Genomic DNA, 72,089 nt, shown 5'->3' on the forward strand with positions numbered 1-72,089 from the left:
ATTGTAAGCGGTGAAAGAATCCCTTTGTCCTTACGAAGCATATAAGTTAAAGAATTTCGAGAAGTTGAATTTCAAAAGGTAAATTCTCTATTCTTGTTTTAAATATTGACTATAAATAAGTGATTGGGGTTATTTACTATTGAACTGTTTAAGTTGAAAAGTTAAAGGCTTCATTCTTAATGCTTATTAAATAATTTGATTAACTTCGGGCGTGAGCGGAAAATATTGGGATAAATTGTTAAATGTTCCTATGGGTTACTAATGGACCTATATGTTATCCTTGTAGCTAGAGAATTTCCTATTGAATAATAGAAGTTGGTGGTTGGACATATAAAGGCTATACTCCCGCGAGTTAAACTAATTAGGGCTCGAATTACTATCATAGTTACTAAAGTACTAAGGTATGTGAAGCTAAACCTTCTCTCTTTGTGTTACATTTTCATGATACTTCCATATTATTCTAAGTTTCTATACTCAAAGCCCTTAGGCCATAATACATATATGTATATCACACCTTAGGAGTAAAAGTAAATAGTAATAACATAGATGCACTTGTATATGTTTGGCACTATTTGATAAACATTAACGACGGGGGGAGGGCACATAGGTTTTGCTTGGCATATCCCTCGACGTGATTCTGTGCACAGGATCGAGACCAGACCACTACAGTTAGCCCAACCATTGGGCATACCAGCCTTTGTGGAATCATTTGTACTTGCAATCAGTTGGAACGTCATGCATTATTTCCCCTTACTCGAGCCAACATATGGCATATATGGCCTGCGGGCAGACCCCCAAGTGAGCCCCTGGGCGGGGTGTACCTGGATACGGACTGCGATTACAGTTATAAGTATGGGATTATAGTAAGGAGTATGTGAGCAATATATGTTTTATACTTGCCTCTGATTGCCTTTGGTAGGCCATTTGTGATCATTTTATGACTTGTAGGATAAGCACATCATCTACGCAAAGTATAAGCCCTATATTATAATGAACGCTTTTCTAAACATGATACAAGAGGCTAATAAGGTCGGTGCATAAGTTACAAATTCATATCGGTCATGTGTTACTTGTTGGCTCATACATTTTACAGTTTACCATTCGACTCATATGAGCTTCTGTACTTGTCCAGCTATTATTCTGTCTGCTTTTATACTGGTACATGCTTTTTATGTACTGACGTCTCAGGCCAACCATGTTTTATTAATGCAAGCTCAGGTCCTCAGGATAGCAGACGTTCATGTTAAGCCCTATTGCTATTTCTAGCTGATATTTTGGTGATCTCCAACTCTCCCTGGAGCAAGTCTATACCTAGTATTTTTTACTATATGTATAGGTCTTTGGTTAGGCATAACAAGACTGATGCCAATCAGTCACTTGTAGTATAGCATATTAAACTGACTAGAGGCTTCATGGACATCGTGTAGTAGTATAATGTACAATTTTGTTAATACAGCTCCCTTGCATTTGCATATAGCTTATATTAGGTATCTTGCTTATTATTGCCCTATAATCCTGTGTATGTTATTTGGTGCTGGTAAGGTAAGAATATATTGGTTCTTATCCGTCCTTATTTATTTGGGACGTGACAAACTTGGTATCAGAGCCTAGGTTCACTTGTTCTGGGGGGTCTATGAAGCCGTGTAATAGGACCCTACTTATCGATATGTTGAACACCACATTTATAATTAAGGAACTGGATGGACATTTAGGAATTTGACCTTCAGATATAATCTAGATCGTGCAATAGAGTTAAGTTATAAGAAGTTACTTCTGAATTCAATTCTGCTTATTTGTGATACAGACCATGCTTGCTATAGAAAAGGATAAAGCAGCCCAGCAGGCTGCTACTAGCATTACTCAGGAGGTAAACACTTTCGGGCAATCTCCCGTTTGGTGGATCTGAAAAGGACTCAAGAAAGTTTGTTAGGTTCTATGCATTCAGGTTCTCAAATGCCTAGAACGGAAGGACTTACAAGGTTTTCTGCGCCTCTAGTGGTACCAACCATAGTTCCTATCCTTCCACCAAGTGCCTCAGACCCATATCTTAAGGGAGAGATACAGCTGCTTACATAGTTGGTCGCCGCTCAGGCCCAAAGAAGAATGTGGGTGTACCTGTTGCTACTCAGGGAAGGATAGCCAAATCTACGATCAAAGATTTCCTTCGTATGAATCCATCAAAATTCACAGGTTCTAAGCTTACAGAGGACCCTCAATAATTTATTGATGAGTCTTATAGAATTTGTAAGGTGATGCAGGTCTCGAATACAGATGTTGTTGAATTGGCTGCCCATCGACTGAAAGATGTTTCTATTGATTGGTATGATACGCGGGTTGCCTCGGAAGGTAAGAAAGCTCCCCCAACGGTTTGGGAAGAATTTGCATAAGCCTTTATGGACCATTTCATGCCATTAGAGCTCAGAGAGGCAAAGGTGGATGAATTTCTATCCTTAAAGCAGGGCAATCATTTCATGCCATTTATAATTTACACAGTTGTCCAAATATGCTCTAGAGTTGGTTAGCCCACAAGCAAAATAGATTCATTGCTTTATGAATGATCTTACGGGTCCCTTGAAGGACCTTCTTTCTATTGATGCTATGAATAAAGATTTGGATATAGCAAGAATCATAGAATGTGCTCGGCAGATAGAGAAAGATCAACGTAATTGTGAAGTAGATAGTGAAAGCGAGTAGAGTAAGAGAGCTAGGACGGCCAGCTACTAACAGGGAAGCAGTGGAGCTTCCACTAGTAGAGGGTCACCTAGGCAGACCCAGTCAGTTGTACGCTCCACATCTACTACTCCAACTCAGCTCTTGGGGCACAGGTATGAGTAGAGTCATACTTTTAGAGAACCAAACTTATGACCTCAGAGAGGCGCGAGGGTTACTACCTTGACCTACGTGCAGGCAATGTGGCCGACCATATGGAGGAAAGTGTTGGCGGTTCAAATACGTGTTACAGGTATGGTATAGAGGGTCACATAGTACGTGAGTGTCCACAGCTCAAAGTTAATTGTAGAGGTGATTGATCACAGCCTTCAGGGTCAGCAGCAACTTCATCTTCATCAGTGTCTTCTTCTACTCGCGGTCCTCAGGATCAGCAGGCAAAGGATAAGGTAGGGGCGGAGAGCTCGATTTGAATGCAGGCCCGAACCATATGTATGCACTAGTAGGTTGGCAAGATTCAGAAATATCTCCAGATGTGGTTACAGGTACCTTACTTATCTTTTCACATAATGTATATGCCTTAATAGACCCAGGATCTACCTTGTCATATGTTACTCCATTCATTGCTAAGAAGTTTGGAATAGAGCCATAGTTGTTAGATGAACCATTTGCGGTATCGACTCCATTAGGAGATTCTATTATAGCTAGGCGGGTCTATTATGATTTTGTGGTGACAGTTTGTGGTCATGCTACATTGGCCAATCTAATTGAGCTTGAAATGGTTGATTTTAATGTTATTATGGGTATGGATTGGCTATCCTCCAGTTATGCTATAGTTGATTGTCAAGGCAAGATGTCCCGTTTTCACTTCCCAAGAAAGCCAGTCTTAGAGTGGAGGGGTGATTTTATAGTGCCTAGAGAGAGGTTTATTTCCTTCCTTAAGGTACAAAAGCTTATTTCAAAGGTTTTTTTGCATCACCTATTCCAAGTGAAAGACATTGAGGCTGAAAAGCAGGTACTGGCTTCCTGATGAACTCCCTGGATTACCTCCTTTCAGAGAGATAGATTTTGGTATTGATGTGGATCCCGATACCCATTCGATATCAATTCCACCTTATAGAATGGCACCTGCAGAACTGAAAGAGATAAAAGAGTAGTTAAAGTACTTACTTGATAAAGGTTTCATTTGGCCCAGTATATCACCTTGGGGTGCACCAGTGTTTTTTATATGCAAGAAAGATAGCACGTTGCGAATGTGAATAGATTACAGGCAGTTGAACAAAGTGACAATAAAGAATAAGTATCCTCATCGTTTGACTTATTTGATCAATTACAAGGAGTTAAATATTTTTCAAAGATCGATTTGAGGTCCACTTATCACTAGTTATGAATTCGTGAAGCAAATATTCCTAAAATAGCCTTTCAAACAAGATATGGGCAATTTGAGTTTCTTGTCATGTCATTTGGACTTACTAATGCTCCGGCAGCCTTCATAGACATGATGAACAGGATTTTTAAACCTTTTCTTCATATGTACATGATTGTATTTATAGATGATATTTTGATATATTCACATAACGAAGCTGAGAATGTAGATCATTTAAGGTTAGTATTACAGATACTTAAAAAGCACCAGTTGTATACTAAGTTCTCTAAGTACGAGTTTTGGTTGACCGCGGTAGCCTTTCTTGGTCATGGGGTATCTGGAGAAGGCATCAGAGTAGATTTTCAAAAGATAGAAGCTGAAAAAAATTGGCCTCGACCAACCACCCCTACTGAGGTGCGTAGCTTCTTGGGGCTAGCTGGTTACTATAGGAAATTTGTGGAAGGCTTTTCCTCTATTTCTGCCCCATTGACCAAATTGACACAGAAAATAATTAAGTACCAGTGGTCAGAGGCTTATGAAAGAAGTTTCTAAGAGTTGAAAAATAGATTAACTACAGCGCCAGTATTAGCCTTACCAGAGGACACAAAAGGATATGTAGTGTACTGTGATACTTTAGGTGTTGGTTTGGGTTAAGTTCTAATGCAACATGGAAGAGTTATAGCATATGCTTCTCGACAATTAAAGAAGCATGAACAGAATTATCCCACTCATGACTTGGAACTTAAAGGCGTGGTATTCACTCTTAAAATATGGCACCATTATCTATATGGTGTGTATGTTTATATCTTTACTGATCATAAGAGTCTTCAATATCTATTCAAGTAATAGGAGCTGAACTTGAGGCAAATGAGGTGGCTAGAGTTATTGAAGGATTATGATATCAATATTCTCTATCATCCGAGCAAAGGTAACATTATAGATGATTCTCTTAGTCGACTATCCAAGGGTAGCCTAGTACATTTTTTTGCCAGTGCAGTGTGAAGTAGTAAGACATGTTCATAAACTAGCCAGCCTTACAGTTCGTCTTATGGATTTCGATGATGATGGCGTTGTTGTACTCCATTCAGCCAAGTCATCACTCGTGGTATTGGTTAAACAGAAGCAGTATGATGACCCATTATTGTTCCAGTATAGAGAGAAAATTCAACAACATCGAGTCATAGTATTTGAGCTAGCAAGTGATGATACTTTGAGGTATCGAGGCAGATTGTGTGTACCTGATGTAGATTGGTTGTGATAACAGATTATGGCTGAGGCACATTACTCTAGTTATTCAATCCATCTCAGTTATACAAAAATGTATCATGATGTTAAAGAGATCTACTGGTGGACGACATGAAAAAAGATATAGCAGAATATGTGGCACAGTGCTCTAATTATCAACAAGTGAAAGCGAAACATCAAAGGCCCGGTGGCCTAGCTCAAATGTTTAGTATTTTTATATGGAAATGGGATGCTATTAATATGGACTTCGTTTTAAGCTTGCCTTTTTCTTATGGAAAGCATGACTCTATTTAGGTAATAGTTGATCGGTTGACGAAATCAACCCATTGTCTTCCCATTAAGTCTACATGTACGACTGAGAATTATGCCAAGTTATATGTAAAAGAGATTGTTCGCCTACATGGGACCCCGATATCCATTATTTTTTATATAGGTTCTCCTTTTAAAGCTCAATTTTGGAAATCATTCCGTAAGAGCTTAGGTACGTAAGTGAACCTTAGTACTGCATTTCATCCGCAGACCGACAGCTAAGCCAAGCGTACCATTCTAACGCTCAAAGATATGTTGAGAGCGTGTGCGCTAGACTTTAAAGGTAATTAGGATGATCATTTGATTTTAATAGAATTCTCTTATAATAATAGATATCACTCCAGCATTTGCATTACTCGTTTCAAAGCTCTATATAGAAGACAATGTAGATCACCTATTGGTTGGTTTAGAATCGGCGAGATGCAGGTATTAGGCCTATATCTAGTCTATCAAGCCATTAAGAAGGTTAAGTTAATACGAGAGTGGTTGAAGACTGCCCAGTGTAGGCAAAAATCATATGCAGATGTACGACGTAGAGATTTAGAATTTCAAATTGATGATTTTGTGTTCTTGAAGGTGTCACCTATGAAAGGCGTTGTGCGATTCGGTAAGAAGGGTAGGTTAAGTCCTGGGTATATTGGGCCCTATAGAGTTATTCATAGAATTGGTCAAGTAGCCAATGAACTAGAATTACCTCCATAGTTGCAGTGTATCCTGTTTTTCATGTGTCTATGCTACGTAAATTCCTAGGGGAGCGATCTCACATTATCCTTATAGAAGGTATTGAACTTATAGGAGACTTATCATTTTAGGAAGTCCCCGTGGCCATGTTGGATCGGCAGGTCAGAAAATTAAGATCTAAAGACGTAGCTTTAGTAAAGGTGTTGTGGAGGAACCTGAACATAAAAGAAGCCACTTGGGAAGCAGAAACGTATATGAAAACTAATTACCCTTATTTTATTTAAAAAAAACTATCAATTTGTTCTTGAACTACTTATCCCTTTACATGATCTTTAGTTTCTACTATATTTTGTTCTGTTGATGTCTGATTCTTACCATATATGTTTAGGTACATGATTTGCGCCTATGAGTCTTGAGATTTACATGGAAACATCTTGCAGATACAGAGTATAAGGTAATTTGCATGGTTGGTTATAACTTTTAATGGTGTTTATGGCCAAGAGGGGCCTCGTGTACTATTATTTTTTAGTGTAAGGCCAAGCGGAGCCTCATGTATTATCTGTTGAGTATTATATATGTTGTGGTGCTCTGTGAAGTGTATTGGGATGTATTCTGGTTAGCTGACAGGTACCTGATAGGCCTATTTTCAAAGGAAACACTGGCAAAATTTTTGGAAATTTGGAAAGTTAGCCCAATTTTAAGGCCTTATGTAGGATAAGAAAAATGAGATCGAAATCGATTAAACTTATGGATTTCTGGGATAGTTGTGAATTGAAAAGTAAGCTTCATACATAATTCGAGGACGAATGATTCTAAGTGGAGGAGATTGTGGTATCTCTAGAAAAAAGAGAAGAACTAATTTAGCTCTTTTGACAAGGAATTGTATTTTGTATATTGTATTATTGTATTAAAGATGGTAAGAAAAAATTGAATTATTCTTCCTTAATTTCACTAAGTACTAATACTAGAAAGTTAGGGGCCCATTATATTATTTCCATATTAATAATAATAAAATAGTGGTATATGTATAAGGGGGGGGGGGACTTCTCATTTCACTGGAAAGTGAATTCCAGGAAACAGCAACCATTAGGCGGTGCTACGCCATTTCTGTTGCTCCTGTTCTTTTCCCTCTTTCTTTTTGCTCTCTTTCTTTTCTTATCAACAAGGAAAATTTAATTAAGTTGTCAATAAGAGATTTTAAGAGGTGAAAGAATCCCTTTGTTCTTACGAAGCTTATAAGTTAAAGAATTTCGAGAAGTTGAATTTCAAGAGGTAAATTCTCTATTCTTCTTTTGAATATTGACTATAAATAAGTGATTGGGGTTATTTACTATTGAATTATGTAAGTTGAAAAGTTAAAGGATTCATTCTGAATGCTTATTAAAGAATTCAATTAACTTCGGGCGTGAGCGGAAAATATTGGGATAAATTGTTAAATGTTCATATGGGTTACTAATGGACCTATATGTTATCCTTGTAGCTAGAGAATTGCCTATTGAATAGCGGAAGTTGGTGGTTGGAAAGATAAAGGCTATACTCTCGTGGGTTAAACTAATTAGGGCTCGAATTACTATCATAGTTACTAAAGTACTAAGGTATATGAAGCTAAACCTTCCCTCTTTGTGTTACATTTTTATGATACTTCCATATTATTCTAAGTTTCTATACTCAAAGTCCTTAGGCCATAATATATATATGTATATCACATGTTAGGAGTAAAAGTAAATCGTAATAACATAGCTGCACTTGTATGTGTTTGGCACTATTTGATAAACATTAATGACAGGAGGGTACATAGGTTTGGCTTGGCATATCGCTCGACGTAATTCTGTGAACAGGATCAAGACCTGACTACTACAGTCAGCCCAACCATTGGGCGTACCCGCCTTTGTGTCATTATTTGTACTTGGAGTCAGCTGGAACGTCATGCATTGGTTTCCCCTGACTCGAGCCAACATATGGCATATATGGCCTGCAGGCAGACCCCCATAGTAAGCCCCTGGGTGGGGTATACTTGGATACGAACTGCCATTACAATTATATGTATGGGATCATATTAAGAAGTATGTGGCCAACATATGCCTTACACTTGTCTCTAATTGCCTTTGGTAGGCCATTTGTGATCATTTTACGACTTGTAGGATAAGCACATCATCTATGTAAAGTATAAGCCCTATATTATAATGAACGCTTTTCTAAACACGACATAAGAGGCTAATAAGGTCGATGCATAATTTACAAATCCATATCTTTCATGTGTTACTTACTGGCTTATACATTTTTTATTTTACCATTTGACTCATATGAGCTTCTGTACTTGTCCAACTGTTATTCTGTCTGCTTTTATACCGGTACATGTTGTTTATGTGCTGACGTCTCAGGCCCACCATATTTTATTAATGCAGGCATAGGTCCTCAGGATAGCAAACGTCCACGTTAGGCCCTATTTCCATTTTCAGCTGATATTTTAGTGATCTCTAACTCTCCTTGGAGCCATTCTATGGTTGGGTATAACAGGACTGATGCCAACCAGTTACATGTAGTATAGAGTATTAAACTGACTAGAGGTTTTATAGACATCGTGTAGTAGTGTAATGTACAGTTTTGTTGATATAGCTCTTTTGCATATGTATATAGATTATATTGGGTATCTTGCTCATTATTGCCCCATAATCCTGCGTATGTCATCTGGTGCTAGAAAGGTAAGTCTATATAGGTTCTTGTCTGTCCTTATTAATTTGGGACGTGGCAGGCTCATCATGAGGGCATACTATTTTGGGTTCCTTAGGAAACTGCCTATTCATGGCACACACCCCACAGACCTTTCTAAGGTCCTACACGCAATTGGTGACATCAAACGTGTCCATTTTAGGTCAAGTCATGTCTTGTTCTTCCGTTGATCCATTCCCAGCCTTGTGGTGTTGTTTCCACTTGATCTCTATACGATGCGGAACCATCCATTCTACTTCTCCTGCTAAGTGATCGAATTCGGGATAGGCAATTAGATTGAAGTGGTGAGTTTCTATACTCCTAGAGGCTCCATTTCATATAATGGACATCTTTTCATATTTTAGTTATTTTATGGATATTGGTTTTGGCTATGGTTGGGGGTATGTCCCAATCGGATATTGTTTTTCTTTTGGTTAGAGGCTTGTTTGACTACTATGGGTTGAAATGGGTGGGGTTGGTATTGGTCTCAGCCTTAGTATTGGCATTGGTATTGGGGTTGATACTGTTAAACTGGATTTATAATTGTTCAATCCTTTTATATCATGTTATAGACAAAAACTTGGTTATCGTTTGGTTTGGTTTCGGTTTTGGATTATGGTATGGTTTGGTTGGGTTCGGATGGTTGGACTTGTTTGGGTCGGTCTCGGTAATAGACCTTTCCTAGAGTTTAGAATTGGACAATTACTTTATCTTATTATATGCTCAAAATTCAGCTGACTGCCCTGATTGGGTTGGGTAACGGGGCTGGTCTCTGGTCCTAGTTGGACTTGGGATGCCCATTATGACAAGACCCCGGGTCGGGTCGGGTTGGGTCAAGTTTTGTTCTCAGCGATGGAACAAGACATAGAGAAACATATTTTTTCGATGGCTTTTTGTGTAGTCGACAAGGAATGTGATACCTTTTATCGATATTTTTTTGAACAATGAGAAGCTGTGTAGATGATACCGATGAGTTGTGTATAATTTCGGATAGGCATCTAAGTTTTGATTTTTCCAACAAATGAATTATTTGTTGTAACAGAAGGGTCATTTATTTGATGAGATTAAAATAGGTCTTCCAACAGATTACACATTCGTTGGGCAATACATCACTAACACCATCAACACCACCAACATCATCAACACCAATAACACAAATACCACCAACGATATGAACAACGCCAATAACATCAGCAACATTAATAAAACAACACCAACAATACCAATAACACCCCATCAACAACACCAACCAAAAGACAACACCGTTAACATGTTTTACTTGGAAAAGAAATTATTTTACATCAACCACCATACTAAGAGAATAATGATGACAAAAACTAGGGCTTTCTCGAGTTCTTCTTACCTTTTTTAGCATCAAAACTGAAAATTGTTAACCCATTCTTAAAGATAATACAACTAAAATTCTTCTTTTTCGTTATTAACTAAAAAGTCCTAATTTTTTGAAAAAACAACAAATATCGAACTCTTACCATAGAAAATAACAGATGTAAGAAAGAAGAAAGTCAACAATGACAATTGATATGGTCGAAAATAGGATCAAAATTATTCTTTTATGAAGGGTTTGAGCAATCTGTTGGAACAAAGATTGCCTAGTTGAGAAAACAAGAAGATGAAACATTTTTTAAGATTTTTGAAAAGTTGGAAATGATTGAAATGAATGACCCCTTACGCATTTATTAGTGGGTTGATTTATATTTTTTAGAAAAGAATAACAAGTTTTGAAAATATCAATTTGGTCTCAATTATCTTCTCTTGATAAATTTTGTAAAAGGAATTTTGATTTTGATCCTTTACTTTGGTCAAAACTAACTAAAGTTAATTCAATTTGAGGAAAAGTTGTTTTGATTTCTCCCAATACATGGGTCATCTATTGCAACAGATAGGTCATCTGTTGGAAGAAATTAGAATAAGTCTTCCAATAGATGACCTATTTGTTGCAATAGACGGGTCATCTGTTGGTTAACTTGCATAAATTATTCTAACAGATGCCCTATATATTACAACAGATGGCTCATCTGTTGGAATAAATCAAAATAGCTCTGCCAATAGATGGATCATCTATTAGAAGAAATCAAAAAATAACACTTCTAATAGATGATCCACCTGTTGCATCCGATGGATTATCTGTGGGAAAAAATCAAAACAGTCTTGCTACTGGTTTGATTTCTTCCAATAGATGACCATTTGTTGCAATATATGCCTATATCTGTTTGATTATTTCCAATAGGTAAGACATCTGTTGCAACAAATATCTATATTTGTTTGATAATTTTCAACAAATATATCATCTATTGCAACGGATAATGCATCTATTGCATTATTTGAATTTAGTAATCAATTTCAATTAATAAGTTCAAATTTAAGGCAAAATATAATTCATGTGGAAATAATAGATCATCAATTAAAATAAAATTCATAAAAATTAAATCCAAGCCTTCACAAATTATATTAAATAATGCAAAAAATAAATAAAATATAACATTGTATAGGTACAGGTGATAAAAATTTACAATTTAAGTTTTAAAGAAAATATTTACAGAATCAAGCGATAGAGATCTCCTCAATATTGACTAGTTTTGCTTAATCCGGTAGTATGAAATTCAACTTTGATCATGGTGGATCTTTACTTTCGGTTATATATCCTTTTCGAGCCTTCACAATTTATAATTTCACAAAAGTGTAGCATACCTTTTACGGAGTAATTTGGCACCAACTCTATCATTTGGTATTTGTACGCCATCGTTCAAATATTCAGCGTAAGCGACAACGAAAATACCGCAATCTTTACATTTCTAAAAATTAGATGATACATATCCAATTAATGTAAGAGTTGTGAAATTTATGAAAATAAATCATGTTAAGTACTTATAGGCTACCACTGGATTATTGAGCAATTCCTTCAATATATTCTACATCAAATGGATTACCCTATAAGAAATGACATCCGATTTATGCTGGTATGCTTCAATCTTCGACCAATCAGTATGAATCTTTTGATCCAAAAAACCACTTAAATGAAGGTAAGTAGGCAACTATGACCATCTTTTGTATCTCGAATGACGGCTCAGAACTTCTCTTTACCGACATAGTCATAAATTCAGATGTCTCTCTTTTAAAACAACCACAACCAACACCTAATGGAACTTACCATCACAATTAACTAGGATTTACACTTCATCGATCAAATGCCAAGGTAGGCTAGCTGGAATGCCAAAACCTTTGATGATGTTGCTAAAATATTCCTCATTTTGAGCAACTTTTAGATGTTTTTATGACACCTTTCGTAGGTCTTATTGATGTATACTTTGAACAAACAGTTGGTTGTCATGTATCTATATTGTTGTTGTGTTTGAAACTCGGCCTTCTTTCGTAGGTAGTAAAATATGATATTGATATGTTGTACATATCATCAAACATTGCAATAAAGTAAAAATAACAATATTTAACAGATACAATTAAATAAAAATAGACATCAAATATAGTATGGAATTTAAACCTTATCATTCCATCAAGTGTTGGGCTGTGACATCAAATAGAACCAATTCTTCATTGCGAGATGTGCGGCAATAAAGTTGAAAATATCAAATTCAAGATCTGATTGTTTGATTTGTAGTAGTGTCCTTTTATTTTCTGCATAATTTATGTGTTAATATCATGTTTTTATAAGAAGAAGTTTATGAATCAAAATTTTAAAAAATGATTTATGTTGTTACATAATTCTTGTGATAAAGCTTTAGTAACCCATCGACAATCCATTCTAAATAAGTGTTGATCAACTATGTTGGAGCCTCGTCCGAGATGTTGAACTGTCAAACGGATAGTTCTGACGTTCTTCCGAACTTCCATCCAGACTGACCGATTCACTTTTTCTGCCTCTTTGGAAGCAGTTAATGAATTATTAACTGTTATAGTATGTTGTCCGGTAGTAGCATGTACTGTGACATCCACTTGAAAAGTTAGAATTATCAATGTTTATCACAAATATACAAATAAAATGAAACATAAAAAGATACATTAAGTTATGCAACAGATGGATAATATGTTGCAACAAATATCCTATCTGATGAAACAAATATCCCATTTGTTGCAATAAATTATCCATATGTTGCAATAGATTACTCGTCTGTTGCAGCAAATATGTAATCTGCTGGAACATATGATAAATACTAACCTTTTTTAGTTCATGTTGCTCTCTTGTGGCCCTTATACATTGCTCAACAGTGCAACAAAGAGAACTTTTAATTTTTTTTTTTATATTTGATAATACCTTTAAAATTAATTTCTTTATCCCCTTAGGTAAAACCTTTAATGGAGTAAATGGTTCTGAAATCCTCTTTGATGGAATGACACCCCTCTTAAATGTCAATTCCTATACAATATCCATTAATGCATTAATAGTATTAATCACTCCATCATGTTTTTTCTTTCACTGTTGACATTTTCATGCACAATATAAGCTAGGAGGGGCAAGATCTCCAAATGATTGACTACCCTTTTCCATGTGAGAAATTTGTAGTATGCCAATTTAAAGAAGAGGTATATCGACCACCAAAATCAGTAAAACTAGTATGATCATAATCATGATCAATTTTTGTTTCGAAAACTACAAGAGAAGCATCACCTAACTTATCTACACCACCAACCCCAACAGTAGAACCATCACTACCACCACCACCACCACTAACTACATCGCCACCACCATCACCAACAACAACTCTATCACCACCAATAGCACCATCAACAACAACATCACCAAAAATAAGCCCGCCCCTAAAGTGTCTTTTGATGGTTGTTTGTTGATCAAACCAATTCTTTTTTTATTCTATTAATTACCTTAGGGTCTGATAAAGTTTGCACAGATCGTAAAGTAATAAAAATGACATCTTCAACTCTCAATTAGTTGGAATAAGCCATAGATGCACAATCTTAAATAAATCAGTACATATATTAGAATAATGATTAAATCATTTAAATAAATTATTAACTAAAATAAAAACTTAACTAAAATTAGACTTATTGTTTCCTCGAGGGACGGGGAGGGGGAAGGGGGGCGAAAAGATTAAGAAATTTTTCTTTTTTATCATTTTTGATCGACAATCATCTCAAAATTCTTGGACATTAAATTTCTTCTTAATATTTCACTTGTTATTTGAAATACGGAATGATTTCAAATGTTGAAGCATATAAAATTATGCCAATAAATTAAAAGCATTATTCAATAAAATAAATGAAATGTAAAAAATAAATATTTACCATGAAAGCCCATGGAAGCCATATAAGTTGACTGTCTTTGACGTTAACAGAGTCAACAAATATTTGACAGTCATTTTGAAGCTTTCATACCCCAAGGATAGTTGTTAAATGCCTCAAGATCCTCGAAGAGCTTTATTAAACCAAGTGGTATGTGTTGTCAACATCTCTCGCCTAAATAATATTATGTACAAATCAAACCAAGCAAATGATTGCTTGTGCTTCTTTGAAAGTCTTTTACCTTTCAACTTTTCTATCAAATTTATGGTTTTGAAGCTTGGACCAATAAGGGACAATAAGTCATCACCATCACTTGACTTACCTTTTTTGTATTACACTAGGTATAGGTTGAGAAGGAGGATAACATTTTCGTTCAGTAACTATGACAAACTCCTTCCAACAAAAAAAAAACTAGCATGCCACAGTAATTTATCCACACCTGATCTATCTTATCTTTATTTTCATACATAAACCTACATTTGAGAAGACCATACACCATAATCATTTGGAAACGAGCATTATTGCCCTCCGACAAATCAAGATATTGGCCAAAGCAGTTGTCCTGAAATAAATATTCAATTTTTATTCTCGAAGTATTTTTCTAAAGATATCAAAAGATTTTTACGGCTGACTTTACCATACAATCACCAATTAAATGTATGACACTATCACACTGCATTCTAGCAAGAAAACTATGAATACTAAAAATTTTGACAAACTCTTCAGTGAAAGGACTACTAAGATCAATATTAGCATTTGGATCATGTTGACTTTTTGAACTAAATTCAATATCTCTTTTGATGCATTTCTCTTTTGCATGTTTATTTTATTTTTCGTCTACTTTTGATTGAGATATCGCTTGTACAACAAGTTTACACAGTGGTGAATGTAGCCTAGCTACTTCACTTATTCTTTTACTTGGACTTGATTCACTTTATTTTCTTTTGGGAGACATATTATGTAAAAATAAGAGGAAAATAAAAAGATTATAATTGATTTATGCATCATTGAAAAAAGGATAACAGTAAATCTAACAAGTACAATACAGTAAAATAATAGTTCAACAGATCATTTATCTGTTGCAATAGATAAGTCATCTGTTGGAATTATTATTTTTGTTTTTTCTCATTTGTTGTAATAGATGTTCATCTGTTGAAAAAAAAAAAAAAACCCAATAGCAAGATTTATCAATAGTAACAACAACAATATCAATAAAACAACACCAATAACAACAACATTTACCAAGACCAACAACACAAATAAATCAACACCACCAATACCAACACTAACACACACACACCAAAAATATCAATTTTACCACCAACATCAACAAATCAACACTTGTTAGATTTTGGTCATAATAGATGTCTTCCAAAAAAATTAAAATTCAAGTTTCACTATTTTACAATAATGTTCGAGAACAAGAACTACATTAGCAACAAAAAAAATCATATTTCACTCTGAAAGATACCATATTTACTTTAATCATATTAAGAGAAGAAATACCACAAATTAAAATTAGGGTTTTCTTGAATCCCCAATTCATTATGGCAACAAATATTAAAATTGTGAACCCATACTAGAAGAAAAATTAACTCAAGTTGCTCTTTTTCTTCATAAGTAAAAAACCCTAATTTTTTATCTGTGAAAGTCGAAGGGGAACGATGAATGACTCAAAGTTGTTGTAGCCGAAAGTCGCCGGCGAATAACGTTGATTGACGGTTGAAAGTCGAAAAAAACTCTAAACTATTGTTGTCAGAGGTTGAAAGTCGCCGGAGATTGAAAATTGTCAATCTGTTGACGATGGTTTTACAGAATTGTTGGAAAAAGTTTGAGAGAGAGAGAAAATCAAGAGACGTTGAGAGAGGAGAGAGAGGGAGGGTTTCTATTGTGGGTTGATTTATATTTTTGAAAAGATTTTAAAAATTTTAAAAATATTAAATGAGTGAGTCTCAATTAATTTAATCATTTTTTTTTCAAAGTTTCTTTGACCATTAGGTTTGGTCAATACACCTATCCTTCAATTTTCTCGAGACCGTTGGTTGCCGGCTGCCGGTTTCATATATAAACATCGCAATGCTGTGGGTACACACTCGTCCCCTTCCTCTGAATGCAGCAAGGGATTCCTCTGAATGCAGAAAGGGAGGGACTACTTCATCAAAGCCATTCGTCGAAGCTTCAGCAGCACTCCCAGTCCCATTTCTCAGGTAACAAAACACTTTCTCTCTACTCTAATGGGAGTGTTTCAGATTGTTGATATATACAACTGTTGATGACATTGTGTAACTGTACAGATGGATCAATCAACGCGTTATCGTTATGGTCCAGCTTTGAAATGGAACCCTATGGTTGAAGAATACTTCGTCAAAGCATATGGAGCTGATCGTTTTGCTCGTATTTCTACTGCACTCACGTATGCTATTTGACTCATCTACCTTCTTTTTCTGCTTTTTTTTTTTAATAACCGTGTCGTCTGGGCCAATTTGCTAGCTGTTTTCTATTTATCATTTACGTAAAAGCAGTCCGTCAAAATGATTAATTATTACTAATTTGAATGAAACTTTCTAATTCTAAGAATACGTCGACTCTAGGTAACTGTGTCCACCAAGGCTAGGACAATGGAAAATCAGCAGTGTTTTTGTCTCCACTCGGATTTGAACCCGAGACTTTATGGTTCTCACCACTTTATTGACCACTAGGCCACTATTACTACCAATTTACTATCTATTTTCCAATTTACACTTCTTCTATTGCTATGCATCTGTTAGATAACTTATTGTTTAACTTGAGTTCTACATTGAATTGATAGAGTTCTTAGATTTGATGAGATAGAGTTGAGCGGGCACCCGAAGGTGTGACCTAGTGGTCAATGAAGAGGTTGAGAATAATATTCCAATGGAGACAAAAGCACAACTCCCTCCGTTCCTTTTTAGTTGTCACATTTTGCTTATCGAGAATCAATTTGTTTAATTTTCAAAGTTAAATTATATTAGATAAATTCAATATGTCAAAAATTAAAACTTGAATATTCAAAAATTTATATGAAAAGTACAATAAGTTACAACTTTTCTCATATCAATATAATAAAAAAAATACATCTTAAAATATTGATCAAAGTTCATCTTGTTCGACCCTCAAAAAAGGAAACTATGACAAGTAAAAAGGAACAGAGGAAGTAGGTAATTTCTTCTTATGTGTCCTAGCCTTGGTGGACAGAGTTACATGGACCTGGTGCTGGTGCTGAGGTGTGCGCAAGTTGGCCGAACACCATAGTTATCAAAAAAAAAATGAAATAGAGTTGAGTTCAATCTTTGTGTTTGTGTAGGCCCTGGAATTCAAAATTACAAATCCGCAATCTAGGCAAAAATGAGGTTGAGAAAAATAAGAGATCAATATTGAAGGACTATTAGTAATTAAATTCATTATTCATGTGGGTTCCGAGTATTTCCTTGTTTGTTAAATAGAAGACGCAAAGTTGGAGAGTTCTATAGCTGTTGTTCAATTCAAACGTGTGAAAAATTCATTGCATTGGCATACAGGGATTTTTTGCTACTAAGTTGTCTGATGTTATGGACTTGTAATAATCTTTCATTATGTGATCTATACATGTCCAGACTATTTTACTTTTGTCAGAGTCATCTTGATAGTTGAGCAGAATATTTTCTATTACTATTAGCAAAATAAGCACTCCCCATTTTGTGATGGTTTTTTTAATGATTTGTTTCTTGTTTCCAATTATGTGTATAAACATGTTTCTTTTCTTTGTTTGTGACATTTGAATGCCTTAACTGTAGGCACGAAAAGTGTCACTAATATTTCCTTTACATATAGATGTTCCCTTCTAACATTCAATTTTAATGCTTTCCGTAGGTGCCCATCATGTTACTCTTGTATACGGGTGAATACGCTCAAATCAACAAGTGATACTGTTATCGAGAAGCTTTTGGAAATTTTCAAGGAAAGAGGAATGTGCAATGTCGCAGTTCAAGAATGCATTGGAAGTGCAGAATCTCTTAAGGCAATCAAATGCATCTCGAAGTGTCAATATCCTGGCTTGGATTATGTAGTTTTTATTAAAGGTTCAGGACCGCATGCTATTCATTATGGGGACAACGAAGGCAAACCTCTCAAGGAGGTAATTGTGAGCCGAAAGTGTGCAGAGGCAGTTCTTCGTGGTGCCCAAGTGAGTTATTCAGCACTTTTATAGAGCCGGTCAGTTATAGCCTATTGAAATTCATTTTTATGTTGAATAAGAGATGTTCATTGTCTTTTTCCCAAGCCAATTTGGATAGTAGGTATATCTCAGCTTGTATATAGAAGGATGAAACAATGCCAATCATGACGGCATCTCTAACTTTTACCAAGTGAAGTGTCGTGTGTTTAAGTTATCTATATTGCTGCTGCATGCAACTACATGATGCTGTTCGTGATGTATGAGACTGTCTAAGAGTTTTACATTTTCACCTATTATCTTCTCTCAACAACAACATACCCAGTGTGTTCCCACATAGTGGGGTCTTGGCAGGGTAACGTGTACGCAGACCATACCACTACCTTAGCAAAGTAGCGAGACTGTTTGTGATAGACCCCCGATTTAGGACAGATAACAGTATAACAAACACAAACATAAACGCATATAAAATAATACAATATGCAAAATAAACCAACACTGCTAGCTAATACAGGAAACAATACAACCACAAGATAATGCTATAAGCTATCCATACGAAATCATAGACATCACCCAACCACGAACAAAAAACTCCAGACGCAAACAAAGTACTCCCCCTACTGTTACAGACACACTCCTATCCCCTAATCCTCTACCCTAATCCGTGTCCTCCACATCTTCCTATCAAGAGTCATGCCCTCCAGAAGCAGTAACTGCTTCATATCATACCTAATCACCTATTATCTTCTCTATTGTGTTAAAATACTTGTCTGTTTTCCCCGACAACATAGATGCCTTTGCTTTCAGCAACATTATAGCCTAAACCATGCTCTAATAAGACAAAGAAATGAGAGTCTAAAGTCTATGGCTTGAATGAATTAGTAACAGCTGATTAATGGAATGAGGGATTAAGAGACGGATAGGGAAGGAACAATCCATCAATCGTTAGTTGACCTTCCCTTTGAACCAGTGACGGTGCTCTCCATGGAGCTATTAAGGTTTTGGAATTCTATCTCTAGTTCCACTTGGAAGCATTTTGAAAAAGTACACTGGAAAGAACTTATAAAGAAAAAGGAAAATATCATAATAGAAGAAGGAACCGTACTGATGGTTATCAAAAAAACAAGGAACTGTACTGTTGCATAAATTTGGTAGACTTCTAAGAATTAAGGTCATCCAATCAAATGAGTATCATATTCGACAATTTATTCTTTTCTTCTTTCTCTTCTTAATTTATCTCGTCTTATTCAGGGGTGTAAATTTTGACTGGTTCTTCAGTTAGTAACTTAACCTTTTCTGATGGAGCAAGTAGTAACTTACCCTTCTCCATCTATGCACGGTTTTACCTGGAGGTATGTAATAGGTTCTTCATACCTTTGTCAGGATTAGGGTGCATTTGGTTTTTTTAAGTTTAAGACGTTTGAATCTGAATGGATATATGAATGATTAAGATGTTGTTTCTAGATCTGAATATTCAATGATTAAGACTATTTGTGTTTTAACATCTGAATGTACGTAATTTATTTATTTGTAGTAAATATGCAATTCAAATTTAAAAAGTAATAAAATATTATATTATATGAAAAAAATATTACATAAAGTATTAACTTAAACAACAAAATTATTATTTGAGTGATAATTAAAATATTTAAAGATAAATATATTATGTTAAATATAATTATTAAATTATTAAAAAAAGATATATCGATTAAAAATTTCTGTGATAAGATGTAAGTATAAAATGTTAAATTCAACATAAAGTAATTTGTCAATTAAACTGATCCAACAAACTAAAATAATTAATCAGATGTAATTTTGACTTAGATGCATAAATATTAAAGTATTTGAATAACTAATTAATACAAGAACTGACACATGTTTATTTGTTAACCATGGAATCTGAGTGAAAATATCATTAGTAAGTTCAATGTTATGTTACGAACAATGAATAAAACAACACACACAAAATTGGTATGTTTCAAATGGGAAATCAAGTCTCAATTTGCCCTTTCAATGATTGGCAACAGTTGTAAGCTGCAACTTCCCTTAAGACTTTCTTATTTAGATTAATTTCCTCCATTAGTTCATACAGTGTCTTTAGGCTTACTCATCAAATATCAGAAACAGCTAATGTTGGCATTAAAAAAATGTACGTATTTTTTAATAGCAAATAAATAGTATTGCTTAGTTACATATATCCTTTCTCATTCCCATGTGAAGTATGACTTTCAAACTTATAAAATATCTTCTATTATATATTTTCTTTCGACAACATAGGCCCAACAAAGTTTTGTTTCAATATAACAAAATCTTTGTTGTTCTAAAAAATCACATTCTTTTTCTCTAACAGCCTAGCAATAGAGGACATAAGTCTCCGGGTCGAATTGTAATAGTGTGTCTAGGCAATCAATCTATCTTATCTAATCTTAGTAGTAATTTAGTACCTTATGTTAGTAACTTTCATGTAAATTCTGATGGAAGCAATATTTCAACTACTGGTTCTATTTTGTCTCCCCATCTTAGCAGTAGTAGTTCTGCTACCCCATGCAACTTTTCTTAACTATTATATATAATATCTCCTTTTTATCAAAAACAAAAAAAAATTGAATTACCTCTTCTCCAAATCTTAAGATTCTATTATCCAAAGAACTACAAACAAAAAATTGCAAGCAGAAATTTTGAGTTTAGCAAATAGTGAATACACAAATTGATAACTAAAATATTTATAAAATTTTTGGTGAATCATATATAAAAGAGAAGGAAAGCGAGTGAAGAGGAAGAGAGAGAGAAACGTGAAGAGAGGGAGAGAGATAACGTGAAAAGAGAGGGTGAAGAGCAGTGTACAGAGAGAGGAAATAACGAAGTGAGAGAGTTTTGAGGGATTGTGTTTTAAAAAGAGTCTGAATGCTTTTCAGACTTCTTTTCATATCTAACCCATTCAGATGTTTTCAGATACATTAAGAGGTTTTTTTTTTTAAAAAAACAAATGCACTTAATGAGCTAAAGTCTGAACCATTCAGATTCAGACCTCCATTAAGTGCAAACAAATAGGGCCTTAATGACATCTTGAACTTCAATATCACTTGATGTTATGCATTAGTATTATGTCTATAGGGGCACAAATATACCAACAGGAGACGCGTGTCCCTGCAAGTTGGCAATATTACCAAAACGACGTTGGAACAACGGAAGATCTTTCTTCTTTGATTTGCTAGAATCTTTTTTGTAAAGAGTGCATGTGCTTTAGTTAAATAACTAATTAGTGCCTAAAGCATTAATCTTACCATTTATTTGTCATGTTCCCAGGTTTATGTGCCTGGTGTTTTGGCATGCAGTGCTCATGTCGAAAGAGGTGATGAAGTCGCAGTTTCAGTTGCTGTGGAACAGGCTGGTCCAGATGGTGGATGGGGTATTGCAATGACACGCGGGAGTGTTCTACAAGGATCACAAGCAGGTATTCTAACTTCTTCTTTTGCTTCTTTTCATATCTAATAAGTGTTCATTCTACCTTATCAATAAAAAGTGTTCTTTCTGAATTCTTACACTGATTTAACCGGAAGGCATTAATTTGTTCTCCGTGGAAAAGCTTGCTGAGGAACTTGCTATTTCTTTGACTTAAACTTGACATGTGCGTGTAGCTGCGGAATACATTTTGGTTTTGCTTCTGGCATTCCCTCATTTGCACTTTTGCCTTAATATGACAAGTTAATGATTTTGTATGGTTAGCACTTGCCTCAACTAATAGTTAGAGCTGGGGGCAAGCCAGTTGTTTCGATGTAGGAAGGTTTCATTTGTTGGGGTGACGGTATGTGCTTAATGCACATAGTCCAGAAATTTATTTCTCAATGAATGAGAATTCCTTAATGTGATAGCCATTTTGACTCCTTATTTTGGTGAATTTCCTACAAAATGAAAAGCTAGTTTTGCAGTGCGATGTCTGGTAGTTTATTTTGAACCATTGGCTTCATTTCACACTGATGTACTCTTCTGAAAGGATTTTAATGTTATCAGAAATATCCTCCTTCTCACATGATTATGGTGGGATATACTGCATATTTTTGGTTAAAATACCGAGATGATTTTTAAGCTAGTCTAATTTTGTGGATACAAGCTTGCTATGGTACTTTTTCTTTATTACTTGTAAAAATGCTATGCTATGATCTTTCTGAAAAATACACTAGGTCTTCTTGATTTGTTGGAATGTTGTCTTCTCTCTTACACAATCAAATTTTGCAGTATTATCTGTCATCTTTGTTTAAAAAAATTTAAGTTGTATGACATCCTTCCAGCCAATAGAGTGACCAATATCTGTTTTGATTAGATCCTTATTATTTTGAAAGAGATGGCTTCTACATTGGCCAAGCAACAGCAATGATGTCAAGAGCTGAGATGTTTCGTGTATCTGAAGGAGTTGCAGTGGATATGAAGGAAAGAGTATTTAGACTACCCTCCTTTTATGGTATAAGTTTTCCGCCTTTTCCACTGCTATTGAAATCATTTACAGGATATTATGTGCGTACTTTTTCATGGCATACTCTGGTCTGTCACACTTGATGATGAGAATCTGCTTCAACTTAATAAATGTTGTTATTATCAAGTTGTAAAGAATATCTACAGTTGAGCAGTTTTAAAATTGCCACTTAATTCTAGCCTGACAAGGGTATGTATGCCTTCTGTATATGACTATACGGGATTTTCCCCAATTATTGAATGAAATTTTTTCTTTCTTGATAAAAGAAGAGTCTGCCTTTTTTCTTTGGGTGACTGAATCGATTTCGATTCCTGTTTCTCATCTCTGTCAGGAATTACTGTGACACATTTATACTATTTAGCTGATATTTTAGTCTAAGTCATGGGTCTGAACTGGAAATGAGGAACTTTAACATACTCAATTTCACAACTGCTGAAGTTATGTAAGATGTCTGTGAGAATCGAAGTATAATTCAATTAAAATAAAAAGGAAACGAATCAGAAGTATATCTAATAGCCGTTTGTTTGTTCATTTGGTGCATGGACCTTAGAGAATTGTAACAGTTGATGCACTGCCTTCATGATGACTAGATGACATCCATTTATTTAGAAGAGTAGAAACAAGAATTTATTTCCGGAAGGCAAATAATAAATTTTGGAAGGCAAATTAAGATCAAATTTTTGGTTAGACCCGGGATTGATGTTGCATGAATGATATTTTGCAGTCAGAGACCCTTCTAAGCTCTCTTTCTATATGTGTGTCGTGATAGTCAGTTGCCTATTCATTTTCCTAGGAATGCACAAGGGGAGAATTGGTGCCATTAGTGGTCGAAAAATAGTGTACATGATTTCTGGTCAGAGTCTCTAAACAATAAAAGTTCCCATTTCTAGACAGAGACATTAAAGGCTGTAGTCACTTTAAGAAGGTATTTGGAGGCATACTGTATTTGCAAATTTTCAACTCAGTTGGTTAGAGTCCGACAATATTTTAAATCACTATCTTCCTGCAAAGAGCGCTTGGGGTATATGCTATTGCCACTTTCGTTGTATAAAGAAAATGGAATGTTTTAGTAGTCTAGAGCTGTTAAGACCGCAGAAGAATGGGGAAGTCCATTAAGTTAAGCTTTTGTTGTTATGAGTGTACTCAACAGTTCTTCTCTGATCTATGACAAAGGAAACACTTTGTACAATTGTCATATCCATGAGTGATTTTGTCAGGTTGGCTATTGTCTTTTTGTGCCGCAGTTTTCCGAGTATGAAAGAAAGAATGGAAAGGAATCATTATACTCAAGAATATACTCCAAGTGATTTTGGATTGCCTATGCATGGCAACTTCTTTTAGCAGATGTGAGTTCATGTGGCGGTGTTTGATTATAATACCTTTCTTTCAGATTTGCTCGAGGGTGAGATTTTTCTTCAGAACCTGCCAAGCATAATAACTGCACATGCCTTAGGTATGTTTATAATTTCTCAGACATTCTGTTCATTTTTGTGTAACGGTGAGTCACTATCATTACATTATATGCACAGTAGATATTCTTATGGTAACTCATGGATTCTGAACCTGTTTCGTGGTTCCTTATTATATGCTGCAAGTTTGAAGTATTCATATTGTAGGAACCTTGAAGTCACATTGGTTTTAATTGCCAGTTTAAATTTGAAGGGGAATGGCAAACAATTAATTTGGTTGATCATTACGCTTTAAGATCAAATGATGTAATTGGTAAGTTGATTAAATGGATTATACTGTTTCCAGTTTGCTATGAAAGATGATATTAACTTCTCTGAGAATGATACATAATTCTCTGAAAGTATAGCAAAGCGAAGAAGTCTTCCTACAATTTATATCTCTTAAATCTGATCCATGGTGGTGCACTGGTGCTGCATCAGTTTATCTCCTTGATTAAATACTTGTTTTCTTTGATTCCGATGTCAGTAGTATGCTATGCCCTAACAAACTTCGCCATCCCTTGTATTAACCTGTTTTTTTTACTCTTGTAAATTCTACTATACGTTGCTATCATTGATCTACAGCGATGCTGTCCAACTTGAACATCAGCACTGAAAATGCCAGGCAGAGAGTAAATCCTGAATGTCGATAAAGTGTTACGTTTGCAGACACTTGCTAGCAAATGCACATTATGTCTTGAGTATGGTGATTAAGCTATTGTTTTTGCTGGATATCTCAGTGTATTGCCTAATGCATTTTTTTTGATAACCGTGGTGTCCGGCCCAACTTTCGTGCAACTCGACTAATTCCACGGGATACCTGCCACCTCCCACTAGCAACAGGTACCAGGTAACTTTGTTTACCAAGGTTGGTAACTCCGTTCACCAAGGCTAGAACAGATAGGAAGAAATCACCTAGTATTTTTGTCCCTGCTGAGATTTGAACTGAGACCTCATGGTTCTCAACCACCTCATTGACCACTTGGCCCTTGGGTGCTCCATGAAGTTTCTTCTTCTTTTGTCTTACCTCAACACTCTAATACAATCTGTCATGTAAGTTCTGCAAAAAATAGCTTTGTTAAGTGAGTATGTTTCTCATGTCCACTGACATGTTTCTTCTTCCACAACTTCTTGTCCTAGATCCTCAACCAGGAGAAAGAATATTGGACATGTGTGCAGCTCCAGGGGGGAAAACCACAGCAATAGCAAGCCTTATGAAGGACAAAGGGGAGGTTGTTGCTGTTGATAGATCTCATAATAAGGTGCACCTTCTGAACTTGGCAGGCGATTATAAGTGTATTGTTGTCTATAATATTGGCACATCTTTAACTTCACAGTTTTTTGGATTCCGTGGTGCCAGCCTAAATGAGTTTACATGGGAAGGTTGTCACCTGGGTTAAGGATGTTCTTAAATTGGTGAGACTTGCACCATAGCAGTTTGAACCGTTCATGGTTTTTGAGTATTTGCTCAAGAATGGTGTAGCATTTTATGTTGAGTAATAGAAACGATGACATGTAAGCTGACATATCCCTAATTTGAAGCAAATTTATTCAGTGGGATGCACGTTATATAGGTGACACTTGTACAGGTGCTGCTTTGGCAGCTTAAAGAAATCCAGGTATCTCTAGCCTTTGATTGGTAGTGGAAGAATTGGCCTTTACGGAGTGATTTTTAGGTGCAAATTTTTTTTAACTCCGTGGAGATGTCAGTTTACTTGCCCCATAATCAACTCACTCATTGTCAGTGTTGTGAATGGCGCTCGCCATGTTGCCAATGGCGAAAGGCGAGCCGAGCTTGTGGCGAGAAAGGCGACGAGACATTTTTTTTTTTAAAATTTAGGGTTTTGAAGGATAAAAGGTTTCGAAGATGAGGGGTAGTATAATGAAATGCATGTTGGACTTGAAGATTATGAAAATATTGAAGAAGAATAAACTTTTATAGTTTTAGTATTGCTTGTTTTATCGATTATTGAGTCATTCAAGTTCTAGACTTTTAGTTTCTACAATATATTTTAAGCTTTTGAATTGAAATATTTGCTAATATATTATTGCTATTGAGATTTTTGATTACTTATATATGTAATTAAATATTTAAATTTTTTGGTATTAATTGTCGCATACCTCAAAAAGGCGAGCGCCTCGCTGCTCACCTCACCGTGTGGCGAGGCAGAGCCTTGTCGTATTTTTCCGCCTTTCACCGTCCAAAACACTGCTCATTGTATTCCCCTTCAGATTAAAAAGGCCCCTGGTTACCTGCGGTGGCAGTTTGAGCAACATGAACATTTTTGGATGGTCGACAATGTAAAGTATACCGTAGTTCCCAAGTGTGTCCAATCCTGTTACAATAATTACACTTGGGGTCGAGATATTAAAAATAAATTTTCTTCGATTCTACAGTGTGAGATGTATGATTTTTTGTTGTCTAAGATACAAGAATACAGGATTCAACGGTTGATGATGAGATCACCGTGTGACTAGGTAGTGCAACATGGCAAAGTAACCAAGGGAATTCATCCACGGTAGGAACAACTAAGGTCATAAGGAAGTTCAATAAGTGTAAGAACTAGAAACATGTTCTGTTGTTATTCATGCTGTTTTTTAACACTAGTAGTGAGTAGTGACTGATATCAACTCCTCAAATTACTCCATGGCTACCTATACCAATCGCAAATAAAAAGACATCTAATTTTATCTTCCTTAAGTTAGTCGTTGGAACTAAAACACCAGACCTGAAAAACATGGTTGGATTGAAGAGAGTTCTACGCAAACAAAATAGTAAACAATCAAGATTCAGAAAGGGAACAGTATCAGTTCTGCCTAAAAACCTATCAAAGAGTTTCTTAAACTGCTAGTTTGCTGCAAAAGTGACCTGAAATAAAATCTGAAGAGTATAGATTGTTCAGGCGTTATCCACAATAAAAGGAAAAATCAGAGAAGCCGATGGAACTGGAGAACAAGTTGTTGGGAAGTGAAAATATGACCAGATCTGTAAATCTAGTTATATGGGTGGGCTCAGGTCAGAATCACCAGTCGTCTCCGAAGAACCTCAGATCAGATGTTGAAGTTCCGGAAAAAAAGGCTCGGTGACTGTCCCAGATGTCGCTGATTACCGCACAATGAGGGTTTCTCCCTAAAGATCTGATACCATGTGAGTAATAAAGGCACGAGAGAAAATATTATTGAGATGTGTGTTGACAATTGTCTTGCAGTGAGCCGTTTTTACATCCATACTTCAAGCATTACATAATACATGTTTTCCAATTTGGGCACTAAGTATAATATATTTACAAATTACTTAACCGAACTCTTATTGCTAGCCTTGATGAGGAAAGCCTACCTAATATGCTTATAATTGAGGTTAAAAGCGCATTTATTTGAGGTTAAACACCTTCTGTTCCAAATACGCATACCTCATCATCTCATAATTAGTAAATAAAGAAATGGAGAAGCACATAACAAGAAATTTCTGTGTCTAAGAACTGTAAAGGCACTTTTCCAGTTCAGAATTCAAATTTCTTTCCAAATTTTGGATTGGATAGGTTTTGCTGGTCAATTTCTTTGTAACAATCTAATTGTGTTGCAATTACAGGTGCTTGGTATTCAGAAATTGGCGGCTGAGATGGGTTTAAGCTGTATATCTACATATAAGCTTGATGCACTGAAGTCTGTTTGCCGTGGAGCTGAATTTGATAGTTTGCCAAACACATGCAGTGTTGAGAATGTTCAAACCACGCGAGCAACAGATGTATTATCCACTGGTATAGATGGATGTGATGCACAGTTGCTGTCCCAAACGAATTGTGAGTAGTTCGAAAACTACCAATTTGTTCGTGATATTTTTCCAGTTTGGTGATGTGTTGTCAATGTTGTATTATGTTTGTTGTATGATCTATTTAAGAAGAATGGTCTTTGATGTTTCTTTTAGCCTGTCAAGAGGTTTTGACATCTCACATTGTTTATTTTTTGGGATCTCATAAAACAAGAAGTGTACCAACTAGTGATTCCACTAGATTGATCTGCGGTGACCTGTGTTGCTCAGATATGGGTGCAGATATCAGATACGCGTGTGGATCCAGATGTCAGATTCGTTATCACATGAATTTTGGGGCATGGATCCATGTGTGGATACGGGTGTTAGGGTACCACTAATAAATACATAAGAATAATATTTATGACAATGAGTTATTTTAGATTGTTGAAAATAACTTTATTTTCGATTAACAAGGTGATTTAAATCCATTACTATTAATTAATGGACTTTGGTTGTGGGTTAATGCTGGATTCAGTCAACCTAACTGTTTTTTTTTTGAATGCTGAATTCTTCAACATCAGGGAGATGTTGGGAACCATCAAAAATAGAATCAGAGAAAGTAATACTTACAACTTTCTCGAAAAAAAAAAAAAACTTTCTCAAAAAGAAAGTAATACGTACAGAGATCCTAGTAAATCTACAAGCTGTTCTTTTTCCTCTAGATTAACCAAAAAGTATAGGTTAATTCAGTATTTGGTTTATATTTAGGTTAATGTCATATACATAGATGAAGAGGTTAATGCCATATATAGGTTTGCATACAACACTTCCCTTTGTTATTGTATGAGATAACCTACGAGTAAAATATTACTAAGTACGCGTTTTGACCATGCAATTTGGAGCTCAAATTTGAAGTTTTGATTTGAATTTTAGTGTTTGTTTATGACATTTGAATAAAACTTCAACTTCAATTTGAAATTTTGATTTCAAATCCCAAATCCTACTAAAAGGTAGGATTTCATTTCCAAGTTTGTGAATTTAATTTTTTTTTAAATTTTAAACTTGACCCATAAGCTTATATTTTGCAAAGAAAGACCCATGCTCGTCATGAAGAAATTGCCATACAACATGGGAGGATTATATTAAAGAATAATTAGTTACTATATTTGTTGATTTATTGGACCAATGGATCTTAGTAAAATTATGTGTATTCAAAAGTTTGTAATAACATGTAAGAAGCAAACATTTATTTATAAAAGGAACATGGAGATATACGATTTGTTAATGCGGCCCCTAGGATATTTTAATACATTGTTTATGAATTATAGTTTGCTCAAATGTTAAGATTGTAAGAATTGGGGGAGTTTTGATAGTTTTCACAAATTGTGGGGTTTTATGTTTTTGTGAAGAAGTACAATTTTTGAGATCCAAATTGCATGTCCAAACAAAGTTTCAGCAAATCATGATTTTGATATCATGGCTAAACGGACCTAGTGTTTGCATAGGATTTAATTCTGCTAGCTTTAGTTTATTAATTTAATTACTTGTTGAAATATACCCTTATTTATGTTCATTATATGCAGTTATTGGTTGTATCTTAACACTCATACTCCCAAGTCCTATCTGTATCCACAAATCGTAAGATTTAGAGGATACACATGGAGCAGGTACAGTTGATTGAGGACATGATCCTGGATAAGAAGGTATGGAGGAAAAACATTAGGATAGAGGATTAAGGTGGGTGGATGAGTCGTAGTCAGTAGGTAGGAGGGCTTGGGTGTCTTTTGTTTGGCAGTGTTGCATATTTTTGTGGATGACGTATCTATGTTTTTTATCTTGTTCCATGCTTTTGATGTTTTTATATACTGTCCTCTGTCTTGAGCCGGGGGTCTATCGGAAACAGCCTCTCTACTTTGTTAGAGGTAGTGCTATGATCTGCGTACACTCTACCCTCCCAAGACCCCATGATGTGGGAATCTACTGGGTTTGTTATTGTTGTTGTTAGAGGATAATGAATCTGACTACTAGATATGAACTCAAGTCGGGTGCCCACACCCATATCCAAGCAACATAGGTGGCAGGCTACATTGGCATAATACATAAATGTGCCCTTTAACTTGGCTTCAACTTTTGTCTACGCCCTCCAACTTTGGCCGTTTATAAGTAGGCACTTAAACTTGTATAAAATTAAACAAGTAAACTCATGCATCATATATGGCGTCCTATGTGGCCAATTTGTGTCCTACATGGCATTCTATGTATATTATGCCACATAGGATGCATGTGTCCACTTGTTCAACTTTATACAAGTTTAAGTGCCTCCTCGTATGCATCCAAAGTTGGAGGTCATAGATGTGAGCTGATGCCAAGTTAAAGGGCATATGCTTATGTATTATGCCTAAAGTATTACAAGAATGCTTTATCAGAAAAAATTATTACAAGAATGGTATCCTTGGGCATCTGATGGGTAAGTTTTGGGCATATACACGGATTATTTTAGGCTAGTGTACAGTGATGGGATTAATTGGGGATAGCCCAAATCAGCCCATCAATAAAATATTTCATGCCCAATCCATTATCTTTTGGACGGGATAAGATTTTGGCTGTCAGTTTTGTCACCTCTGCATCTACACGTGTGTATTTAAACAGCAGATATTTATTTGTTAAAGTTTGTAATATAAGTTGCTTGATCAGTCTGGTTTTGATAGTCTTTTGAAGAAGGCTAGCTCAAGTGCTCTTAATTCAAGGACATTTTCACAAGTCATATTCTGTAAATTCAGTATAAAAATGTTCACCGAAAGTTCCAGTTAACTAGAGTAACTAAACAAAACTCGCAGTCATTGATTTGCAGCTGAAGGATGGTCAGTACACTAGTAAAGCTGAACTACGGAAACGTATTAGGCAACTAAAAAATGGGCCAGGAAGGAATCACACTGCAGGTGGGAGGGTTGAAAAGTCTAAAGGGTTTTCTCCCAATAGCTTTGATCGTGTGCTGCTTGATGCTCCTTGCTCTGCATTAGGTTTAAGACCTCGTCTCTTTGCGGGAGAGGTAAGATAGCTGCTGAGTTGTCTTATTTCAAGTATTCTTGCTCCTTTTGTTCTTTTCTGAAACTAGTATTCTTGGTTCTTTTTTAATATGGTAAAAGTTTCTCTACCATTTTATTTGATTGGATATGGATGAACTAGCATGTTCTGCCTATGTAGGAATCGATATAAGGTGCATTGAGATAATCAGATGAAAGTAGACAGAAAAAAAGAAGATAAAAGTGGATGTGTTGTCTTTTCTCTCAGTCTCTTTTGGACTATTGTATGATATACAGAGAGCAAAAATGGCTTAAGCTGTTCTGTGCTTGTTTTAAGTAGTTGAGAATGAGTGTTATTGTAGAGGATGATTATGAAAGGAAGTGGGAGATGATTAGAAACCACAAGATGTGGTGGTGATCAGAAAGGAACAAGATTTTGTTAAACGATATTTTCTATAAGCCTAATGTATCTATTGCAAGTTAACATTTTATTGATTAAAAAAAGGTGGAATTTTATCAAACAAAAGTTTATCAAGAAAAATAAGGCATACATAGTAAAAAGATGACTTGGTTAGAACCCAAATTAAATGATGCATTCCATGAATTTTATTATGGGTGGATCAGTAGCTTTTAATTCCCCCTTCTCTTCCATATTCCATGTCTAACAACAACAACAAACCCAGTGTATTCCCACCTAGTGGGGTCTGGGGGGGTAAGATGTACGCAGTCCATACCTCTACCTCTGATGAAGTAGAAAGGCTGTTTCCGATAGACCCCGGCTCAAGGCACGAGATACCACACAAACACATAGTAAAGCATAGAAGCAGATTACATAACATAAATACGGCACCCATAAGTAATATAAAACAGAGGAAAGCAGAGGAAAGCACACAGATTCGTAGTAAAACATGGAACACGTAACACGGAATCATAGCAAGAATAAAACCCCCACCAAGTAATTCCCTACACTAGCGACCCAAACTGGCCCTAATCCTCTGCCGTAATTCGCGTCCTCCAGACCTTCCTATCTAGGGTCATGTCCTCGGTGGCTGTAACTGTTCCATGTCCCGCCTAATCACCTCACCCCAGTACTTCTTCGGCCTACCCCTACCCCGCCTAAAACCATCCAACGCTAGCCTCTCACACCTACGGACCGGGGCATCCATGCCCCTCCTTTTCACGTGTCCGAACCATCTCAATCGTGCTTCCCGGATCTTGCACTCCACTGAAGTCACACCAACCTTCTCCCGGATAGTCTCATTCCGAACTCTATCCCCTCTAGTCAGTCCACACATCCAGCGCAACATCCGCATTTCTGCCACCTTCATTTTTTGGATGTGGGAGTTCTTAACTGGCCAACACTCCGCTCCATACAACAAGGTCGGACGGACTACTACCCTGTAGAATTTGCCTTTAAGCTTGGGCGGCACCTTCTTATCACACAGCACCCCCGATGCGAGTTTCCACTTCATCCATCCCGCCCCAATACGGTGCGAGACATCCTCGTCAATCTCACCGTTACTCTGGATCACGGACCCAAGATACTTGAACTTATCCCTCTTACATACCTCCTGTGCTTCCAACTTCACTACTACCTCATTCTCCCGCCTCACGTCATTAAACTTGCATTCCACATACTCTGTCTTGCTTCTGCTCACCCTGAACCCTTTAGACTCAAGAGTTTGCCTCCACACCTCTAATTTGTCATTCACACCCGCTCGAGTCTCATCTATCAGAACTAAAAATAACCCGCCTGCACCAAACCCGCATATGCCTGAACCAGCCCCGTCCCGTTGCCATCCCTACTTATAACTCTTTACTTATGCTTTTCTCATCTTTTTTTCACACGTGCATGGATGATTTATGAATAAGCTGGTTTCTAGGGAATACGTCAAGTAGTACTTTGAATTTGTATTTTTTATCATGTTTCCAACTTGTGATACGTTATAATTTGGGGAAATCATAAGTTTCCCCTTAAAGTTGCATGGAAAAGTCATATATGCACTGATAATTTAAGGGCGACCCCTCAACCCCCTATTCTTGTTCAAAGTGTATTTATATCCCCTTGAAAATTCAAAACCAATCTTTACGTGATTTAAAAGGCTAGCATTGATAATCAAGCCCAATTCTTTAGTTTGATACTACGGCCATAGTGTTTGTTTATTGAAGTAGTCAGGATAACCATCATTAACTGCAGTGTTCAACTACTACTATGACGTGAACTGCTGATATCAGTTATACTAGGGAGGATGCTGTGGAAGTGCCAAAACTTTAAGTCTTGAGAAATATCGTGATTATTTAGGTATACTAAGGTTAAACGCATAATCAAAATGGATACATTCTAAGACCACCAGCCAGTTGACATATAAAAGCAAACTATTCTACGAGGTAACCTGTAATAATACCTAGTATCTCAATACCTGACAGAACAAAAGACAGGATGACAAAGATCATAACATATTTTATAAAACCAATAATGTTGAGTACACAAGGATACCTTAGTCATGATTTACAAATGCTAGATAACAGGGTAGATGGGAGAAACATACCAATAGACCTAGACATAGCAAGAACACCAAAAACTCGATGCCCGTTCCACTGTATAACCTTCCTTCCAGCAACTTCAATCCTTGCATATTCATCTTCTCGGTTTGGTTTGTGATCCACTGACAATGTCTATCTGAATAATTATTATTAGTAAAAAGATGAGTAACTCTCAAGTAAGAGCTGGTCAAACCTTTTATCTTCTTGGGATGGTGACATCATGTGAAACAATCATGAAAGTGAATCAGTGATACCTTCTTGAATGTAAAAAATTCATTAATCCAATGCCATGCGGATATTCGTTGACACCCTATTTTCTATTTGACGACGTAACTGAAAATTTTGCTCTTGTCCAGACATTTCTGATGGGTTGGGTTGGGGACAAGGTTCTGATCATCGACACCAATTTTGATCAGAACAAGTTTATTCCTGTTTCATGCTTTCGTATTTCAATACTACTTCTCTAAAGTGTATTTCCCCTTTACATTGTAAATTTGAGAAGAGAATACTTTTGTTATAGGCAGGACAACTAATTTATAAAACGTTTCTCTTGTTATATCCAGGAGACAATTGATTCCTTGAGGAGGCATGCCAAGTATCAGAGACGAATGTTTGACCAAGCTGTTCAGCTTGTTCGCCCAGGTGGAGTCCTTGTCTATTCCACGTAAGTACAAACATGTATCTGAACTTTCTTTAATAAGACTTGAGACTAGTTTCGTTGTTGAGATTATTGGAGCATATTTCATAACTGCTTTTGTTGAGTTAAGAATTATCATTCCATCTGTCCTTTTTCTTACCCACTGACCTATATACCAGCTGTACATCGCTTTGTCTTACTTTAAACTTCTATCCTCTTGGATCCTTCAAATATCTAAGTCCCTGTTTTGCAGTCTTCTCAACTTTGTTTCGTTGTTCCCATGAATGACTAAGCACCAGATCCCAATTCTTCTTCATGTTGGAGACTGTGCTTGCATAAATTGCGTGAGATCCTTATGCATACAAGATTCTTAATTTTCCTTTTTATCTTTTGATATGGTTGTTTATACAAAATCCATGTGGGAGTTGTTGCACAAAATGCCCTTCCAAAATGTGGACTCATGTCCTACCTAATGTTCAAATGCGGAGCACATACCAAATTTCAATGAGACATTAAGGCGGACTCATGTCCAATGTTAAATACATGACCACAGACTAGATTTCAATGAGACATTGAAGTGTAGAAGACTTCATCGTACAAATAAATAATTAGGACAACAAAGGTTATGCTACAAGAAATTAAATTCATACAAATTCTGAATGTTGATGCATGAATTTACTACAAAATATTGGCTCTTGTTTCTGAACCCTGCATGGAGGAGACTGAAAGTATGTTTAATTGTGCGAACATTATCTCATGGATTGTTCACCAGGTTCTAAATTCTCCGTGAATGTAACCTGTAGGGCTACTTCTTTTTCCCCTCCGGAGAAAATTCAGTGGGTTCGTGTGCACTAGCTATACCTCCATCCCCTAAAGAGAAACTTTTTTAGTTGGAGAGATCTTGAGTGTGGGAGTGCATGTACTAGTGAATGAAGTTCTTAGTTTCTGACAGCAGTACCTCATATTTTTTGCACATTATTCAAGTAGTGTTGTAAAAGTCACATTTTAGGCATGCTTAAGCCCCGAAGCTCAGGCTAGGTGCTTCTCTTTGCTTTTTTTTTTTGAGACTGGTAAATTTGTATTCCTCAGCATTCAGGATATGTTGGCCATCTCCAAGACGTTACAAAGATCCTAATAAATCTACAATTTGATCAGTAACCTCTAATACACAACGCTTCACTTCACTTAGGCTGCGGTTCAGTATATGTAAAGGCACTAAGGCGTGCAACTCATTGCGCATAAGTTCTATCTTGATTAGAATGATACTAAACAATAAATATGATTAGCAGAAAGATATATTAGTTGTTGCAGAAACCATTACGAATAAAATTGTTACTTTTTTCTTGCACTACACATACATTTTTATTTTTTCTTCGTTGCGCCTTTTCTTTACTAAAACCCACATTTCCGTCGCACTTAAAACCCAATCGACCTGGAGCACTTCTTAACGCTTTCGCCTTTGAAAACAATGTATTCAAGACAAGCATTTAATGTCACACGTTTTAATTATGTTAAACTTGATGGAATGTGTTGAGACACAATATAATTAAATAAATAAAAGTATACTCTTTCCAACAATTTAAGCTTTTAGATGAAATGGTCACACAGTTCGGCAGATTGGTCGGATTCTTCCGATACTTAGTCATATGTTTAATAGCATGGACAAATGATGTAACTAGTTCCAGCTTCAATACTTTGTCATGTTTAATAGCGTGAACAACTGATGTTACTGGTTTCAACGTCAGATGTACGATAAACCCTGGTGAGAATGAATCTTTGGTTCGATATGCATTGGACACATATGAGTTTCTCTCGTTGGCATCTCAGGTTAGCTTAAAAGTTTGCATATTCATGTGAAATAATATTCCAGTAAAATGATATTAAAGGTGCTATTTGCTGTCTAGATATCATTGAGGATCCCTGCCGATTAATATTTTTCATTGATATACTTATCAATATTTTCTAGCTTACCATTGATCTTACATATTTATCCAACTCTTGTATTGTCTTTCAGTATCCAAAAGTTGGAGGACCCGGCCTTACTGGTAGTTGTCAATTGCCCGATGGATTTGTTGAGTAAGCATCTTGCCATTTCATAGTATTTACTTTGGAAGACTTATGTCAGTTGTGTGTTGGAAAGCTGTATAAATAGTTATACCCATGAGTCCGTGACCGGTGCTTCAGCTATGTCAAGCTTAATTTGTTCATTCTGCAGTTGTTTTCATTTGTTCTTATCAGTTGAAGGAATGCACTTGCATCGTCACATAATGCAATGATGCGAAGTGATGCGAGCCCCTCTCACTGCGTGTGGCTGATACGAGCGCATCATGTTGATTTTATTTTTAGGGTCAATTTTAAATTTAAAAAAGAGTCACCTTGTGTTGATTTTATATTTAGGGTCAGTTTTAAATTAAAAAGAGTCTACTACGGTGACTACCACTGTTGCAATTTTCGAAGGTCAACTTTGAAGTTCGCTTCTGCGACTTCTTCTTCACTGCTTCACTTCATAATGCGCTCGCATCGCTTCACGCTTCGCGTAATGCATAATGCGGAGCCTTGTCGCTTTGTTTTGCATCACACTTCCCTGAACACTAGTTCTTATAGATGGACATGTTAGTGTCTGTTGAGTAATGTCTAAAATAAATATGGTGATGGTTGAAGTCAGGCGCTTTGAACTTGTCCCGTCAATGGAGGAAAACATTTTTTGGAATATGTTCACTAATTTTTCCATGTTTGGTTAGACTAAATTTTTGGAGAACATTTTCTGTAGGAAAACAAATTCCTAAAGATGAGGAAAACAAGTTCCTACCCCTTGACCATCCTATCCCCGAGGCCCCACTCTCCACCCCCTCCTACCGTTATATTGTTTTGCTAGATTACATATAAATGCTTTTGAGAGAATATTTTTACTTATCAAATACTAGAAAATAATTGAGAAATCAACCACACCCCCAAGGGTGTGGTCTAGTGGTTCAATGAAGCGGGTTTCAATTCCCGACAAAGACAAATATTAGGTGATTTCTTTTCATCCGTTCTAGCCTTGGTGGACAGAGTAACTGGTATCTGTTGCTGGAGGGAGGTGGTAGGTATTCCATGGAATTAGTCAAGGTGTGCACAAGCTGACCCGGACACTACGGTTATCCAAAAAAAAAAAAGTGAGAAACCAACTTGTTTTCTGAAAATATATGTTATATGGAAAATATTCTCTTTCATACCAAACACACCCCAGAACCTTTGAGTTATCTCTATTTTTTCTAAATTTGTTAGCAAGACTAGTGATGGAAGGAGATTAAATTTAGAAACAGAAGTTCGCAAAGGATGTACATTTATTTAAAAGGTATAGATTTTCATCATAATTCTAATATCTGCTGCTGCCTATAAACATCATGGTCAGATGTTTCATGTATGGAAACACACTATTACAGTGTTGCATTAAATCATTAGTGGTGGCATTGACACCTTTTGCTTCTAAATTCTCCAGGGAATGGTTAAAGCCCGGTGAAGAAAATTTTGTTCAGAGATTTGATCCGTCATCCGACCTGGATACAATAGGATTTTTCATAGCAAAGTTTAGCGTCGGACTCAAAAACTGAATTGAATGTGACAACTATTGGGACAGGTGATTTGGCAATGAAACTACATGAACTTCGATGATGCAAAGTTGCTCTCTTGGTGTACCTTATTGACAATCACATGTGGAATATGGGTTACAGAATCAGTTTATGTAACTGTGAATGCCAGATTCTAGGTAGATACTACTACTAGTCCTACAGTCCAGGCAACCTCTCCAATGGTTAAAGATTGCTCAGTGGTCATGAAAAACTTGGTTTATGACTCTCATGCGGTTGGTTAATGTACATGCCAATTTATGGGACCTCCCATCTATCCATTTATTTTTTAACGCGCCACTGATTGCAGTGGAAAGCTCTTGATCGTACTTCCAACTTTCTGAGCAAGATGCTAGCTTCATTGGAGACTCGCTAATTTTTGCTACTTCGTCTTTAAAGATTAAGACCTTGTATTAAGTCTTTAAAGATTAAGACCTTGTATTAAGAGTTTGTTTGGATGTCCTTTGTCTTGATTTCTCGTTTGGCTATGGAATTTCACTTTTTCGATTTTTTTTTCACTTTATGCCAAATACAATTCCAAGTTGATGTTTGGCCATGAAATTTTCAAATACAACTTGGAGCTGTATTTGGAAAAGTGAAAAACAAGAAAAAGTTCACTTTTTACTATCTTCCTCTCCCACAAAAATTTAAAAATGACTAATTATATTCATGGTCAAACACAAACACAACTCCAATTTCAATTCAAACTCTTAACTCCAACTTCAAAAATTTTATTAGGTGTTTGGTCATAAAAACTAAAATTTTTTGAAGTAGGAGTTGAAGTTGAAGTTGGAGTTGTGTTTTGTCATGTGTTTTTAGAAGATTTTTTTTTGACTTTTGAAAAGTCTTTTTTAAATGTAATTTTATGCCCCATCTTTTAAAAACTATTACAATGGCCCAAATAACTAATTTACCTGATTCCCCTCTATAATTGATATTCATTTCACCTGTAATTCTTTGCACCGATTTTTCAATTTTGCTAATTGTATTTTGAGGGAAACTTTACACAAAATGGCTTGGTGAAGGCTTAAAATCAATTTGAACACAATGCATTTTCTTTAGATTACATAGTTAACTAGATTTATTTGATGGGTGGTTTAGGTGGAAAATGTGATATCATGGGAATACTATATCTGTCTTCCACATAGGATGGTACTTCCACATTGCATCTAAAAAGAAAGTCTTACCTATCCGGATTCTTCATTTTCGGTGCTGCACTCATGTCGTGTTAAACTTGATTTAACTCAAAAGTATTTTATACCTTGTTTTAAAATATTTGTTGTATTTTGTTGATTTGGAATTCTCGTTGAAGCTGTAAACATGTGAACTTGTTATTACATTTATTTGCCTATTGGTCAATTTATTCATCGCACATTATATTGTAATTTTTCAGCTTAAAAGTTTATGTCAATTTGTTCATGGTTGTTGGCGGGTGGATAGCTACAATTAATAAAGATGGGCTTTGTGTAATATTTAAAAAATTGAGATTATATGTAATAATAATAAAAGTTCGAATTGAAATTGAAAAAAAGTGAAAACAACAAAAAGTTGTTTTCATTTTTCAAAAAATTATTTTGGAATTGTTTTTGAAATTTCTATGGCCAAACACCCCAAATCTTATAATGTGAATTTTTTTTTTGGAAAAACGTGAATAATTTTGATGGTCAAATGGCCTCTGGCCAAACACAACTTCTAATTCTCATAGTGTAACTTCTACTTCACATAGTTTTACACTACCTCTCCTTAATTATTTGTTCATTTAATTGGAGTACCAATTTACATTGGCTAGAATGTCATGTACGTGATATCATGTTGGTCATTTTTAGTTTGACGACAGATTTCTCTTGGGAGCTTTATCATCTGAAGGAAGTGCATAGTACAAGCAAGGGTAAATACTCCTATTAAAAGCACCTTTGCTTTGTGGGTATGTCATTGTCTTTTAATTCATCACTATCCAGGTGCTGTTGGGCTTGAAATTCTTATAGTTTGCAAACTATAAAACATATAAATCAAATGGCAAAAAAATATACTAAAAAACATAAAATTATTATATGTTTTGATCAAGAGACCTACATATTAAAAATCTAATATCGAAAAAAACTATTAAACTCATTGAGAGAAATTTTTCCTTAAACAAGATTCTTTAATGACTACATTGTGGATGTTAGTTTTATGATATGAGAAGGGGAATCTTCTATTTATAGAGCTTCAAAACTTTCCTTTAAAAAAGAGTTTAGTCAAATATGGAAAAGTTTTATATTTTTCTTTTAGGAAAAGTAAAAGTAATTATGGTATTACTTTTTTTTCCTTCTAATAAAAGTAACTCTTAAATTTGGTAAGAAAATCAGGACAAAAATCCTAACAAATCTCCCCCTTTTAGCTTGATTTTCTTGACTTGATTCGCTTTCTTCACATGTTTGATCTCCTCCTTTTTTCACATAATCTTCATCACTGCTACTTGTCATGGTTAAAACTAAAATTTAAAATATTATGGTTAAAATGGGTTAAAAATAAATATTTTACTTTAAGTTTTAAAGATGCAGCAACAAAAATATGAAAAATATGGGCGAAACTTTTTCTCCACATGTAGTTGGACAAAATCTTCATTATTATCAAATTGATTGCATCTTGATTTGAAACTGCTTTGCTGTCTTTAATCTTCTTTCACCTAACCATTGGATCTTTGAACCGTAGACTCTGATATCATTTGTTGGGTTTGAAATTGAGAGGACGTCATATGAAATCTTATAGTTTGCAAACTATAGAGATGATAAATTAGATGAAACACCCTAAATTTTGACCCTTAGAAAAATTTTCTGAATTTTTAGTTTCTAAACAACATATGATTGGTGGGTACAGTCGTATAATGGGGTACGGTTGGTATGCTCTTGGTTGTATGCTAACCAATGATGGTTGGTGGGTTGAATTGGTTTCTGGAATGGGTACGACTTGGGTAAGTACGAGTCGTATGGTGGTTGACGAGTCGTATGGTTTAGGTTTTTCCTTCACTTAATCCGAGACTTAGTAAAATAACTTGGATTTGAGTACGAGTGGCTCACCATGGGTCGTGATCTAGGGTACAAGTCGTACCCTCACTCGTATGGTGGACTGTGTTCAAACTTTCTTTGATTTTATTCTGTTAGGGATACGGTTTAGGGGTACTAATCGTATGGTTGGATACCATTTGGTTTGGATAAGTCATATGGTGGACAGTGTTGGGTCCAAGGAGAAGGTTTAGGGTACAAATGGTGGATATCACTCGTATTGGAGGGTATGACTGGTATTGTCGAGTCCTATCCTATGACGGGATTTTATATAGTTTAAGTTGGGGGTAATCTGAACATTTTTCCTTATAACTCCTTGGGACCCCACGACTTATATCACACTTGGGATATTATTTACCCTATTATTCTATTCTTAAACACTTAGAAACTCTCTCTAATCCTTTATAAAGTTTTTGGGTAAAGAAAGACTAGGGTTTCATCTAGAGGAGCAATTTGGGGCTTGTTTGGGTGATTTCTCACCATCATCCTCTAATCTAAGACAAGTTACTCCTTTCTCATTGTTAGTTCCAACTAAAGACATGTTTTATATAATATTTTCATGGCATGATTATTGTATGATTTTGGGGTTTTTCAATATGTGTTGGAGTTTTGGTATTAGTTTGGTTATGGTTTTTCCATACTTTAATTATATTTTTACATTCTTTAATGGTGGTTTGGACAATTGGTTGTATGGGAATAGTTAATTGCTATTTGGATTTAGTTTTGGAAACACTATGCTCCCAACATGTTTGACAAAATGCCTATAGGAATGCTTTTACTATATTATTGAATTTTTTAATAAACTATTGCATGGTATGGTTTGGTAATGGAACACTACTTGGTCTAAATGGTTTAAATGGTTTGGTTTAATCAATATCTTGTGGGGTACATGGGACTCCCCCAAATTATCTTAATAATGGAACACTTGTGGGGTACATGAGAATCATCCAAGTTAACTTGACAATGTAATCTATGGATACATAGGAATCTCTTTACATAAAAAGGTTGGCTAGGGACATTTCTTGTAAGCTATAATCGGTATGGCGATACCTCTACTTATATCTTTTGTTAATAATAATGGACTCATGGTTTGGTTAGATGAAAATGGTTTTAACTGGACAATAATGGCAGGGTGTGATAGCTAACCGTGAAGGTGCAAGTCCAATGACAGATACTGAAAACTCTTATTTGCCGACATGAGAAGTTGGTCATAGCGACCATATATGATACTATAAAGTACATGGGAATCCTCTAAGTACACTGTACATATGTATCATGGAGAGTGAATGGTACTTGGGAATCGCCTACTCTTATGGTATCTCTGGTTCGTGTGGCCACACGCATCGGGACTCGATCAGGGGGTTACACTGGACCCATATAGCCCATGAGTGGTTCTAGGATGGTTAAGCTGCACATACCTACATACCTAGGTTAATAATTTTAAATGCATGTTAAATCCGATTCTCTTTTTTGGCATGATTATATATATATATAGTTTGTATGCATATGGTTGGTTTACTTGTTCTTACTAGGTGACATTATTTTATCCTTATCCTATCATCTGCTAACCCGTCCTCGGGCGACTATATCCCCACGTGATGTAGGAACCGACCATTCTATTCCTCCTGTATAGTGATCGAACTTCGGGATCAACTATTGGATTAAAGTGGTGAGCTTTTATATTCCTGAAGGATCCATTTCTTTCATGGATTTCTTTACATACTTTGGTTATTTTATGAATATTGGTTTTGGCTATGGTTGGGGGCATGTCCTAATCGGATATTGACTTTTTTTTGGTTTGAGGCTTTTGTGTGACTACGATGGGTTGAAATGAGCAGGATCGATGTTGGTGTCAGCCTTAGTATTGGCATTGGTATTAGGGGCTGATACCATTGAACTGGATTTATAATTGTTACATTCTCTTGCATTATGTTATGGACAGGTACTTGGTTATTGTTTGGTTGTTGGTTTATGGTTTGGTTTGGTTATCGGATGGGTTTGGGCGGTTAGGCTCGATTGGGTTGGTCTCGGTTATAGACCTATCCCAGAGTCTATAATTAGATAATTACGCTATCTTGTTATTTGCTTGAAATTCAACCAACTCAGGGCAGGAGAGATAGACCTATCCCTGGAGGTTGGGTTGGGTAGCGGGAGTGGTCTCCGATCCTGGTTAGACTTAGGATAGCCATTACGACAAGGACCTGGGTCGGGTTTGTCAAGTTGGTATCAGAGATTTAGGTTCATGGTTATGTCTAATAGAGTCTCTCTTAGGGGTGTGTAGCGCACCACACTCATAAGAGAGAGACTATACGAAATTTAGGAATGTTTCACTTTCTTGGTATTCTGTTTCAAGCTGCAAGGTCTAAGGTTCTTTCTAATTTCTATTTGTTTACTTTTCAGATCATGCCTCGATGATCTGAGATACAAGGTAACTCTTCTGTCTCAACTGGGGACAATGTTGATGGGACACATTCTACTCAAGGGATCCATACTCGGTCTAGGGATCCAGTCCCTGATATTTTTGGAGTCCCACCGATTGCTACCAGTCCTTCTCAAGGTGAGGTGACTAATGCAGAATTTTGCCAATCGATTCATATTATCGCTCAGTTGGTTATTGCTCAAGCTGAGCGGGGTGCATCTGACGTGTCATCTGTTGAGGCCATAAGGGTTGGCCAGTTTATGAAAATGAATACTCCTACTTTCATTGGCGTGAAGGCGGAGGAGGATTCTTAGGTTTTCCTGGATGAAATGAAGAAAATCTTCAGGGTGATGCAGGCCACGAATGTGAAAGGGGTGAATTTTGCTGCTTATCAGCTAAAGGATGTGGTATACCAATGATGCAAGGAATGGGATCAGGTAATGGGTGATGATATTGAGGAGTCATTATTGTGGGAGACTTTCTCTAATACTTTCCTAGATCGGTTCTTTCCTCCGGAGTTGAGGGAAGCAAAGATAGAGAAATTTGTTAATCTTAAATAGGGAAAGATATCAGTCAAGGAGTATGCCTTGAAATTTCACCAGTTGTCTAGGTATGCTCTGGAATCGGTGTCTGATATGAGCAGGATGAGAAAGTTTGCTTTGAGACTGTCTCGAGATTTGATCCTTGAAAGTAAGACTGCTTTGTTGATAAAGAGCATATATATTTTTAGGTTAGTGGTTCATATGCAACAGGTAGAGGATGAAAAGAGGAAGCAAACTAAATAGGGGAAAGACAGGGTAAAAAGTTTAGGTTCTCTGAATAAGGTGCTCAATAAAGTGGTAAGGATATCGGTAAGTGGCCAAAGAAGAAGTGGGGGAGTTATGGTTCCTTCACTACAGCTAGTGCTCCTTACTTGAAGTAATCAGGTGATAGGCGTCAATAGGGTGGAGATAATTTTTATGCATAAGGTGCCCAATCTCACGCGAGTAGAGCTCACTCAGTCTCATCATGCCCTCCTTTCTGGTTCCATGGTAGGTTGCATAGGGGTTTTTTGTGATGAAGGGAGGGATAGATGTTTCAAATATAGTCAGCCAGGCCATATGCTTAAAAACTATTCGATTGGTAAGGGTGCTTCAGAAGAGAGTAAGGCTCCACTTGTTTCTTCTTTTGCTTCTATACCAAAGGGTGCTGCTTCTGCAACTGTTTCTACTTCTGTTACCAGGTCAAAATAGGTTATATGCTCTTGCTACTTGATAAGAATCTGAGGCATCACCCGATGTCGTTACGGGTACGTTGCAACTCTTTTCTCTTAACGTGTATTGTTTGCTTGATCTAGGGTCCACACTCTTTTATGTGACCCTATATATGGCTACTTGTTTTGGCTTTAATCCCGAGGTTATTTCGGATTCTTTTTTTATTTCTACCTCGGTAGGTGACTCGATTATTTCTAAAAGAGTCTATAAAGGGTATGTGGTATCTGTTGGTAGTAAGCAAACCTTGGTAAATTTTTTTGAACTTGATATGGTGGATTTTGATGTGATTCTAGGGATGAATTGGTTATACAGTAAGGTTTTCATTAGATTCTCTAGTGAATCAGTTATTGAGTGGGAGGGTGGTTCCCTAGCTCCTAAGGGGAGGTTTATTTCCCATCTTAGAGATCGAAGATTAATCTCCAAAGGGTGTCTCTATCATTTGGTCCAGGTTAAAGATTATAACTCAAAAGGTCCTTCTTTCCATTCAGTTCCAGTGGTAAATAAGTTTCCTGAGGTCTTTTTGGATTATCTTCCTGTGTTCCCTCGGATAGGGAGATTGAGTTTGGTATCGATTTGGTTTCGGACCCTTGTCCCATATCTATTTTTTCTTATAGAATCGCTCTAGCTAAGTTGAGAAAACTCAAGGAGCAACTTAAGGATCTTCTGGACAAGGGTTTCATCCATCCTAGTGTTTCCCCATGGGTTACACCAGTTTTTTTTGTGCACTAGAAGGATGGTTCCCTTCAAATGTACATTGACTATCGGCAGTTGAATTAAGTAACGATTAAGTACAAATATCCTCTTTCAAAGATAGATGACTTGTTTGATCAGTTAAAAGGTTCCAAATTCTTTTCTAAGATAAATCTTCAGTCTGGGTATCATCATCTTAAGATTAGGGAGGTGGATATTCTTAAGGCAGTTTTTCATACTCGATATGGGCACTTTGAGTTCTTGGTTATGTTATTTGGGTTGACTAATGCCCCAACAATATTTATGAATCTGATGAACAGGGTTTTACTGCCCAGATCTCTTTGTCATTGTGTTTATTGATGACATTCTAATGTATTCTAAGAATGAGGTAGATCATGCTAATCACCTTCGTATGGTGTTGCATACCTTTAAAGAGTAGCAATTGTATGCTAAATTCTTCAAGTGTGAGTTCTGGTTAAATGCTGTCACTTTTCTGGGTCATATTATTTCTAGTGAGGGAATCATGGTGGATTCATAAAAATTTACGGTGGTGAAGAGGTGGCCTAAACCTTTGACTTCAACCGATATTTGAAGCTTCTTAGGTTTGGCTGGGTATTATAGACGATTTGTGGAAGGTTTCTCGACGATAGATGCTTTATTGACTAAGTTAACTCAAAAGAAGGTAAAGTTTTCTTGGTTGGAGGCTTGTGAGGTAGTTTCCACAAGCTGAAGGATAAGCTAACTTTGACTTTGGTTTTGACATTTCTTGAAGGCAATAAGGGGTTTGTGGTTTATTGTGATGCATCCCGGGTGGGACTTAGATGTGTTTTGATGCAGCATAGGAAGGTGATTGCATATGCTTCCAGGCAGTTAAAGGTTCATGAGAGGAATTATCCTACTTATGATTTGGAGCTTTTAGCGGTGGGTTTACCTTGAAAATCTAGCGGCATTATTTGTATGGAGTACAATTGGACATCTTTTCTGATCATAAGAGTCTACAGTATGTGTTCACTCAAAAGGAGCTAAATCTCAGGCAGAGGAGATGGCTAGAGATTCTTAAGGATTATGATATGAGTCTTCACTATCATCCAGGTAAGGCTAATGTTGTTGCTGATGCTCTTAGTAGATTATCCATGGGGAGTTTGACTTATATGGGTAAGGAGAAGCGAGAATTGGTGAAGGATATTCACCGCTTGGCTAATCTTGGGGTTTGTCTTCTAGACTCCGAGGATGGTGGTATGTTGTTACAGGAAGTGATTCGGTCATCTCTCGATGCAGAGATCAAGGAGAATCAAATTCTAGATCCTATCTTGATGAAAATCAAGGGTGTATAGGTAGGAAAAAGGTAATAGTATTTGAGATTAGTGGTGATGATACTTTATGGTACCAAGGGGGAGGTTATGTGTTCCTAACGTTGATGATTTACGATAAAGGATTTTGGCTGAGGCATATGAATCACGCTATTTTGTTCATCCCAGTTTGACGTAGATGTTACATGATCTCAAAGAGATGTACCGGTGGAGTGGTATGAAGAGGGATATGGCTAATTTTATGGCTAAGTATATGGTATGCCAACAAGTTAAAGTTGAGCACATGAGGCCTGGAGGGTTGTATCAAGAGATTAATTTGCCTGAATGGAAATGGGAGGTGGTCAATATGGATTTTGTTACCATTCTTTCTCGATCTCAAAATTAATTTAATTCAATTTGGGTCATCGTGGATAGGATGACAAAGTCGGCTTACTTCTTGCCAGTGAGGACTGACTTTTCAGCTGAGTATTATGTGCGGATGTATCTTCAGGAGATTGTAAAGATGCATGGGGTGCCTATTTTAATTATCTCAGATTGTGGTGCACAGTTTTCATCTTACTTCTGGAGGTCTTTTCAGAAGGGGTTAGGGACTAAGGTTAGTCTGAGTATTTCTTTTCATCCGCAAATGGATGGGCAAGCAGAAAGGAATATTCAGATATTGGAGGATATGCTTCGTGCATGTGTGATTGATTATGGTGGAAATTAGGTTGAGCACCTACCTTTGGTAGAGTTTGCTTACAACAATAGCTATCATTCTAATATTGGAATGACCCCTTATGAGGTGTTGTATGGTAAGAGGTTTAGATTTTTTATTGGGTGGTTTGAGCTTGGTGAGGCGGATATGTTTGGCCCGGACTTGGTTTATCAGGCTATGGAAAAGGTAAAGGTGATTTGGGACAGGCTTAAGACCACCTAAAGTCACCAAATATCCTATGTGGATGTAAAACATATACACTTGGAGTTTGAGGTTGGGGATAGGGTGTTCCTGAAGGTATCTCCTTTGAAGAGAGTGATGCAGTTTGGTAAAAAGGGGAGGCTCCATCCCTGATATATTGGTCCTTATGTGGTTTTACGGAGGGTTGGTAATATGGCATATGAATTGGAGCTACCTTTTAGTTTAAGCTTCGTTCATCCGGTATTTTATGTCTCTATGTTGAGGAAATGTCTTGGTGATCATTCTTTGGTGGTTCCTTGGGAAGGATTGGGTATTTCAGATTCTCTATTTTATGAAGAGGTTTCGATTGACATATTGGATCGGCAGGTTCGTCGGTTATAGACCAAGAAAGTGGCCTCAATTAAGGTTCTATGGCGGAACCACAAGGTGGAAGAGGCTACATGGGAAGAGGAAGAGGACATGAATTCCAAGTATCCACATTTGTTTTTTGCTCCAAGTTTTTGGTCGGAAGTATGTGAACATATCTTTACTTTTTGAGTTTGTTAAAAGAAAGGTTGATTTTCTTGCATCTTTATTTCTGTCTTAAAGGTAAGAGTAGAGGCATCTAAGAGGTGTAAGTTGTGCATGTACTACCTTGTTCGTCATTCAGGGATGAATGATCCTAGTGGGGGAGATGAAACACCCTGGATTTTGACCTTTAGAAAAATTCCCTGGATTTCTGATTTCTGGACAGCATTAGACTAATGGGTACCAGTCATATAATGGGATACGATTGGTATGCTCTTGGTCGTATGATAACCAGTGATGGTTGGTGGGTTGGATTGGTTTCTGGAATGGTTACAAATTGGGTAGGTATGAGTCATATGGTGGTTGATGAGTTGTATGGTTTAGGTTATTCCTTCACCTAATTTGAGACTTAGTAAAATAACTTGGATCTGAGTACGAGTGGCTTACCATGTGTCATAAGCTTGGGTACGAGTCGTACCCTCAACTCGTATGGTGTATAGTGTTCAAACTTCCTTTGGTTCTATTCTAGTAGTGGTATGGTTTAGGGGTACTAATCGTATGGTTAGATACGACTTGGTTTGGGCAAGTCGTATGGTGGACAGTGTTGGGTCTAAAGAGGAGGTCTAGGGTATAAGTGGTGAGTACCACTCGTTTAGAAGGTACGAGTGGTATGGTGGAGTTGTATCCTCTGACAGGATTTTATACAGTTTAAGTTGGGGTAATCTGGACATTTTCCCTTTAACTCCTTGGGACCCCACGACTTATATCATAATTGGAACATTATTTACCCTATTATTCTATTCTTAAACTCTTAGAAACTCTCTCTAGTCCTCTTTAAAGCTCTTGGGTAAAGGAAGGCTAGGGTTTCATCTATAGGAGCAATTTGGGGCTTGTCTAGGTGATTTCTCTCCATCATCCTTTAATCTAAGGCAATTTACTCCTCTCTCATTGTTAGTTCCAACTAAAGACATGTTTTATACAATATTTTCATGGCATGGTTATTGTATGATTTTGGGGTTTTGGTATTAAATGTTTGGTTATGGATTTCCCATACTTTAGTTATGTTTTTACATGCTTTAATAGTAGTTTGGACAATTGGTTGCATGAGAATGGTTAATTAGTATTTGGATTTGGTTTTGGAAACACTATGTCCCCAACATGTTTGACAAAATACCTATGAGAATACTTTTACTATATTTTTGAAATTTTTAATGAAACTATTGCATGGTATGGTTTGGTAATGAAACCCTACTTGGCATAAATTGTTTAAATGGTTTGGTTTAATCAACATCTTGTGGGGTACATATGACTCCCCCAAATTATCTTAATAATAGAACATTTGCAGGGTACATGGGGATCCTCCAAGTTAACTTGATAATATAATCTATGGGTACATGGGAATCCCTTTACATTAAAAGGTTGACTAGGGATATTGCTTACAAGCTGTAGTCGGTATGCCGATACTACTACTTATAGCCTTGGTTAATAATAATGGACTAATGGTTTGGTTGGATGAAAATGGTTTTAATTGGACAATAATGGTGAGGTGTGATAGCTAACCGTGAAGGTGCACGTCCAATGAACAGATACTGGAAACTCATGTTTGCTGACATGAGGGGTTTGTTATAGCAATCACATATAATACTATGAGGTACATGGAAATCCTCAAAGTACACTGTACATATGTATCATAGAGAGCGAAGGGTACTTGGGAATCTCCTATTCTTATGGTATCTTTGGTTCGTGCGGTTACACGCATCAGGGCCCGTTCAAGGGGTTACACTGGACTCATATAGCTCGTGGGTGGTTCTCGGATGAAGCTACACATACCTAGGTTAATGGTTTTAAATGCATGCTAAACCCGATTCCCTTTCCTGGCATGATTATATATATGTATGATTTGTATGTATATGGTTGGTTAACTTGGTTTTACTGGATGACATTATTTTATCCTTATCCTAAATTTCTTACTAGCATTCACCCGTTAACCCATCCTTGGACGACTGTATCCTTACACGATACAGGAACCAACCATTCTACTCCTCCTGTATAGTGACTGGACCTCGAGATTAGCTATGGGATTGAAGTAGCGAACTTACATATTCTGGAAGGCTCTATTTCTTTCATGGATGTCTTTGCATACTTTGGTTATTTTATGGATATTGGTTTTGGCTATGGTTGGGGGCATGTACTGATCGGATATTGGTTTTCTTTTGGTTAGAGGCTTTTGTGTTACTACTATGGATTGGAATAAGCGGGATCGGTATTGATGTTAGCTTTAGTATTGGCATTGGTATTGGGGATAATACCGTTGAACTGGATTTATGATTGTTCCATCTTCTTACATTATGTTATGGACATGGACTTGGTTATTGTTTGGTTGTTGGTTGATGGTTTGTTTTGGTTATAGAATGGGTTCAGGCGGTTAGACTCGGTTGGATCGGTCTCAGTTATAGACCTATCCCAGAGTCTGTAATTGGATAATCACGCTATCTTATTATATGCTCAAAATTTAGCTGACTCAGGGCAGACGGTTGGAGGTTGGGTTTGGCAATGGGGCTAATCTCCGATCCTAATTAGACTTGGGATACCCATTAAGACAAGGCTCCGTATGGGATCGTATCATCATATGACGAAGAAAAATATACTAAAAAAAATAAAATTCTTATATGTTTTGGTCAAAAGACCTACATAATAAAAATCTAATATCGAAAAAGCTATTAAACCTATTGGGAGAAATCTCTCCTTACAAAAAATTCTTTGATGACTACATTGTGGATGTTATAGTATTATGATATGTGAAGAGGGGTCTTCTATTTACAGATTTCTAAAATGTTTCCTTCATAAAAGAGGTTAGCCAAATATGGAAAAATTTTATATTTCCTTTTCGGAAAAGTAAAAATAATTATGATATTACCTTTATTTTCCTTCTAAGAAAAGCAAAACTTAATTTTGGAAAGAAAATCAAGGAAAAAACCCTAACAAGCACACCCCAAGCCGTTAATTCGATACTCTTAAGTGAAACATGTTACATATTAGAATTTCAATCAAATTTATCCTCTCTTTTTGGACAATTGGACTCCTCGAGATCTTCAAGTAATACTGTGTCATTTTCAAGTTTAGAAATTCTTGGACGCTGGTGTGAGCTTGAGAATGCGAGGGAAGTTTACAGGTAGTTTTAGAAGGCACAACAAAAATGGGTCTTTATAAGTTAGTAGAAGCTAATATGCAAGACGAGTAAAACTGAACATAACTTGGGGAAAAATTGAACATAACTTGGGGAACTGGTAACACTTTTTGCAAGAGAGATGAAGAAGAATATGACTCAAAGAGTTCCTATTGCATGCATCTACCATCATAAAGAGAGACATATTAGTGATTAGTTCGTAGATTTATTTGCATTTAATTTTGCTTTGAAATTACATTCATGTGAGTGTATTTAAATGTGATTCAAAGGTGAAACCATAAAAATGTATCGGTTAATGTATAATTAAAATTTTATAATCATATCTAATGAAGATATCCTGAAAATTCCTTTTCTACATCACCTCAAAATGTGTTTCAAGTTCCCGAAATTGAGTTATAGGAATTATTTTTGAAAAATGAGTTTTTAATTTTGTCTTGGTATAAACCTTCGTCGCAATCGCGATAGGCCCCACACAATCGTAAGTTTGACCCTGTTTAAAGCATTGTAATCACGAAAGCCTACCACACAAGCGTGAAGCACGATTCGACACAACCTTGGCCCAAACTGATCAAACCCTCCTTCATGATCGCGAACCTCTCAATGTGATCATTGTGACCAGACAAGTTTTACCTTTCAAGATAGAGACAATCATCTTGCGATTGCAGAGAGAAAATATGTCTGCACATGCAATAACAAACATTTGCAATAAGAACCAAGCTTCATTTTTTTAAACAGATCCTAGAGATCGTTCCAAACCCCATGAAGACAAATTAGAATATACTACTAGACTCAAAACGATATTCCCAATATGTTGGAATCATCAAATACTAATCCAAGGTTATCTTGACCAATTGTTGAACGACATAAACTTTTAAGTTAGAAATTTCAAATTTTATCCAACAATTTCCAACCTTCAAAAATGAAAAACTCATCCAAATCCCCTCCAACCAGTTTGAGAATCATGGGACCGACACATACAGACCATAAATAACATAATAAAGCTACGAAAAAATGTATAACAGTCAAAATTAATTGAAATCATAAAATAGTTACAAGGTTGTTACATTGGCATGGGTTGATAATATTATGAGATCCTAGCCAGAGCTACAGTGCGTTTGGCAGTTTCGAACAAACCCATTAATTTTTCGTAGATCTTGTATTTTATTAGGAAATTCAATAAATATAGATATATACTAGCGTGCGAACTCACATTCAAATTTAGGTTGACGACTCAGTAGCAAGGAGGCGCATGCTAAAGTTAAACTCAGTGGCAAGGAGGAGGATGCTAAGGTTATCATGTTTGAAGTTGTGGGTTCAAGCCCCATTGGCAACAAATATTTATTTTTCTTTATCCTCTAGGAAGATATACCTATGCAGATTTACCTATATTTAGCTATATTTATATCTGTATCTCTATCTATTTATATCTATATCTATATTATATTAAAAATATGAAGGACCTTAAAAATGTTGTTTGAACTTTTTGCCCTTCACTATAAGTTTTCGCTTTATGCAAAATCGTCTTTTCACTATTTTTTATTATTCTAATAATATTAACTATTATATATAATAAATATGTTAAAAATTAAATAAAAAATATTTTCAACATCCTTAAAAATAAGTAACAAACTTTTTTCCAACTAAAATAGATTTGGTAAACAAAAAAGTGGGCAAGGCAAAAATTTTGTAATCAGACGATTAAATAAAAGAGAAAAAAAACATAAATACGCAAGATTAGATGGTTCATTGCAAGTTATATCAAAACCTTTTAGTTTGCAAGTTATAGCAACATTTATTTTCAAAAAATAACAAAAAGGTATTTTCATTTTTTTTAAAAATCAGATCAAAATCAACTCAAAAAAGAAAAGTACAAATTTAATAGAACTAAAAATAAAACTAGTTAACAATTAAAAATTGATACCAATCACACTTAAATCTCTCTTTAACTGTTTTCTTCTCCTTTTTTTAAACACACCCATTTCTTTTCCATCTTTATCAACATCTGTTTTTTTTTCTTTATACAAGAATATACTATTTCAATTAAAATCTTTCATAATTTTTTGCTATTTATTTTTGACGTTTTACTTCATCCATATTTGAGTATTTTTATTAAAAAATAACGTTCTCTAATTGCAAAAAATTGAATAACGAGATATATAAATATGAATTGTGAAAATTTGCATTCAATCATGATACATCATGGAGGGAGATGATATGCCTCAGGTATGTTATCTTGTTTCGAAATTTAAAATTTTGTATTCAATCGTTTTTCCAGAATTCAATATTTTAATGTAAAACCATTTAGAGAGAAAATAATAAATGTTTTGTTCTTACATTTTTCTTCAATTATGTGACGTTAAACTATTGAAATTTTTATAATATGAGAATGAAAGTCACATAAAATAGTAACTTTGTAATTAATTGCGTGTGATTGTGAGTTGCGTGACATAATGTATAACTATATTGTATTTGTTGTTGCAACAGGGAGACCCAAAGACTTTGGTGTAGACTGGATTATGTATGCTGCAACTACTAATTATAAAGGGTTAGTAGAAGTAATTGCAATTCAGAGATACAACTTTAAATTACTTTGAAATAAAGTACATATAAGTGATAGATGTCCGCCAATGATCATACACAATAACACAAGCGTGAAGGTCTATCTGGATAAAAAAGGATAGTTGCTGAGTTCTTTGTAAAATATTTATTATGGTAACAACTAAGGATATCGTTTGAGCCAATACATCCTAATGAAGGAGCAATTGTACATGTCTGTATATGTTGATTGAAATTATTTATCATTTATGATGTTACTTGCTTGTATTCAAAGTGTTTTACTATCATTTATGTACATGTTGTTGCTTGTTTATCATTTTCAATAGTTTATTTATTAATTTTAAAGTGTTGTTGGCTCTTTAATCGTAATGCTAGACTTTCTTTATCAATACTTTGTTTACGATAGAGTAAATACTCTAAGATGAAAAATGATCGAAATAATGTTTAAAAGTGATATCTAATGACATATATGAGTAGGTACATTATTATGAGTATAATTGAATATAGTATAACAGTAAAATAAGTATGAAAACTTGACACAAAGTACTTTCTAATCTACTATATGCAATTTACATGATAAATGATATATTATGTGATAATGTAACTTGCATCCAAAATTAAACTGCAAATTTATTGATGTGACAAAATTTTATATATAAGAGTAACAAGACATAGACAATAATTAATATCAACTTAATAAGATGTTTTGAATATAAAATATCCAATAATAACATTAATAATATCAAACATTCTTAAACAAAAAAAGCATTCACAAAACATTCTAATCAATGATACGAACATTAGTGATAAAGCATAATTAATAAAGTTGAACGACACCTTTACTGAACAGAAAATGTTTGAACCTCCTACATTCAAAGAACTAAGAATCGAACAAAGACACAATAACTAAACGCAAACGTCTACTGTAATCTTATTTTGTGACTGAAACGATCATATCTTTAAAATCTTGAAACACCTTCCCTGGATCTTTTGAAACCACCGTGCTTGATAGTAATATTTTCAGTACCTCACTCCCACTGATTGCTCCATCATTCTGCTTTCTTCTTGCATATTTTCATAGTAGTGCATCATATCTGAGTCGATGATTGGAAGCACCAAATACTCTATTGGAAATATCAAATATCTCGTGGCTAACAAACTCAGCAAAGGCACATACAAATATGCCACAATCACTGTTATATAGAAAAATACACGCCACAGTCACTGTCATAGTTTCAAAGGCACCAATGTTATACCATTAAAATACAAAAAAAATAATCAGTAAAAAACCACATTATACTTACCTTACAAACTTTTCTTTATTTTTTCATATCAAACCTTCATATCACCGACTTTGTCAACTTTCACATTGGTCTTGGACCTTGTAACTCGAGTATTTTCATGATTTTTAATTTTTGATTTCTTTGTTTTGTGAGCAAAAATTTCTTCTTCCAAATCAGAATTCAAGACTTGTTCAATAACAACCTTTTTTACCTTATCAATCCTCTTACCTTGTGGAATAATCACTTTTTTGGAGACTATCTTTATTTGCATGTTTAGTTGTGGTTGCTTCAATGATGAAGATTTTGATGAAAAATCAATTTTGTCAGGTAAAATTTCACTTTGATTGTGAAAAATCAACTCATTTGAAGTAGCTTCTTCTTGTTCTTGAATGATGGGGATGGGGTAAAACACCCCAAATCAAAGGAGAGTCTAGAAAGAACGATCAGGCTCTTTTCCTCTACTAATCTAGGGATCTTTCTATTTTGAGTAGAATCAAATTTGCACTTTCCAGACATGACTCGACAAATAAAAACAATAAAAAAAAAAACTTAATAGAAGCAATTTTGAATGCCAAAAAAAGAATATATGACGGAAAACCCAACTTCATACGCAACACCTATATGGTTTAGTAAAAAAGAAGAGAAAACATTACTTTATGATAAAGAGAGAGAATTAATGGTTGAGAAATATTTTTATCAGTAAAGTGATATTTGAAAAATCATGCATGTATTGGATTATTAACTCAATTAATAACGTTAAAAAAAGTCAATATCATGTATCAATGTAAAAAATTATCTTTACCATATTTACTTCTTAATTTGAGGACAAATTTTGTAACTTAATTAATAAAACAAAAAATTATAGATACCAATAATAACACTTGCCATAATTATCAAAAGATTTAATGAAGAGGGATAAATATTAAAGGCTATAAATAAGGAGATAATGTGAATATTAATAATGAAAAAATAATTTTTTATTATTTAAAATTTTTTAATTTTTTAAAAAGTTGCTATAACTTGGAATTATTTCTTTAATCCAATAGTTATTGAAAAGTGTTGATACAACTTACAATAAACAATATAATAAGTATATTTGAGATAATTTTCATAAAAAAAATTAAAAATATATTTTTTCAATTAAAATAGGAATGGCCCCAAAAAAGGCAAAATTATTTTTTCAAATAAAGTTCATTTATTCAAAAAAAAAAAAGGTTGACATGACTTTTCTCAAATTCTATAAAAATCATGCTAATTTCATACTCTTTTCTTCCACAATTTTATCTTATTTTTAAGCATTTAAGTATTTGTTTACTAATCATATTTTAATATTGTTGCAGTTCTTGTTTAATTGTGATGTTGTTTATTTTATTGTAGTCAAAAGAAAGTGAAGATAAAAGTAAGTAAAGTCAAAATTTTCTTTTTGTATCTATAATAGATGATTCAAGCATTAAATTTTATATTTTTATAACGTTCTAATGTCTTCCTCTGCTCGTGATCGTTTATGTCAGTAACCTTACACATAATTTATGTTCCAAATCGTATTACAATGGTTTCCCAGATGATATTTTAGGCTATGTTGGTAACCCCGATGAGGCTGCAAATATGATTTAAAATGATATCATTTGAAGCTAATACAACAATTAAGGGATCACTTCTTGTTGCAGCAAGGAATCACAATCATGTTGAACTTGGGGACCATATAACTAAAGTCGAACTATATAATAGTGGGATTTATTTCCTTGTGTCAAATACATATGTTGCTCTTGGTAGGTGGAGTGAAGCTACGATAGCAAGAAAGATAATCTAGGATAGCAAGAAAGATCATGAATAACACATGAATCAAAAAGTTATCAGGCGGTAGCTTTCTCAAGGTGAAAGACAGAGTTAATTATTTTTATTTCTGAGATAGAAATTATTTTTATTTCAGAGACATATCATATTTTCAGTGTGAGAAGATATATAGAATTCTATCATAGTTAAACAGGGTATCAAAGACGAAGCTGCATGAAGATTGGGATATGAAGAGCTTTTTGATGCTGATCACCCTCAAGAGGACAACTTATAAGACAACATGTAGAATTTTGCATAACTTGATTGATTGTTTTAAGGATCAGTAGCTTCAAAAAGTAACTTAACTAATGTTTAATAGCTTTGGGTTCACCTATATATGAAATAAGTAGGACTTTAAAAGAACACAGTTTAAGATTCTTCATAGCTCTTGACATTCGAAAGAATATGATGTATATTATGCAAATTACATCAATACCATTATTCTTTCTTCTTTGATTTTGAGCCTCGACCTCACTCTGAATCTTCTATTGGTTCCTGGTACCTAATTGTCCAAGTTAGCTAGATTCTCTAAGTTAGTGACAAATCATGCTTAAAAGATAACTAATGAGTTTTTTTTTTTTTTATGAATTATGTTTTAACAGGTTGTTGAATTTTCTTGATTTATAGCGGCAAGGTATATTTTCAAATGCATTTTATGAGCTATTAAAGTGCATATTCCTTCTACATACCGTAAAGTTGTTGTCCATAGGGCGTTCTTTTTTTGTTTCCTTTATCTTACTGCTCCAGTTAACATTTTTATTTAAATGATATAAAATTATGCTACATTTTCGGCAAACGATTAAATGTTTTCCTAAATATCTACTTCTGACCAATGACTCTTACTTTGTGTCATATTTGTAACAATACCTAACATTGAAAATATCAATTGACTTTTTTCTGTTTCAGTCATTTTAGACTGCTTCTTTATATGAATTACTTTTTAAACTTCTTTATATGTTTTGGTCTATTTTTCTTTTCCTTTCAAAACTTTTCATATTTTATCTTTCTTTTAGGCATAGAAATTCTAATAATATCTATTCTTTTAATTCCATTTGATTTAAAGTCTTTATGAAAAATATTATTGCACGATTTCATTTATGAACTCTATCGTCAAAATTGCTTCTGTATTTCTAGGTTTTCTTTCTTTAAGAATTTTTATGTGGTAGATGTTAATGTTTGTCTTGTTACTTTCTCATATGGTTTCCACCATGAATTTTACATGCATATATTCAAAGAAAAACGTCAATATTATTCATATTTATCAAAATTATAGGTTCTTGATGTGGGTTTGTACAGAGGCATATTTTCTAAATTTCAGACTGATCGTGTACTATGTTTTGAGGATTATTTATGGAATTAGGTTTTTTGAAAATTTAATTTTTATGCAAGGCAACTTTAGTTTCTTTCTAGAACAAATTTTGCAATTATTCATCAAAATTGCTAAAGATATGCAATGGAAATTAGGGATTGAATAATCTTATAGTTTAGCATATATGATGAAGAACATGTGTAGTTATTGTCAGACCAATAAAAAGATGAAGAACTTGATGGGTAAACGCGGAATAACAACAGAAGTATTTATAGTAAATTAATAGGGAATAAAATGAAAAATAATAGCACCAAAATTTTACGTGAAAATTCTTTTAAACAAGGGAAAAATCACGAACCAAGAAGAGTAACTGATATTACTATAGTAAGGAATTTTACACTATAGTAACAATACTCAAAGTGACTACTACACACTCAAAAGAAATAACCCTCTTTTGACTCCCACCTTACTAAATATCTCTTACTCTAATTTTTCTTTCACTGACTATTTTTTATCACAGTTGTAGAATACCTCATTACTCTTTCTATATTATTTTTCTCTCTACTTTTTTGTGTGTTAAAATGAGCTGAATATGCCTCTATTTATAGTAGCTAATGTTGCTATTGATGTTATTGATGTCATCATTACTAGAGAAACAAGAAGTCCGAGATGCTATATAAAAGATTTTATTGGACGGTAGCCATATATCATACTACTGCCATATCCTTGAAATTTTGCCTAAGAAAGAAAAACATCTTCCTAGATTCATAGGCAAATTTCAGTGACATTTATGGGGATGGACCCCATAAATCTCCCTCTTATGCCCCATGCATCTGAATGATGTATATCCGTCTTCTTTGAAAGAGCTCATGCCAACAAGTTCTTTGCATAATTTGAACTTGTCTTTTGGAACCACCTTTGTCAACTTATCCATGGGATTTTCACTCGTGTGACTCTTCTTAACATGTAACAATTTGTTCTCCACTTGTTCACGAATCCAATGGTACCTTAAATCAATATGTTTTGTTCTTGCATGGTACATGGATTTCTTTCTCAAGTCTATTACAATTTTATTGTCAGAATAGACAATGTACTCTATTTGGTTCAATCCAAGTTCTTAAAGAAACCGCTTGATCCATATCATTTCCTTGCCAAAGTCAATAGCCGCAGTATACTCAAATTCAGTTGTAGATAGTGCGACACACTTCTGCAACTTTAACTATCATGATATATCTCCCTCTGAAAATATAAACAAAAATTCAGTAGTAGATTTTCTGTTATCAAGGTCACCCGCCATATCAGCATATGTATAGCCCTATAAGATCGGATCAAATCCTCCAAAACACAAAAACCTAAGGTTCCTCTTAGGTACTTTGATATCTATTTTACTACTTCCCAGTGCTCCTTTCTTGGGTTATCAAGAAACTTACTGACAACACCAACTTTGTGAACAATATTAGGTCTGGTACACACCATTGCATACATTAAACTTCCGACAATAGAGGAATATGGAACTTTAGAGATGTTCTCTTTCTCCTCCCTTGTTGTAGAACACCTTTTCTTGCTCTACTTCATATGACCAGCAAGGGATGTGTTAACAACATTAACATTCTTCATGTCGAAGAACTCCAGTGCACGTTCAATGTACTTTTCCTGTGACAAGTAAAACTTTCATTTATTTTGAGACGAATAATCCTCATGCCTAAAATCTGCTTAGCCGGACCCAAGTATTTCATAGAAAAATACTTGCATAACTATTTCTTCTACTCATCAATCCTGGAAGCATTCTTTTCCATAATCAACATATCATCCACATATAGCAAGAGGATGATAAAATCATCTTAAAAAAAACTTTGTGCAAATACACATGGATATAAAGAAGTCTTTTTATAGCCTTGCTCCCCCATGATAGATTCAAACTTCTTATACCATTGTCTAGGAGCTTGCTTCAAGCCATAGAGACTCTTCTTAAGTTTGCATATATAATTTTATTTACCTTTTACCTTGAAGCCCTCAGTTTTTTCCATATAAATCTCCTCTTTGAGGTCACCATGAAGAAAAGTTGTCTTTACATTTATCTGCTCAATCTCTAAATAAAGACTAGCAGTCAAACTAAGAACTGTTCAAATAGAGGTTATTTTGACGACAGGAGAAAATATTTCGTCAAAGTCAATACCCTTTATTTGACCAAATCCTTTGACAACCAATCTAGCTTTGCGTCTGAGCTTTAAGTTGTGTTCATGCAGAGATTTCATCTCATATTGCATTCAATCCGTTGATACTTATTCTTATCTTCCATGGCCTCCTCATAACATTCAGGTTTTCTCCCATCAGTAACACATACTTATTAGGAAAATAACAAGAAGAAAGAATACGTTGTCTTGTAGACCTTTTAAGTTGAGCATCTGACTCGTCCACAAATTCTTGAATAGCAGCATCGTCAACAACAACATCATTATCATTATGAACATCAGTATGCTGATTTGGAATATGGTTTTATGCATCATCGTGATTATAAATCCTACCAACACCATGCAAAGTTGTATGAGGAATTTGATAAAGATTAACCACACCATCAGAACTTGAAGATTCTAGCTTCCCCATTTTGTCAATATCTTCAATAGTTTGCTTCTCCATGAAGACAATATCATAACTTCTTAAAAGCTTCTTCTCAACTGGATCATAAAGCCCATAACCAAACTCATCAAGGTCATAACCAATGAAATGCACTGGCTTGTCTTGGCATCTAACTTTGACCTCTCATCTTTGGTCACATGTACAAAAACGTTAAAACAAAATACTTTCAAATGGTCTTAGAAAACATCCTCCCCATGCCAAACTCTATTTGGAACATCACTTTCCAAAGCAACAACAGGATATAAGTTAATAACTTATGCAACGGTTAATAAATCCTCACCCCAAAAGGAGTTTGGCAACTTTGCTTCTGAAAGCAAACATCTGACTCTTTTCATCAATGTCTTGGTCATTATTTCAATCAAACTATTAAGCTGAAGTATCATAGGAGGAATTTTCTGGGGTATGTGACACGACCTGAACCAGGGCCTAGTCATTTTGGATGCCTCGAGTCCAAATGGGATCGAAGACCACCCCCAATACCCAACCATAACCGACCTGCACCCTTTGTCGGATAAATTCCAAACATATAACAAAATATAATAATAATAAATCAAAGACATAATTCAAAGTCTATAACCATAATCCAACAACCTTAACCAAATATCCAACCCTAATGCCAATACCAATACTAAAGTAGAAATTAATATCGACACCGCCCATGCCCATAGTAGTCACACAAAGCCTCTAACTAAATACAAAGAATATCCGTCAGGACATGCCCCCGACCATAGCCAAAACCATAGTCCAAGAGAAAAAAATAATGTAAAGAAGTCCATAGCATGAAATGGAGCCTTTCGGAGTATGGAAGATCACCACTTCAGTCTGACACAAAGCTGTCCCCCAGTCCAAGTCACTGAGCAGGAGGATTAGTATAGATGGTTCCTGCAATACGTGGGGATACATCGCCCGAAGATGGTTAGCATGATGAATGCTAGTATGTACTCAAGAATAAGGATAAAATAATGCCAATATTCAAAATGAAGGTAAATAACCATACGCAATTACATACATATATACATATATACATAAATACATATATACCATGCCAAGAAAGGAAAGCGTGTTTAGCATGCATTTAAAACCATTACCTTGGCTGTGTAGCTTTGTCTTCCTAAAACCACCCATAGGCTGTATAGGTTTATCTCTCCCCGCTGAAAGGGCCCAATGCGTGAAGCCGCACAACTAGAGAAAAGAATTTGGGATGACTAGTATATCCCACAAAATATAAAATGTGACATAATGCACACGGTCACCAAGACCAAACCTCACATCGACAAACATGAGGTTTCAGTTTTGGTCCCCCCAAGAACCTCCACCTTCCACGGCTTTGCTACGCATACCCCTTTAAGCCCAGTTAAAACCATTTACACATTCCAACCATTAACCAAGGAGTCTTTTAACTAGGCATTAACCGTTGGTATCGTCATGCAAAAATAAGAGCTTGCAAGTCTATCCATTTATGCCATACCAAAGACATTAAACCAAATTGACTCCAAAATTTCTAATTAAACCAATACGATGGCCACCAAGGCCTTTCCAATCAATTTAAAACCATTTAAACCAATTTTGGCTCCATTACATTTTATGCAATGTAAAGATTTCAGGAATAGCCAAACTATGTGACAAAATCATTCTCATTGGAATTTTAACAAACATGTTGAGGGAATATAGTTTCCAAAACCAAAACCAAGTATCAATTGACCATTTTCATGCAACCACATGTTCAAACCATAATTATAACATGAAAACCATAAGTAAAACATGGAAAAACATTATCCAACCACTAACAACCAAAACCCCCCAACATCTATTTCAAAAGCAAAACAATACCATGAAGACCATTCATTAAAACATGCTATTAGTTGAACTAACAATGTAGGAGGAGTAAGATGACTTAGATACTAAGGAAGAAGGAGAGAAACCATCCTTAAGATCCTTAATTAATCACCTTGATGAAACCCTACCTTTTTCTTTAACCAAGATCTTGAGAGATATTTAAGAGTGTTTAGAGGGTGTTTGATTGAGAATAATAGGTTAAGAAAGCCGACGAAGGTGTTTTATGTCATGGGGTCTAAGCGAGTTATGAGGGAAAATTTCCAGAATACCCCCAACTTAAACTGTAAAAATCTCATAGGTGAGTACGAGTTAACCCTCCAACTCGCACCCACATCATACGATTGGTACCATCTGGTCATAGCCAGAGTAAAAGGTTGGACATCCACACACTGTCCACCATATGAATCCCTTGTCCAAATCATAACCATACCTTACGAATAGTACCCTTAAGTCGTATCCAAGATAGAATCAAAATGGGTTAGACACTGGACAACATACAACTTCACTATACCACTCGTACCCTATCCTCACAGCTCATAGTGATCCACTCATACTCAGATCTAAGTCAAGTCACTGAGTTTCAGATTAAGTAAAGGATCAACCCATCGACCCATCACCAAACCATACAATCTATACTCCACCAAGTTGTAACCACAATAGAAACCTATCCACCATTCACGTCCCCTTATGAGTTGGGTCACCTAACCCATACCCTTACCATATGACTCGTATGGTGAGTTGTAACAAGAATAGTAAGCTCGAAGCTTAGGAATTTTAAAGGGCCAGAACCCAGGGTGTTTCAATTCTCCCCCACTTGGATCATTCATCCTTGAATAATGGAACAAGGAAGTACAAGAATGATTTACACCCCAATGCCTCTACTCTGTCCCTTAAATAAGTTAAGAAAATAAAGATGCAAGGAAATCAATCTTTCCTTTAACTAAGTTAGAAAATAAAGATATGATGAAGTAAACATACCTTTCGCATGAATTTCCAAAGCAGAAAACAGGAATGGATACTTACATTTTCTATCCTCTTCAGCTTCCCAAGTGGCCTCTTCAACCTTGTGCTTCCTCCATAGAACCTTTACCGCAACCATGTCCTTGGTACGCAACCGATGAACCTGCCAATCTAAGATCTCAATTGAGATATCTTCATAAGATAGGAAATCTGAAATACTAATATCTTTAATTGGCATAACTTATGATGGATCACCCATACACTTCCTCAATATAGAAACATGGAACACCGCGTGAATAGAGTTCAAACTAGAAGGAAACTCCAACTCATACTCAACATTGCCAACCCTTCTCTAAACCAAGTACGAATCAATATACCGGGGACTGAGCTTTCCCTTCTTGCCGAACCACATCATTCATTCATGGGAAAAACCATCAAGAATACTCTATCCCCAACCTCAAACTCTAAGTACCTACGCCTTACATCTGCATATGACTTTTGGCGATTTTGGGTAGTTTTAAGCCTATCTCAAATCACCTTTACCTTCTCCATTAGTTGGTGAACCAAATTCGGGCATAATATATCTGCCTCACTAACCTCAAACCACCTAATAGAAGACCTACATATCCTACTATACAAGGCTTCAAATGGAGCCATCCTAATGCTAGAGTGGTAGTTATTATTATAGGAAAACTCCACAAGAGGTAAATGCTCAACCCAACTACTACCATAGTCAATCAAGCAAGAACAAAGCATATCTCTAATGTCTGAATAGTCTTTTCTGCTTGCCCATTCGACTGCCGATGAAAAGCAATACTAAGACTCACCTTGGTCCCCAAAACTTTCTGAAATGACCACCAAAAGTGAGATAAAAACTACGTATCACAATCTGAGATAATAGAAACTGGTATCCCATGCAACTTCACAATCTCTTGGAGGTATAACCTTGCATAATCCTCAGCCAAAAAGTTAGTCCTCACTTGCAAAAAGTGAAAGGAATTTGTCATCCAATCCACAATGATCCAAATTGAATCAAATTGATTCCGAGATCGAGGAAGACCGATAATGAAATCCATGTGATCACTTCCCACTTCCACTTTGGCAACTTAATTTCTTGATACAATCTTTGGGCCTCATGTGCTCAAATTTCACTTGCTGGCACACCATGTACTTTGCCATAAAATTTGCCACGTACCTCTTCATATTGTTGTACCAATACATCTCATTGAGGTCATGATACATTTTGATTGAACCAAGGTGAACAACATAGTGCGACTTATGCCTCCACCAAGATCATCTCTTACAAACCATTGATGTCGGGAACACATAATCTCCCTTGATATCGTAAGGTACCATCACTGCTAATCTCGAAGAATATCAACTTTTGCCCACCAACATCTCTCTTGATCCTCATCAAAATAGGATCTAACACTTGCTTTTCCTTGATTTCAACACCAAGAGATAACTGTGCCACTTTCTGAATGAACACACCGCCATCCTTTGAGTCCAAGAGACGAACTCCAAGGTTAGCTAAACAGTGAATATCATTCTCCAACTCTCTTTTATCCTTATCTACTTGAGCTAGACTTCCCATGGATAACCTTCTAAGAGCCTCAACAACTATATCAGCTTTACCTGGATAGTAGTGAAGACTCATGTCATAATCCTTAAGCAGCTCAAGCCATCTCATTTGCCTGATGTTAAGCTCTTTCTGAGTGAACACGTATTGCTGGCTTTTATGATCATAAAAGATGTCTCTATGCATTCCATACGAATAGTAATGCCAAATTTTCAATGTGAACACTCTAACTAGAAATTCTAAATCATGAGTTAGATAATTCATCTCATGCACCTTTAACTGCCTAGAGGCATAAGCTATCACCTTGCTATGCTGCATTAAAATGCACCTAAGCCCCACACGGGATGCATCACAATAAACCACAAAACCATTAGTTCCTTCAGGAAAAGTCAAAATCAGAGCCAAAGTTAGTTTATCCTTCAGCTAAATGAAACTACCCTCACACACATCAGACCACAAGAACTTTACTTTCTTCTGAGTCAAGTTTGTCAATGGGGAAACTATAGAAGAAAAACCCTCTACGAACCTCTTGTATTAACCAACTAAACCCAAGAAGTTTCTAATATCAGTTGGAGTCATGGGTCTAGGCCACTTCTTCACCACTGTAACTTTTTGTGAATCCCCCATGATCCCTTTACTAGAAATGATATGACCCAGAATGGTGACAACGTTCAACCAGAATTCAGCTTTTGAAAATTTGGCATACAACTACTGGTCTTTCAAAGTTTTCAACATAATACGAAGGTGATTGGCATGATCTACCTCACTCTTAGAGTAAACCAGAATATCGTCTATAAATACAATGGTGAACAAATCCAGAAACTGATGGAAGACCCTATTCATTAAATCTATGAATGCCGCAGGAGCATTGGTCAACCCAAAAGACATAAGCAAAATCTCAAAATGCCCATACCAAGCACGAAAAGCAGTCTTAAGGATATCCACCTCCTTAATCTTAAGCTGATAATACCTAGACCAAAGATCAATTTTGGAGAAAAACTTAGCACCCTAAAGTTGATCAAACAAATTATCAATCCTTGGAAGAGGATACTTATTCTTTACCGTCACCTTATTCAGCTTCTTGTAATCAATATTCGACAGGAACCATCCTTCTTATGCATAAATAACACTGGTGTACCCTATGGGGACATACTAGGATGGATGAAGCCCTTGTCTAAGAGATTTTTTAATTGCTTCTTCAACTCCTTTAACTCATCTGGAACCATTCTATATGGGGGAATAGAAATCAAAAGAGTATCCAAAACAAGATCAATTACAAACTCAATCTTCCTATCGAGAGGGACACCAGGAAGGTCATCAGAGAAGACCTCAAGAAATTTATTCACCACTAGGACAAAATGCGAAAAAGGACCCTCCAAGTTAGAATCTTTAACCTAGAACAAATGATAGAGACATCCTTTGGAGATTAATCTTCGAGCTCTAAGATACAGTATGAACCTCTCTTTAAGAGTAAGAGAACCACCTTCTCACTCAATAATTGGCTCATTAAGGAATTTAAAGACGACCTTATGGGTCCGACAATCTTGAGATGCATAACACGAGTGCAACCAATCCATTCCTGATATGACATCAAAGTCCACCATATCTAATTTAAATAGATCCACCAAGTTTCTTTTCTACCAATAGATACCAAACATCTCCTATAGACTCTTCTAGCAATCACAGAGTCACCTACCAGAGTAGAAATAAAAAAAGGGTTCAAAATAAACTCGAGACCAAAACAAAAATGCTTAGCCACAAATGGGGTCACATAAGAGAAGTGGACCCCGAATCAAGTAAACAGTACACACGGGAAAATAGTTTTAACATACCAGTCATGACATCAATCGATGCCTCAAACTCTTATCGGGTAGTGAGAGCATAGAGATAGTTTTGAATAGTGCCGGAGCTAGATGGCGCACCCTTTTGTGCTAGAGCTAATGAAGAGAAAACCGAAAACTTATTTTCCCCGAAGTAACTTGGACACTGGATAAGTTCTAATTATGTGGCATAGATGACCACAACTGAAGCACTTATTCCTTCCTTCATCATAAAATCCCTAATGCAAACAACTGTAAAATCTGTAGAAAGGATATGATGGAGATAACTAGGCCCCACTAACCTAAGATTGGGCACCTGTGACCTAAAGTCATCGCCACCATTGAAATGCCTATCACCTAATAACTTTGGGTAGGGAGAACTATCCATCGACTAAGACCCAGAATTGCTCCACTACTTCTTAGGCCACTTTCCACCATCCCTGCCACTCTACTATTGACCACCACCCTGCTAGGAAGATCTAAACTTCTTTCTTTGTCTCTCCCCAAACTCTGCCTATCTCTTATTCTCTTTCTTAAACTATGGCATGTACACAACCAACCCAGATATATCTATGTCCTTGTTCAACAAGGAAACCTTACCTTCAAGGATAAATTCACGAGACAATCCCAAAGTGAACTTTCTCATCCAGGCTCTCATGGTAGAAACCAACTCTGGAGCATACTGCAATAAGTGGTGAAACTTCAAGTCATACTCTTGGACTGACATTTTGCCTTACTTCAGATTAACAAACTCTTCTACTTTTACTTCACTCAACTCCTGAGGAAAAAAGCGGTCCAAAAATGCATTAGAAAAATCCTCCTACAGAGATGACTCAGTATTGTCATTCCTTGCCTGATCCTATTCCTCATACCACTGATACACCATATCTTTCAGCTGGTAAGTGGAAAACTCCATGCCCTCCACATTAATAGCCTGCATAACATGGAGAATCTTTTCCATCTCATCTAGAAAACCTTAAGGATCCTCCTCAACCCTAATACTAGTAAAGGTCAGAGGTTTCAACCTCATGAACTAGCCAAACCTTGTAGCCTCAGAAGATGGAGTAACAGGAATACTATGCTCCAATTGTGAAGCTACCAACTGCGCCAACATATGAATGGACTGACAAACCCAACATTTGTCACATCAGCCTGAGAAGCTTGAAAAGGACTAGAGAGAACTGGCGGAACTCTAGGATAATTAGGAACTGGATCCTTAGACTACGTCTGTACTTTATAACTAGAAAGCGTCCTATCAACATTGTCTATAGTTGGGGCAAAGGAATTTCTGTGAGCTTCAGATTGTCAAGGCATGATCTAAAAAATAAATAATTAGGAATTAGAGAAGATTTCAGGACTCAGATTCTACAGCTTGAAAACAGATCACAAGAAAGAGAAATATTTCTAAATGCCTTTTAGCCTCTCTCTATGAGTGTGGTGTGCTACACAGGCTTAAAAGAGACTCAACTTGACACGGCTTTGTAGACTACCAATTGACCATGAACCTAGGGCTATGATACTATTTTAACATAACCTAAACCAGGGCGTAGTCGTGTCAGGTGACTCAAGTCCAACCGGGACCGAAGACCATCCCCAATACCCAACCATAATTGCCCTACACCCTATGTCAGATGAATTCTAAACATATAACAAGATTGAATAATAATAAATCAAAGATATAATTCAAAGTATATAACCATAATCCTACAACCTCAATCAAATATCCAACTGATGTCAACCCTAATTCCAATACCAATACCAATACCAAGCCTGGCGCCAATACTAACATCGAGCGTGCCTATAGTAGACACAAAGCCTGTAGTTGAAAACAAAGAACATTCGATTAGAACATTCCCCCAAACATCGACAAAACCAAAGTCCAAGAAACAAAAATAATGTAAAGCAGTCTATAGCATAAAATGAAGCCTTCCTGAGTATGAAAGCTCACCACTTCAGTCTGATACTAAGCTATCTTCAAATCCAAGTATTGAGCAGAAGGAGTAGTATGACCGATTCTTGCAATGCGTGAGGATACAGCACCCGAAGATGGTTAGTATGATGAACGCTAGCATGTACTCAGGATTAAGGATAAAATAATGCCAATATTCAAAACCAAAGTAAATAACCACATGCAATCACATACATATATACATATATACCATGTCGGGAAAGGGAATCAAGTTTTACATGCATTTAAAACCATTGACTGGGCTGTGTAGCTTTGCCATCCTAAAACCACCCACGAGCTATATGGGTTCATCTCCCCCTGCTGAAAGGGCCCAGTGTGTGAAGCTGCACGACTAGGGAAAAGAACCTGGGATGACTAGTACATCCCCCGAATATAATGTGTGCCATCATACATATGGTCACCAATACCAAACCTCACATCGGCAAACACTTGGCTTTGTTACACCCCCGCTTTAAGCCTAATTAAAACCATTAACACTTTCCAACCATTAACCAAGGAGTCTTTTCACTAAGTATTTACTGTTGGTATTGTTATACCAAAATTAGAGCTTGCAAGTCTATCTATTTATGTCATACCAAAGCCATTAAACAAAATTGACTCTAAAGTTTCCAATTAAACCAATACGGCCTTTCAATCCATTGAAAACCATTTAAATCAATTTAGGTTCCATTACCATTTATGCAATGCAAAGATTTCAGGAATAGTTAAACTATGTGACAAACTCATTCTCATTGGCATTTTAACAAACATGTTGAGGGTATATAGTTTTCAAAACCAAAACCAAGTATTAATTGACCATTCCTATGCAACCACATGTTCAAACCATAATTATAACATGAAAACCATAAGTAAAACATGGGAAACATTATCCAACCATTAACAACCAAAACCCCCAACATCTATTTCAAAACCAAAGCAATACCACAACAATACTATAAAAACTATTTATTAAAACATGATATTAGTTGAACTAACAATGAAGGATGAATAACATGCCTTAGGTACCAAGGAAGATGGAGAGAAACCATCCCTAAGTGCCTTAAGTAATCACTTCGATAAAACCCTAGCCTTTTTTTGAACCAAGAGTTTGAGAGAGATTTAAGAGTTTTAGAGGGTGTTTGATTGAGAATAATTGGTTAAGGAAGCCTCCAAAGGTGTTTTATGTCATTGGGTCAAAAGAAGCTAAGAGAGAAAATATCCAGAATACCCTCAACTTAAACCATAAAAAATCTCGCAGGTTAGTACGCATTAACCCTCCAACTCATACTCACATCATGCAATTGGAACCATCTAGTCATACCCAAAACAGAAGGTTGGACATCCACATACTATCCACCATACGGCTCCCTTGCACAAATTGTAACCATACCATATGGATAGTACCCTTAAGTCATATCCAAGACAGAATAAAAAGAGGTTGGACACTGGACAATATACAACTTCACTATACCACTCTTAACCTATTCTCACGGCTCATAGTGGGCCACTCGTACTCAGATCCAAGTCAAGTCAATAAGTTTCAGATTAAGTGAGGATCAACCCATCGACCTGTTACCAAACCATATGATCCGTACCCCACCAAGTCATAACTACAACAAAAACATATCCACCATTCACTGGGCCCCTTATGAGTTTTGTCACCTGACCTATACCCCACACCATATGACTCATATGGTAAGTCATAACAAGATAGTGAGCTCAAAGTTCAGGAATTTCCAAGGGCCAGAACCCAAGGTGTTTCAGTATGATACCTTATTGATTACAATATTCATTAAATGGTCCACAATATTTACCACCGTTATTAGTACCATTACACTTTAACTTTTTACCTGTTTCTCTTTCAACAGAAACCTAAAATTACTTGAAAACACCCAACACTTGGTCTTTTGTCTTTAAGACATAGAACCAAAGCTTTCTTGAGCAATCATCAATAAAAGTAACAAAGTAAAGTGCACTACCCAAAGTCTTTGTCTTCATTGAACCACATAAATCTTGATGCACCATCTTAAGCAACTCTGTCTTTCTTGAAGGGGGATGAGACTTGAAAGAAACTCTATTTTATTTTCTAGCCAAGCAGTGCTCACATTTTTCTAATTTATCACTTTTAAAATCTGACAGTAATTTCTTTTTGGCCAGAACATTAAGTCCTTTCTCACTAATGTGACTAAGCTTCTTATGCCGTAATGTTGAAGAGCTAGCGCTTTCAACTGCATTCACTATATTATCACAAGTAAAAGCCATAGTATAGTATAGACCACGATGCTTGTGACCACGAGACACAACCAAAGAAACCTTAATGTGTTTCCATTTTCCACAATCATGGGTACTAGCATATCTCTCATCATCCAACACACTAACAGATATCAATCATAAATAAATATCAGGTGCATGCTTTACATTATTTAAAACTAGTTTAGCTCAAGTACTAGTTTTTAAACAAATTGTACCAATACTAACCACATTAAATATAGTGTCATTTCTTATAATAAAGGTTCCAAAGTCACCTGGAGTATAAGATGAGAAAAAAATCCTTCTTTGATGTCACATGAGATGCGGCACCAGAATCCACAACTCAACTTGACTCATCACAGGCAATATTTATTTTATTTGTATCTAAGACAGTAACAAGATCTTGGTGTTAGTTTTTATATAATTTTCATTATCATCTTTTTTCTTTTCCTCATTGTCTCTGTTCTCTTTCTTTATTTTTTGGTAAAATTTCTTTATGTGCCCTTTTAACTCACAACGATAGCACTTAATATCTTTGAATTTTCCTCTATATTTGCTTCTATAACATTCTTTATTTTGAGAACCATGATTTCTGCTTCTCCCCCTAGTGCCAGTCACCAAGATATTGGACGAAGAGGAACCTTGATACTTTTCTCTTATCTCTTAATTAAGAACGCTACTCCTGGAAAAATCTCTAAAGATCATGCCATCAGGAGAAAAATTTGACAATGAAGTTCTAAATGTTTCCCAAGTGTTGGTAGGGAACCAACTAGAAGAAAGCCTTTTATTTCTTCATTAAACTTAATGTCCATGGCAAATAACTGGTTCATAACCCCCTGAAAGTTGTTCAGGTGATTTGTCATTAGATAACA

General features: G+C 35.7%; 1 protein-coding gene across 4 annotated transcripts; it reads left to right on the plus strand.

Annotated features, from left to right (window-relative positions):
- The first annotated feature begins 16,266 nt into the window (after positions 1–16,266).
- LOC107878019 (rRNA (cytosine-C(5))-methyltransferase NOP2C) lies at positions 16,267–38,364 on the plus strand. Of its 4 annotated transcripts, XM_016724879.2 has the most exons (14): positions 16,270–16,455; positions 16,543–16,661; positions 18,119–18,431; positions 21,726–21,873; positions 22,741–22,878; positions 24,281–24,343; positions 24,553–24,612; positions 25,479–25,600; positions 27,928–28,138; positions 30,927–31,138; positions 34,220–34,320; positions 36,039–36,120; positions 36,308–36,369; positions 37,775–38,364. In XM_016724879.2, the coding sequence occupies exons 1-14, from the start codon at positions 16,381–16,383 to the stop codon at positions 37,884–37,886; spliced, it is 1,818 nt and encodes a 605-aa protein (XP_016580365.1). In that variant the 5' UTR covers positions 16,270–16,380; the 3' UTR covers positions 37,887–38,364. The 4 variants fall into 4 exon arrangements, with proteins under 4 accessions (XP_016580367.1, XP_047249640.1, XP_016580365.1 ...); XM_016724881.2 differs by lacking the exon at positions 36,039–36,120 and having other exon boundaries at positions 16,267–16,455; XM_016724880.2 differs by lacking the exon at positions 24,553–24,612 and having other exon boundaries at positions 16,272–16,455.
- The last annotated feature ends 33,725 nt before the right edge of the window (positions 38,365–72,089 follow it).

The sequence above is a fragment of the Capsicum annuum genome, chromosome 7 (assembly GCF_002878395.1).
Source record: "Capsicum annuum cultivar UCD-10X-F1 chromosome 7, UCD10Xv1.1, whole genome shotgun sequence".
Taxonomy (NCBI): Eukaryota; Viridiplantae; Streptophyta; class Magnoliopsida; order Solanales; family Solanaceae; genus Capsicum; species Capsicum annuum.

Coding starts and splice junctions, on each gene's coding strand:
- LOC107878019 (XM_016724879.2), top strand. CDS start 16,381: ATGCAGAAAGGGAGGGACTACTTCATCAAAGCCATTCGTCGAAGCTTC. Junction 22,879..24,280: donor TAGACTACCCTCCTTTTATG/GTATAAGTTTTC, acceptor CCTTTCTTTCAG/ATTTGCTCGAGGGTGAGATT. Junction 25,601..27,927: donor TTGATAGATCTCATAATAAG/GTGCACCTTCTG, acceptor TTGCAATTACAG/GTGCTTGGTATTCAGAAATT.